Source organism: Dromiciops gliroides, chromosome 3 (genome assembly GCF_019393635.1).
Source record: "Dromiciops gliroides isolate mDroGli1 chromosome 3, mDroGli1.pri, whole genome shotgun sequence".
Classification (NCBI taxonomy): Eukaryota; Metazoa; Chordata; class Mammalia; order Microbiotheria; family Microbiotheriidae; genus Dromiciops; species Dromiciops gliroides.
This window is the reverse complement of record NC_057863.1, coordinates 321,699,673-321,771,761: the sequence shown is the minus strand read 5'-3', so window position 1 is coordinate 321,771,761 and position 72,089 is coordinate 321,699,673. Positions and strand designations below refer to the sequence as shown.

The 72,089-nt window shown below is 37.3% G+C and overlaps 1 protein-coding gene across 1 annotated transcript; it reads left to right on the top strand.

Annotated features, from left to right (window-relative positions):
• The first annotated feature begins 35,685 nt into the window (after nucleotides 1-35,685).
• Nucleotides 35,686-70,043, top strand: LOC122747540 (cell surface glycoprotein CD200 receptor 1-like). The gene is made up of 5 exons (XM_043993494.1): nucleotides 35,686-35,749; nucleotides 42,242-42,313; nucleotides 43,060-43,377; nucleotides 43,473-43,724; nucleotides 69,068-70,043. The coding sequence occupies exons 1-5, from the start codon at nucleotides 35,686-35,688 to the stop codon at nucleotides 69,172-69,174; spliced, it is 813 nt and encodes a 270-aa protein (XP_043849429.1). The 3' UTR covers nucleotides 69,175-70,043.
• The last annotated feature ends 2,046 nt before the right edge of the window (nucleotides 70,044-72,089 follow it).

Below are 72,089 nucleotides of genomic sequence, written 5' to 3'. Positions count from 1 at the left end.
TTGCTATATTCTTTTCTAGCTATTTTCTTTTAGCTGCTCATCCCTCATCCCTGGGAGGATGAGATTTTGCTACAGAGCTATTAAGAGAACACCCCTCCTCCTTTTTTCTTATAACATGCTGACCTCTGATGCACAACTTAATTAATTTAAACATTGCCAAAACAATTGCAATTGTGACAAAAAATTCTGCAATGGGATGTACAAATATATTGAAGATTCAATTTCAAAACAGTATAGATCAATTAAGTTATTCATGATAAAGAGTGTTTGCCTTTCAAGACAAGATCAATATCTAGTTAGTAATAATAAATCTAAATAAAACTGACTTTTTCCATTTTGGTCACACTACATCACTACACATCATTCTTTTTTTCTATTCTTTTTTCCTTTTCTTTCTTTTCCCCCAAACTGAAGTTCTTTCTGTTTTAGGCTTAGTAATCAGTAGAACAACATTTTGGTCCCTTAAACTGTTGCATCAACACCCAATTATCCTCACATTAATTTTTTGGAAGAACTAAAATTTTAGGCTAAATAGCTCAAATCCTATACCTGTATCTTATTGTAAAAGGTCAAATGTGCTTCAATATTAACCCATGAAATAAAGATTTAATGCTCTATTTATACTGAGAACCTGCCATGATTATAAAAATTTACCATAGAAAGAAAATACAGACATTATACAGTGAGGGAAAAATGCTTCCCTAACTTCATGTAAGTTCTAGACTAGAGTCATATAGAGAGCAAATTTGATTGAGCCAGGCTTAAAAGGAATGATATTTTCATTCAAGAAGAAATGGGGAAATCAAGTCAGGAGAATCCTACTTCAGCCCATACCAAGAGTCATTCTCCCAACCTTCCCCATGAGAAATCCATTTGTAATTCATGGATGTCAACTCTATAGGATTACTGGCGGCATGGAACATTGACCTAATAGAATTCCTTATTGATCATGCCTGGAATCAAACTCAGAATAATATCAATTACAGTCCCATGAGGTCTAAGAAAAATTCCAATAATCATAGCTTTATAGCTTTAGGTGGATTCAGTTGTTAAGAATCACATACCTCTTGGGGCAGCTAGATGGCACAGTGGATAGAGCACCGGCCCTGGAGTCAGGAGTACCTGAGTTCAAATCCGGCCTTAGACACTTAACACTTACTAGCTGTGTGACCCTGGGCAAGTCACTTCACCCCAATTGCCTCACTAAAAAACCAAACCAAACCAAACCAAACCAAACCAAACAAAAAAAAGAATCACATACCTCATGAGTCATCAGAACTATTTGGTACTGGCTAAGAAATAAAGTGATAGATCAATGGAATAGGTTAGGCACAGGAGACACAGTAGTCAATGACTTTAGTAATCTACTATTTGATAAATCCAAAGATTCCAACTTCTGGGATAAAAAACTCACTATTTGGCAAAAAGTGTTGGGAAAACTGGTAGGTAGTATGGTAGAAACTAGGCAGAGACCAGCATCTTACACTGTATACCAAAATAAGGTCAAAATGGGTACATGATTTAGACATAAAGGGATATACCATAGGTAAATTAGGAAAGGAAGGAATAGTTTACCTCTCAGATCCATGGAGAGGAGAAGAATTAATGACCAAACAAGAGACAGAGAATATTATGAAATGTAAAATGAATGATTTTGATTACATTAAAAGAGTTCTGTACCAACAGAAGCAATGCATCCAAAATTAGAAGGGAAGCAGAAATCTGGGAAACAATTTTCACAACCAGTATTTCTGATAAAGGCCTCATTTCTAAAATATATAGGGAACTAAATCAAATTTATAAAAATGCTAGTCATTCTCCAATTGAGAAATGGTCAAAGGATGTGAACAGGCAGTTTTCAGATGAAGATAAAAGCTATCTTTTGCCATATGAAAAAAATGCTCTAAATCACTACTGATCAGAGAAATGCAAATTAAAACAGCTCTGAGGTGCTACCTCACACCTATCCAATTGACTAATATGACAAAAAACAGAAAATAATAAATGTTGAAGAAATTGTGGAAAAATTGGAACACTAATGCATTGTTGGTGGAGCTGTGAACTGATCCAATCATTCTGGAGAGCAATTTGGAACTGTGCCCCAAATGGCTATCAAACTGTGCATATACCTTTGACCTAGTAATACCACTATTAGGTCTTTATCCCAAAAGGATCATAAAAAAGGGAAAAGGACCAACATAAACAAAAATATTTATAGCTGCTCTTTTTGTGGTGGCAAAGAATTGGAAATTTGGGGAATGTCCATCAATTGGGGAATGGCTAATGAAGTTGTGGTATATGAATGTAATTGAATACTATTGTGCTGTAAGAAACAATGACCAGGAAGATTTGAGAAAAACCTGGAAAGATTTACATGACCTGATGCTGAGTGAAATGAGAAGAAACAGGAGAACATTGTACAAAGTGTCAAAAACATTGTGTGATGATCAACTGTGATAGACTTCATTCTTCTTAGCAATATAATAAATCAAGATAATTCCAAAGGACTCATGATGGAACATGCTTTCCATGTCCAGAAAAAAGAATTGTAGAATCTGGATGCAGATTGAACCATACTGTTTCTACTTTTTTGTTTTTCATTTTTTTTGAGGTTTTTCCCTTTTGTTCTGATTCTTCTTTCAGAACATGACTAATACAGAAACATGTTTAATATGATTGTACATATATATGTATGTGTGTAAATAAATATGTATATGTATGTGTATACACACACACACACACACACACACACATATATATATATATATATATATATATATATATATATATATATATATATATATATGAATCACATACCCTTAATTTAGGTGAAAATGTCCAAGGTCTACAATTTTTTATTTCTAGAACAAGCCACATTCTTAAGTCAGTTCAGAAGGGGCTTCTTCCTTCTATATCTGTGTCTCTTAATACAACAATATAAAATAGAGGTATAAGAAGAATAATTATATTGAGAATACACAATTCACCTGAAACTTGAGAGAATTTCAATTGTTGCATTGTGAGGCCCTGAATTGGAAGATGAACTTTGTCAAAAAATTTTGACATGTAAAATTCTTGACACAATTTTGAAAATTGTATTACATTTCCATCAAATCAAATTATCATGGGAAAAGAATGTTATAGGGTGGTTTCTTATAACTAACTAACTAACTGTAACTAACTAAATAATCCACCAGTTGTAAGGCTTCATAGTCTCTATTATTTGTGATTCAAATGACAATTCACAATGATCTCTCAATATATTAGCATGTATAACTTAATCCAAAGTCACCAATAATGTTCATCTTCTTTTACACCTGCCCTTATCAATGGCATTTTCTATGTGAGGAGAAAGGCATGGACACAGCAGCATTAGTTCTGTCTGATTTCAGGTATGAGTCATAGGCAGACAATTTTTTGACAGGATGTCTTAACCAGCCTCAAAATTAACCAGGCAGGGGGCAGCTAGGTGGGGACAGTGGATAGAGCACCATCCCTGGAGTCAGGAGGACCTGAGTTCAAATCCAGCCTCAGACACTTAACACTTACTAGCTGTGTGACCCTGGGCAAGTCACTTAACCCGAATTGCCTCAACAAAAAAAAAAAGAAGAAGAAGAAGTAAAAGAAAAAGAAAAGAAAAAAGAATTAACCAGGTGGGAAATTTCCTTATTTGTCAAGATGGGAATAGCTCAAGAGAATCCCACCTTCAACTTTGCAAGGTCATTCTCTTGACTTTCTCAGAGACAGACATCCACCCATGACAGTCCTCAGACTGCAGGGGCACCTGGGATTTCCCTTGAATGATGAACCAGCAGCCTTTTGTGGGATCAGACACTTATAATAGCAGCATGTTAAGATCCCAAGAGACTCTTCCTCAAACAGCAAAATTTCACTAATTACAGCTCAAAGCTAGATAATTATTATTTTTCTCATATATTGGTCTCAAAATCTCATCTTGATTTTTTAAACTATTCACAAAATTCATCTATTCTCAACTTGGTCTGCAGATAGAGCCAAAGGGAGAACATCAGAACATTTCTAGAATACAATGAGACTTCTATCAGAGTTCATGTAGACAAGTGGGTCACATATGGGCACAATCTCCTTGGTGAAGACTATGGTATCAGAGGGAGCTGTGGTTTTAGAACTAGGGAATTGTTCGACTTTGGTCAAGGATTGATTTGAGCACAATAACGATCTTTTGCTATAAGTGCTCAAAGAGGGGTGCAAGTTAGCAGACAGCCAGCAGTGGATAGGACTTGAAATGCAAGCTGATTAAAAGCTACACAAGTTGTACAAGTAACTAGCATGTAAGTTGCCACTGGGGTGGTATCTGTAGTTACCCACTCTTGCCTAATTGAATATGTTATCTCCCCCCCTTTTGAACTAAAAAAAAGTATACTTGGTAAAAAAACGTTCTGGGGAGGAGTGGCTTACCTTCCTCAGTTACCCAGAGCTAAGAGACCTGTTTAGCCTTGAATTGCTGTTTTCACTTCTTCACCACAAGGTCATACATAGTTTATAGTTGGTTCAAAATTTCAGCATTAAAAGATAAAATGACATGAATTCCCAAATGACAGCAATTTACTATTCAAAAGTTTTATTTCTCCATTTTGGATGGGAAAGGCCCTAGTTTCCTCAGTGCTGCAGATTTTCAAAAATACCTTGTCAGCAGGGTTCATCCCCAGGAACCTCATAGACAAAGATCTCCTAAAAGGATTTTACCATGCTTTTCTCCCAACAGTAAGTCATTTACTCTTATTATTATTTTCTAGTTTTTTAAAAAAGAAAATATACTCTAATTATCATACAATATTTATAATGTAAGCATATTCAGATTGAAAAGAGGAATGAACTTTCTTTAACAGCTTTTCTTAGCCTTCTTGTATTTACAACATCACCAATCAGGTGACAATGATTTATTTAAATGTATCACTTCATAGAAAGTATTTTACCTTATTGCCTCTGGCATTTTCATGATAATCATAGTAGTGCTTACCAAGTCATACTTTTTTCTATGTCTTGAAAGTTGTAGTAGCCTGTTTTTAATAATGCTTTAAAATGTTTAGTCTATAATTTCTCAATTTGTTAACATTCCATGCCTATTAGAAAAAAAATACCTATAAGTGGGATAGAGTTGGTTTTTTTTCTGATTATACTCCTATGGGGTCTGAGCACTACAATGCTCACCCTTACACTAGTCAGGTATTATGTTAAGTACTTCACAACTATGTGTTTCTCCCAACAACCCTGGGAGATAAGTATAAATATTTATTATCTGTTTTGTATATACAAGGACTGAATAGATTCTCTAACTCACACAATTATATTTTCAACCCAATTGATTTTTATTTATAATGCCTAGTCGCAATAACTAAACTTCATTTTGCAGAAAGTTCCATTATTTTTAGTTGGCTTATATTAAAAACAAATTCATGGTGACACTCCCAATTTTCCATTACTGCTTCTTTCTTTCTTCGAGTTACCTAAAGAACCAAAGCAATTCCTTTACATTTTCTAAATTACTAATACTTTAGCAACTCTATTTAAACCAGAGTAAAAAGATAATCCTTTCTCTAAAAATGAATTAATTAATATGCATTTTATGAAACTTATTTTGTACTCTTATATTGATTAGAGAAGAAAGATAGATTTCAACTGTCAGAGGCATTGCTTTAAAAAAAATCCTAAATCTTTTCACTTTCAGTGGGACCCTCTTTGAAATCTCCTTTTCAAAACTCCCAAACCCTTTACTTTCTTTTTCTTTTCTTTTTTTTTTTTTTTTAGTGAGGCAATTGGGGTAAAGTGACTTGCCCAGGGTCACACAGCTAGTAAGTGTTAAGTGTCTGAGGCCGGATTTGAACTCAGGTACTCCTGAATCCAGGGCTGGTGCTTTATCCACCATGCCACATAGCCGCCCCAAACCCTTTACTTTCAAACCCTGAATTTACAGTCAGTGCAAACAGACTCCAACTTTCTTTATCCTTCTACTCATTCTTAACTTTCCTTATGCAACATTACTCTTTCTTCTACTTGCTTAATCCCTCTATCAAACCTGTTTTTGGTTCTTAGGATTACAAATTAATAGTTCATATCAGTTTATTTAAGAGCTTTAGGGCAATAAGAATTGCTTACTATCACATAGTTGTTTGGGTTTTTTTTGTAAGTGATATGCAAATAGATTCCAAAACAAGCCACTTAGCACACAACATGTTCCTCATTTTAGGGTGTTGCAGATGTCAGTGAGCAGAATGACTTATGGGATGAAACCATCTATCTCCTTCTCAAAGTTAACTTCTTTTATGTAGAAAAGCATTTATCCAGCTATTTTGACAATGGATCCATATCAAACTGACTAATATTGATTGGAATAGAGTAAGTGTCCAAATGAATTATTTCTCACAGAGCTCCAGAAGTCTGGTGGTTGTACATTCTGGTTACTTCTTGATACCCGCTAAAGGCTCCACTCAACCTAGACTATATGGACAGAGACCCCAGGATCATAAGGTTCCAAGGGGAGAGATTGTTGGACAGTCTGCTTTATATCTTCCAAGGTTGTGATTTGTTCTGGGCCTCACTTTAAAAGGGGCAGACAAGAGTGTGACTCAGTAAATGGGATTCATCAGAATACCCAGGTGTGAAATGTGGGCTCTCTAAAACTTGCAGTTCTACTCAGTCTCAACTCCAAGATGTCCCTCCCAGGATAAGCTTATCTCCAAAACTCAGAACTTTCCTATTTCCCTTTCCCACAGGCTCCTCTCTCTCTGATTGGAGCACCAGAGGGAAGAATACTTAACTCCACCCAAAGCTTTCCTTTATATAGGGCAAAATCTGGACTTTGCAGCCCACTCCACTTTCCATCTGTAGCTCAACTCAACTTGTCTCAAATCTTTGGAATGAGATGCCCTTGTGTTGGGTATTCCCTTGTATCCTCCCCTTCTCTCCCTTTTCAGATTCCTTTTGTGTGTTGTCTTCTCCTAATATAATGTAAGCTCCTTGAGGGTAGGAATTGTCTTTCTTTTTCTTATTTGCATCCCTAACATTTCACACAATGAATGACACATAGTAGGAATTTAATAAATGTTAATTTTGTTGTATTGAAGAGTCTGATAAAGTCTCTTGGGTTCTTTATTAGACTGTGAAGAAATAAATATCAGTATCTTATTCTGAATTATGCCTGGAATCTTCTGGCTTCAAACTTGACTGAGTAAGTTGTACACTAGATTTTCTTAGGATTAATTTCCAACCCCTCATCTTTCATATAGGCCTTCTTATATGCTCTGAGAGAAATGATTATTTCTTTCTCATATTAATGATCAATTATTGAATTAGGAACAGTATTTTTTCAGATACTTGTAGGTTATTCAGTATCTGAAAGACATTGCTGACAATAAAATTGGTTTCACTTTCTTAACAATTTTGTTCAAACCCCTCTTAAGTGGGGAAACATGTGCTCTACTGAAGTTATGTCCCCTAGCCCCTCATTAGAATATAGGTATACCTCTTATTATAATATCCATTTCTCTCATTACTTGTTAACCAATTAGAGTAAGTTACTACCTTCAGAAATACCCACTCTTCAAAGGGCAAATAAGTGTAGAGTGGGTTACATGAGGGTTCTTTGGCATTTGAGATTGTCACTGACCCTTTTATCAATACTATGCTAGCATTATTAATATAATGATTAATTATCCAGAAACTATATCTCTCAAACTTTTAAAACATTGCATCTTCTACTACTTTGGTCTCATCTGGCCCAGTCAACATTAATTCATCAAAGTAGTATGTAGTCATGCACATCAGTGTTCTCAGGAAGGAAGGCCTCTTTCAGGACTTTGACAACTCTGATGTGGTAGTATGAGGAAGAGTTAAGGTAGCCCTGGGGAAGAATAGTAAAAATATACTGAACTTCTTCCCAGGTGAAAGCAAGCTGCTTCTTTATAGTCTCATTCAATACTCTTATAATTACATTAAATTGGGTGATTTTCTTGGGCTTAGTTAATGTCAGAAACAAGATCCAGTCCCAGGTATCTCCTCACTCAGGGATGTCAAACTCAAAAGGAAATGGATTGGGGGCAGCTAGGTGGCACAGTGGATAGAGCACCGACCCTGGAGTCAGGAGTACCTGAGTTCAAATCCGGCCTCAGACACTTAACACTTACTAGCTGTGTGACCCTGGGCAAGTCACTTAACCCCAATTGCCTCACTAAGAAAAAAAAAAAAGGAAATGGATCTCTGTAGATAGCATGTTAACTTTGAAAGCCAAAAATTTACATTATCTATGGTTTATATTCACTTATTTTGTTAAATATTTCTCAATTATATTTTCATGTGGTTACAATTGTATGTGTTGCAGGCAATGTGTTTGATACCTCTGCTCAATTTATTGGGAGCCAAGATGGTATAATAACGGCAGGGACTCAGATGAGCTCTCCCAAGTTTCCCTTAAAACAACTTTAACATAATTGAACAAATTCTGGAATGGCAGAATTGACAAAAAGATTGGGTAAAACAATGTTTTAGCCCATAACAATTTAGAAGATCAGAAGGAAATGTCTGGCTCACTGAGGTGAGAGTGGAGCACAGTCCAGCATAGGCTGTTGCAGTATGGACTTTGCTGTAGTAAGCCAGCAGTAGGCCTTGGGGAAAACTGAATTGGCTGCAGTGGCTTCTAGAGTTTTCAGCCCATAAATGGCAAGGGGATCAGACACCTGGTCATAAGGAGATTACAGGGAACCCTTTATTGGCACTGTGTGCAGGATTCTGTTGCATTGCCCTTACATGGTTCTGGATTGCAGTCCCAGCGTGACGAGGAGATCTAGCAGGAGCAGGGACCCTGGTCACAGTTCCAGAGAAGGAAAGAGTGCTTGTGCTTGCTCACAGACTGTTGCAAAGGCCATTATAACAGTGACCAAACCTCTCATTAGATCATACTACCTTGGAAGAACTGAAAACTTAAAGACCTTCAGAATTAGCTCTGAGAACAGTACCCTGAAGCTTGGTATAGTGCCCTTTGCACACAGAAAACAGAACCAATCATTAACATAATATTAAAAGTAAATATAAAAAGCTGAAAAAATGAGCAAAAAAACAAAAAAATAATCCAACCATAGAAAGTTACTTTGGAGGGGCGGCTAGGTGGCACAGTGGATAGAGCACCGGCCCTGGAGTCAGGAGTACCTGAGTTCAAATCCGGCCTCAGACACTTAACACTTACTACCTGTGTGACCCCGGGCAAGTCACTTAACCCCAATTGCCTCACTAAAAAAAAAAAAAGAAAAAAAAGAAAGTTACTTTGGTGACAGGGAAGACCAAAACATAAATTTCTAAGAAAACAACTAAAATCAAAACAGCTATATGCAAAGCCTCAAAGAAACATGTGAATTGGTCTCTGGCTGCAAAAGAATTCCTGGAAGAACTCAAAAAAGATTTAAAAAATAAAATAAGAGAGGTAGAGAAGTAATTGGGAAAAGAAATGAAAGTGATACAAGAAAATAATGAAAAAAGGACACCTCTGCTCTGCACAATGCTGCCTCTCAGTAAAGAGCATTTATTTTTGATGATCTTATTTGTTTAGTTTGTGAGGCAATATAGGAAAGATATTGTGTTCCATCTAGTTCCCCTTCCCATCTGAATGAATGCATCATTTCTGTGCATTGCAAGATAAAAGTTATTAGGTGCCAGCTTGGTCTAACTAGTAGGAAACAACTTCATTAAACTGTGTTTTATTATGTCAAGGAACAACATGTGAAATGCAAATGCCAAGTTACGTATGACCAATTAGATTTTCTAAATGAAGGATTTAACATAGTCAAATTAATTCATTAAATACTTATTAACATCTACTAATGTCAAGGTACCATACTAGGCAAGGAAGATATAAAGTAAAAAATGAAGCACTCCTTGCTAACAAGGAGTTTATATTCTTTTGGCTGGATGTGACATATAAACAGAAAACTAAATGCAATGAAATTTAAGGAGGAGGAGGAGGAAGAAGAGGAGGGAGAAAATGAAAAATAATGTTTCCAAGTTGCATTTGTAAACTTCTGTTACTTTAAAAAATAGTTAATCCAGATATTTGTTGCACAATTTTACTGATTACAGCACAATAGATGAAACAGAAAATCAATGGTCAGGCTAAACCAATCTCCTTCTTCTGTCTTCACCATAGGATTCAATCCAGGAAAACTATTGTCTTTATGAGTCATTGAAAGAACTCTCTATCCAAAGTTGCTAATCAGCCAGAAAACAAAGAGAGGAGAAGGAAGAAGGATGCATTGATCCAGAGGAAGACAGGCTATAGATATATAGAACTCTGGCATGAGACTCTGAGAAGATGAGGTGATTGAGAAACTCACCCCTGGTCTGTAACTAACTGAATTTAGAGTGACGGAAAGGTGTGGAGAGCTTGGATGGGAAATCCAAATGGCCTCTTTTGGAAAGCTTTTTACATTTGGGCTACTGACCATCATTGTGATCATAGCAGTTGGTAAGTCCAATGTAATGATACTCATTATAATAATTAGTCTTTGTATATGAAATTGACATTTCTTAACCCTCTCAAAATATATACTTGGAATTTTAATTCTAATTGTAGTGATGGACCTGAGCCAGTATTTTCACATGTCTCCTGGTCTATCTTTTGACAAATGGCACCCTTTTATCACATAGCTTGCCAGGATTAAGGGTACAGTCTGTGGAACAGAGCAAAGCTATGTAGCCCACTATTATTCACATTATTAAGACAAGTGAACTAAGATACAATAATGCTATAGTGGCAAAAGAGATAAAAATTCTTCTCCCTAATTTTTGGTTTATATTTATATTTTGGTTTATATTTTTGGCATTGTTTTATGCTTGGCTACATTTGAGCTTGTTTTTGAAACATAAGTAAGATTTTTCAATTCAGAGGTAGGGGTAGGGAGAATATTCTAAATATTAGGAATGTGGTGAGCAAAAGAAAGAAATGGAAAAGCACAAAAAGGAAGGGAGGGGGGGGCAGCTAGGTGGTGCAGTGGATAGAGCACTGGCCCTGGATTCAGGAGTACCTGAGTTCAAATCCAGCCTGAGACACTTTACACTTACTAGCTGTGTGACCCTGGGCAAGTCACTTAACCACCATTCCCCCCCCCCAAAAAAAAAGGAAGGGAAGGACTAGCTCATTTTAAGCATAGGTCATAAACAGAGTAGATTTATTTATTTAATAGCATTAAACATATTTCTGCATTAGTCATGTTATACAAGAAGAATCAGAACAAGAAGGAAAAACCTCAAAAAAGAAAAACAACAGCACCAAAATCAAAAGAAATATTATGGTCCAATCAGTGTCCATATTCCACAGTTCCTTTTTTTTCTGGATTTGGAGAGCCTTTTCCGTCATGAGTCCTTTGGAACTTTCTTGTACCACTGGATTGGTAAGAAGAATCTAATCTATCACAGTTGATCAACCCACAATGTTGATGATACTGTGCACAATGTTCTCCTGGTTCTGCTCATCTCACTCATCATCAGCCCATGCAAGACCCTCCAGGTTTCTCTGAACTCCTCCTGCTCATCATTTCGTACAGCACAATAGTATTCCATTGTATTCATATACCACAACTTGTACAGCCATTCCCCAGTTTGATGGGCATCCCCTCAGCTTACAATTCGTTGCCACCACAAAAAGAGAAGCTATAAATATTTTTGTACGTGTGGGTCCCTTTCCCTTTTTTATGATCTCTTTGGGGAAAAGACCCCAAAGTGCTATTTCTGGGTCAAAGAGTATGCACAGCTTTATAGACCCTTGGGCATAATTCCAAATTGCTCTCCAGAATGGTTGGATCAGTTCACAGCTCCACCAACAATGCATTAGTGTTCTAATTTTTCCACAGCTTCTCCAACATTTATTATTTTCCTTTTTTGTCATATTAGCCAATCTGATAGGTGTCAGGTGGTACCTCAGAGTTGTTTTAATTTGCATCTCTCTACTCAATAGTTATTTAGAGCATCTTTTCATATGGGAATAAATAGTTTTGATTTCTTCATCAGAAAACTGCCTGTTCATATCCTTTGACCATTTCTCAATTGGGAAATGACTTGGATTCTTATAAATTTGATTTAGTCCCCTATATATTTTAGAAATGAGGCCTTTAGCAGAAGTACTGGCCATAAAAATTGTTTCCCAGCTTTCTGCATCCCTTCTAATTTTGGATGCATTGCTTCTGTTTGTACAAAACCTTTTTAATTTAATGTAATCAAAATCATCCATTTTTCATTTAATTATATTCTCTATCTCTTATTTGGTCATAAACTGATCTCCTTTCCAAAGATCTTAAAGGTAGACTATTCCTTCCTTTCCTAATTTACCTATGGTATCACCTCATGTCAAAATCATGTACCCATTTTGACCTTATTTTAGTATAAGGTATAAGATGTTGGTCTATGCCTAATTTCTGTCATACTATCTTCCAGTTTTCCCAGCAGTTTTTGTCAAATACTGAGTTCCTATCCCAGATGCTGGAGTCTTTGGGTTTATCAAACACTACATTACTAATGTCATTTACTACTGTGTTTCCTGTGCCTAGCCTATTCCATTAATCCTTCACTCTATTTCTTAGCCAGTACCAGATAGTTTTGATGACTGCCTCTTCATAGTAAAGCTCCAGATTTGGTACAGCTAACCTACCTTCCTGTGATTTTTTTTCCCATTATTTCCCTTGATATTCTTGACATTTTGCTTTTCCAGATGAATTTTGTTATTATTTTTTCTAGCTCTATAAAAGAATTTTCAGGTAGTCTGATTGGTATGGCACTGAATAAGTAAATTAATTTAGGTAGTATTGTCATTTTTACTATATTAGCTCTGCCTATCCATGGACAATTGATATCTTTCCAATTATTTAGATCTGATTTGATTTTTGTGAAAAGTGTTTGGTAATTGCGTTCATAGAGTTCCTGGGTTTGTCTTGGCAAGTAGCCTCCCAAGTATTTTATATTATCTATTGTTACTTTAAATGGAATTTCTCTTTCTATCTCTTGCTGCTGGACTTTGTTGGTCATGTATAGAAGCACTCATGATTTATGTGGATTTATTTTATATCCTGCTACTTTGCTAAAGTTGTTAATTGTTTCAAGTAATTTTTGAGTTGATTCTCTAGGATTATCTAAGTATACCATCATATCATCTGCAAAGAGTGATAGTTTTGTTTCCTCCTTGCCTATTCTAATTCCTTTAATTCCTTTTTCTTCTCTGATTGCTAAAGCTAACATTTCTAGTACAATATTAAATAATAGGGGTGATAATGGACATCCCTGTTTCACCCCTGATCTTATTGGGAAGGCCTCTAACTTATCTCCATTACCTATAATGCTTGCTGATGGTTTTAGGTAGATACTGCTTATTATTTTAAGGAAAGCTCCCTATTCCTAAGCTCTCTAGTGTTTTTATTAGGAATGGGTGTTGTACTTTGTCAAAAGCTTTCTCTGCATCTATTGAGATAATCATATGATTTTGGTTAGTTTTCTTATTGATGTGGTTGATTATGTTAATAGTTTTCCTAATGTTGAACCAGCCCTGCATTCCTGCTATAAATCCCACCTGGTCATAGTGTATTATCCTGGTGATCACTTACTGTAATCTCCTTGCTATTATCTTATTTAAGATTTTAGCATCAATATTCATTAGGGAAATTAGTCCATAATTTTATTTCTCTGTTTTTGCTCTTCCTGGTTTTGGTATCACCACCATATTTGTATCATAACATGAATTTGGTAGAACTCCTTCTTCACCTATTTTTCCAAATAATTTGTATAATATTGGAAGTAATTTTCCTTTAAATGTTTGATAAAATTCATGTGTAAACCCATCTGGCCCTGGGGATATTTTCTTAGGGAGTTCATTAATGGCTTCTTCAATTTCTTTTTCTAATATGGGCTTATTTAAGGATTTTATTTCCTCTTCAGTTAACCTGGGCAGTTTGTATTTTTGTAAATATTTATCCATTTCATTTTGATTGTCATATTTATTGGCATGCAGTTGGGCAAAATAGTTCCTAATTATTGATTTAATTTCCACTTCATTGGTGGTAGCATCACCCCTTTCATTTTTGATACTGGTAATTTGGTTTTCTTCTTTCTTTTTTTTAAATTCAAGTTAACCAATATTTTATCTATTTTATTGGTTTTTTCATAAAACCAGCTCTTAGTTTTATTGATTAGTTCTATAATTTTCTTGCTTTCAACGTTATTAATTTCTCCTTTAATTTTCAGGATCTCTAGTTTAGTATTTAACTGGGGATTTCTAATTTGTTCTTTTTCTAGCTTTTTAAAGTTGCACCCCCAATTCACTGATCTCCCTTTTCTCTTTTTTATTCATCTAAGCAGTTAGAGCTATAAAATGTCCCCTAAGCACTGCTTTGGCTGCATCCCATAGATTTTGGTATATTGTCTCATTATTGTCATTCTCTTGGATAAAGTTATTGATTGTTTCTATGATTTCTTGTTTGGCCCATTCATTCTTTAGTTTCTAATTGATTTTCATTCTACTTTTCCCTGGTTCTTTCTTACATGTAATTTTTATTGCATCATAATCTGAGAAGGATGCATTTACTATTTCTGCCTTTCTACATTTGACTATGATGTTTTTGTGCCCTAATACATGGTCAATTTTTGAAAATGTGCCATGTATTGCTGAGAAAAAGGTATATTCCTTTCTATCCCCATTCAGTTTTCTTCAGACATTTATCATGTTTAACTTTTCTAGTATTCTATTCACCTCTTTCACTTCTTTCTTATTTATTTTTCAGCTAGATTTATCTAATTCTGAGAGGGGGAGATTCAGATCCCCCACTAGTATTGTTTTACTGTCTAATTCATCTTGTAACTCATTTCACTTCTTCTCTAAGAATTTGGATGTTATACCACTTGGCGCAAACATGTTTAATATTGATATTACTTCATTATCTATAGTACCTTTTAGCAAGATGTAGTTTCATTCTATATCTCTCTCTCTTTTTTTTTAGTGAGGCAATTGGGGTTATGCTACTTGCCCAGGGTCACACAGCTAGTAAGTGTTAAGTTCTGAGGCTGGATTTGAACCCAGGTACTCCTGACTCCAGGGCCGGTGCTCTATCCACTGCACCACCTAGCTGCCCCTCCTTATCTTTTTTAATGAGATCTATTTTTGCCTGTGCTTTGTCTGAGATAAGGATTGCTACCCCTGCTTTTTTTACTTTAGCTGAAGCATAATATATTCTGCTCCAGCCTTTTACCTTTCCTCTGTGTGTATCTCTCTGCTTCAGATGTGCTTCTTGTAAACTGCATATTGTAGGATTCTGGTTTTTAATCCACTCTGCAATTGGCTTCTGTTTTATAGCAGAGTTCATCCTATTCACATTCACAGTTATTATTACTGTCTATGCCCCTCCATTCTATTTACCCCCTTTGTGCTTTTCCCCGCTTCTTTCACCTTATTCCTGCTTCCCCAATGTTTTGCCTGCCTCCCCAAATCTGCCCTCCGTTTTTATCACCCTCCTTCCTTTTCTTTCCACTTTTCTCCCTTGCTTTTGCCCTCCCTTCTATCAGTCCCCCCCTTTCCCTTTCCCTTTCCCTTCCCTAAAGAATGAGCTGTTTCTTTATCCAAATGAATGTATATGTTATTCCCTCTTTGAATCAATTCTGATGAGAGTAGGGTTGAAACAATGTTCACCTCTCCCTTCTTTCCCTCTATTGTAATAGGTTTTGTTTTTCACCTCTTCATATGATGTAATTCACCCCATTCCACCTCTCCTTTCCTCTTCTCCCCATAGACTCCCCTTTTAACCCCTTAATTTTCTTTGTATCATCACATCAAAGACAATTTATATTTATACCCTCTGTGTATAGTCCTTCTGTCTGCCCAAATACATTTACAGTTCTCAAGAGTTATAAGTATTATCTTCCCATGTAGGGATGTAAACAGTTTAACCTAATTGAGTAACTTTTTTCCCCTCTGTTTACCTTTTTAAACTTCTCTTGAGTCTTGTATGTTGAGATCAAATTTTCTATTCAGTTCTGGTCTTTTCATCAGAAAACCTTTAAACTCCCCAATGTCATTGAATGTCCATCTTTTCCCCTGAAAGAGAATGCACATTGTTGCTGGGTAATAGATTCTTGGCTGCAATCCAAACTCCTTTGCCTTCCAGAGTATCATATTCCAAACCTTGCGGTCCTTTAATTTTGAAACTGCCAGGTCCTGAGCAATCCTGACTGTGGCTCCATGATATTTAAATTGCTTCTTTCTGGCTGCTTGGAGTATTTTCTCCTTCACCTGATAATTCTGGAATTTGGCTGCAATATTCTTTGGAGTTTTCCTTTTGGGGTCTCTTTCAGGAGGTGATCGGTGGATTCTTTCAATGACAATTTTATCCTCTGATTCTATAATATTAGGGCAGTTCTCCTTAATAATTTCCTGGAATATGGTGTCTAGACTTTTTTTCTGGTCATGGCTTTCAGGCAGTCCAATGATTCTCAAATTGTCTCTCCTGGATCTGTTTTCCAGATCAGTTGTCTTTCCAATGAGGTATTTCACATTTTCTTCTATTTTTTAATTCTTCTGATTCTGCTTGACTGATTCCTGGTGTCTCATGGATTCCTTATCTTCCAACTGTACAATTTTAATTTTTAAGGCATTGTTTTCTTCTGTGAGATTATGCACCTTTTTTCCATTTGGCCAAATGAATTTTTTAAGGCATTATTTTCTTCAGTGAGATTATGCACCTTTTTTTTTTTTTATTTGGCCAGATGAATTTTTTAAGGAATAGTTTTCTTCAGTCAATCTTTGTCCTTCCTTTTCCAAGATGCTGATTCTTTTTTCAAAATTTTCTTGTTTTGCTTTCATTTCTCTCCCCATTTTTTCTCCTGCCTCTCTCAATTGACTTTGGAAATCCTTTTTGAGCTCTTTTCTGATTTTTTCTTCTACCTCTCTCAATTGATTTTTAAAATCCTTTTTGAGCTCTTCCAGGAAGGCTTTTTGTTCTTGAGACCAATTCAGCTTCCCTCTTGAGGCTTCACATATAGGCAATTTGAGAGTATTGTCCTTATCTGAGTTTGGTTTTGCCTCAACCCTTTCTATACAGAAGTGCTCAATAGTGAGAGCTCTTTTTTGCTTGTTACTCATTGCAGCTTATTTATTTTTTAAGTTGAGGTCTGCTCTGGGGGCACCAGGGTCCCTGTTTTGAGATTCTTGTGCTGGGGTATAGGGGCTGTGTCTCCGGATTTTTACACTGAGACCTCTATGGTGTGTGGATTTCCCCTGCCCTAGACTTCCTGTATGAGCACGCTGGGATCAGTGGGCCTAGTCACGCCTATCCTGTGTGTGGCCCTCCAGCTGGAAACCTGCCCTCTCAGTTGGTGCAGGTGGGTTTTGCCACTGTCCTGCTGCCCCACCAGATTTTTGAGTCAGGATCCAGGGGACCTCAGTTGTTTGTCTGTGGCCTGCAGCTTCCTGCTGATTTGCCCCAACCCCCTTGCCTTTGTGCTGCCACCCTGCACTGTGCCTCCCTTTTGCCCGAGTCAGACCGACATTTCCTGAAGCCTTCTAAATTATCTCTAGTTGGAAGACTGTGTCTCTCTGTCTCTTTGCAGTTTCTGTAGTTTCAGAATCTGTCCAGAGGCTTGATTTAATGTTCTTTTTGAGGGAACAGAAGGAGAGCTCAGGCAGCTTGCTGATTCCTCTCTGCCATCTTGGCTCTGCCCCTGTTTAATGAGTAGGGTAGATTTATGATAAAAGGATGGAAAGGAAAAGTGATAACAGGTTGTGGAGGTTCAAGAGTTTGGAGTTTATTGAGCAGTGAAGTGACTTGACCAGCTGTGTAATTTTAGTTTTTGTAACATGAGCAGTGGTTATAACACTGCCTTATATATAGTAGTTCTTGAATAACTTTGTTCACATGAACTCATTTGACAGAGTCCTAAGATCTGCCAGGAACATCTTCAGTCCTTTCCCTTCCCTTCCCTTCCCTTCCCTTCAAGGAAGGCTTAAACAAATGCCAACAGTCATTACATTTCTATTGTGTGCAATGATGACCCCTGTTTCCTTCACGCCCATGCAATTCAGGTGTGTTGCTTTTCCAACTGATTTTCTCACTTGTTTCAGACCTTTATCTTCTGACGTTCTACAGACCACTAAGAAGTAGCCTGGTCTCGTTTTTTTTTCCAATTTACACTTGGTCTCTCAACTTGGACCCCACCTTCTCTGAACCTGGGTGAAGAGCTGATCACATGCTGGTTGTGCCTCAGTTGGGATGCAACAGTGTAAAAGAGTAGAGTGGAGTTTGGGGATAATAGGTGTAATAAGTAGGAGATGCTGGCTTTTCCATTTCCCTCAATCTTTTTTGCTCTTTCCTTTCATTTTCTTCTCCCCTCTTTTACTCTAATTATTTGAATATAAAGGATATCCATAAAGAAGTTGTTTATCACTCAAGAAGAATTTGTACATATAATATCCCTAATGTCCCTACTTAGTTTTAATTCCACTGACCTGGGTAGCCAGGTGCATAACAATACATTTTTTGACTAGTAGGGGACAAATCTCTTGCCTTAAGTGGGGAGAGTACCATTTTGCCAGTTGGGGACAGGTTGGAGACCACTTGGGTTAAGAGGATACTTTGTATGACACAAGTAGTTTAGGGGGACAGGAATAGCTACCTTATCCTTTTTTAGAGGAATTATATGATCTGATACCCAGTATAACATGCAAACACTGCCTCAATCTACATATTGGCACTGGGCCCACTCACCAACTTCTACTCTCTTTTAATGGCACAAACAATGTTGTTTAGAGTATGATGTCTCTAATAGGTGCCATCATTTCCCGTAAACAACTATATGCAGTAGGAGGCATTATCAAAATTTCTCCATTGGTTTTGAAACTAAAGGGGAGAACCTTTCATTATTCAGTCCTATGATTTTCAAGGATCAGTTGGCCATGCCCATATATACTGTCTAAGAATTAGTACAGACGCACCTTCCTTCCCTTCCCTTCCCTCCCCTTCCCTTCACTTCCCTTCCCTCCCCTCCCCTCCCCCCCCTCCCCTCCCCTCCCCTCCCCTTCCCTCCCCTCCCCTCCCCTTCCCTTCCCTTCCCTTCCCTTCCCTTCCCGTCCCTTTCCCCCAAACTGAAGTTCTTTCTGTTTTTGTCTTAGTAATTAGTAGAACAACATTTTGGTCCCTTAAACTGTTCCATCAATACCCAATTATCCTCAAATTAATTTTTGGAAGAACTAAAATTTTAGGCTAAATAACTCAAATCTTTTACCTGTATCTTATTGTAAAAGGTCAGATGTGCTTCAATATTAACCCATGAAATAAAGATGTAATGCTCTATTTATACTGAGAACCTGCCATGATTATAGAAATTTGCCATAGAAAGAAAATAGAGACATTATACAGTGAGGGAAAAATGGTTCCCTAACTTCATGTAAGTTCCAGACTACAGTCATATAGATAGCAAATTTGATTGAGCCAGGCATAAAAGGAAGGATATTTTTCATTCAAGAAGAAATGGGGAAATCAAGTCAGGAGAATCCTACTTCAGCCCATACCAAGAGTCATTCTCCCAACCTTCCCCATGAGAACTCCACCTGTAATACATGGATGTCAACCCTATAGGATTACTGGCAGCATGGAACATTGACCTAATAGAATTCCTTGATGATCATGCCTGGAATCAGACTCAGAATAATATCAATTTCAGTTCCATGAGGTATAACAACAAATTCCAATAATCATAGCTTCATAGCTTTAGGTGGATTCAGTTGTTAAGAATCACATAGCCCAGCAGTCTTCAAAACTATTTGGTATTGGCTAAGAAATAGAGTGGTAGATCAATGTAATAGGTTAGGCCCAGGAGACACAGTAGTCAATGACTTAAGTAATCTACTGTTTGATAAACCCAAAGATTCCAGCTTCTTGGATAAAAACTCACTATTTGGCAAAAAGTGCTGGGAAAACTGGTAGGTAGTATGGCAGAAACTAGGCAGAGACCAGCATCTTAAACTGTATACCAAAATAAGGTCCAAATAGGTACATGATTTAGACATAAAGGGGTATAGCATAGGTAAATTAGGAAAGGAAGGAATAGTTTACCTCTCAGATCCATGGAGAGGAGAAGAATTAATGACCAAACAAGAGACAGATAATATTATGAAATGTAAAATGAATGATTTTGATTACATTAAATTAAAAAGTTTCTGTACAAACAGAAGCAATGCATCCAAAATTAGAAGGGAAGCAGAAATCTGGGAAACAATTTTCACAACCAGTATTTCTGATAAAGGCCTCATTTCTAAAATATATAGGGAACAAAATCAAATTTATAAGAATGCTAGTCATTCCCCAGTTGAGAAATGGTCAAAGGATGTGAGCAGGCAGTTTTCAGATGAAGATAAAAGCTATATTTGCTATATGAAAAAAATGCTCTAAATCACTACTGATCAGAGAAATGCAAATTAAAACAACTCTGAGGTATCACCTTACACCTATCAGATTGGCTAATATGACAAAAAGGGAAAATAATAAATTTTGGAGAAGCTGTGGAAAAATTGGAACACTAATGCATTGTTGGTGGAGCTGTGAACTGATCCAACCATTCTGGAGAGCAATTTGGAACTATGCCCCAAATGGCTATAAAACTGTGCATATACCTTTGACCCAGTAATACCACTATTAGGTCTTTATCCCAAAAGGATCATAAAAAAGGGGAAAGGACCCACATATACAAAAATATTTATAGCTGCTCTTTTTGTGGTGGCAAAAAATTGGAAATTGGGGGAATGTCCATTAATTGGGGAATGGCTAATCAAGTTGTGGTATATGAATGTAATTGAATACTATTGTGCTGTAAGAAACAATGAGCAGGCAGACTTCAGAAAAACCTGAAAGACTTACATGACCTGATGCTGAGTGAAATGAGAAGAAACAGGAGAATATTGTACAAAGTGTCAAAAACATTGTGTGATGATCAATTGTGATAGACTTCATTCCTCTTAGCAATACAATAAATCAAGATAATTTCAAAGGACTCATGATGGAACATGCTCTCCACATCCAGAAAAAAATATTGTAGAATCTGGATGCAGATTGAACCATACTGTTTCTACTTTTTTGTTTTTCATTTTTTTTGAGGTTTTTCCCTTTTGTTCTGATTCTTCTTTCAGAACATGACAAATGCAGAAACATGTTTAATGTGATTGTACATTTATATGTATGTGTGTATACACAAACACACACACACACACACACACACATATATGAATCACATACCCTTAATTTAGATGAAAAAGTCCAAGGGCTACTTTTTTATTTCTAGAACAAGCCACATTCTTAAGTCAGCTCAGAAAGGGGCTTCTTCCTTCTATATCTGTGTCTCTTAATACAACAATATAAAATAGAGGTCTAAGAAGAATAATTATATTAAGAATACACAATTCACCTGAAACTTGAGAGAATTTCAACTGTTACATTGTGAGGGCCTGAATTGGAAGATGAACCTTTGTCAAAAAATTTTACATGTAAAATTCTTGACACAATTTTGAAAATTGTATTACATTTCCATCAAATCAAATTATCATGGGAAAAGAATGTTATAGGGTGGTTTCTTACAACTAACTATAAATAACTAAATGACCCACCAGTTGTAAGGCTTCATAGTGTCTATTATTTGTGATTCAAATGACAATTCAAAATGATCTCTCACTATATTAGCATGTATAACTTAATCCAAAGTCACCAATCAGGTTGATCTTCTTTTACACCTGCCTTTATCAATGCCATTTGCTATGTGAGGAGAAAGGCATGGACACAGCAGCATTAGTTCTGTCTGATTTCAGGTATGAGTCATATGCAGACAATTTTTTGACAGGATGTCTTAACCAGCCTCAGAATTAACCAGGCAGGGGGCAGTTAGGTGGGGGCAGTGGATAGAGCACCGTCCCTGGAGGCAGGAGGACCTGAGTTCAAATCCGGCCTCAGACACTTAACATTTACTAGCTGTGTGACCCTGGGCAAGTCACTTAACCCCAATTGCCTCACACACAAAAAAAAGAAAACTAAAAGAAAAAATAATTAACCAGGAGGGAAATTTTCTTATTTGTCAAGATGGGGATAGGCCAAGAGAATCCCACCTTCAACTTTGCAAGGTCATTCTCTTGACTTTCTCAGAGACAGATATCCACTCATGACAGTCCTCAGACTGCAGGGGCACCTGGAATTTCCCTTGAATGATGAACCAGCAGCCTTTTGTGGGATCAAACACTTATAATAGCAGCATGTTAAAATCCCAAGAGACTCTTCCTCAAACAGCAAAATTTCACTAATTACAGCTCAGAGCTAGATAATCATTATTTTTCTCATATATTGGTCTCAAAATCTCATCTTGATTTTTTTTTACATATAAGGTATTTTTATTTTTTCCGTTACATGTAAAGATAGTTCTCAACTTTCGTTTATACAAGCTTTACAATTTCAGATGTTTCTCCCTCCCCTCCCTCCCCTCTCCCCTAGACAGCAGGTAATCTGATATAGGTTATATCTATATATCTATATACATATAGATATATATATCTATACACACACATATATATACACATAATAACATTAATCCTATGTCTGCATTAATCCTGTTATAAGAGAAAAAATCAGAGCAGTAATGCAAAACCTCAAAATAGAAAATAAAAACCAATAGCACCCAAAACAAAAGAAATAGTATGGTTCAATCAGCATCTATACTCCACAGTTCTTTTTTTTTTTTTCTTTGGATTTGGAGATCCTCTTCTATCATGAGTTCCCTGGAACTCTTCTGTGCCATTGCATTGGTGAGAAGAATATAGTCCATCACAGTAGGTCAACACTCAATGTTGATGATACTGTGTACAATGTTCTTCTGGTTCTGCTCATCTCACTCATCATCAGCTCATGTAAGACCCTCCAGGTTTCTCTGAACTCCTCCTGCTCATCATTTCTTACAGCACAATAGTATTCCATTGTATTCATATACCACAACTTGTCCAGCCATTCCCCAATTGATGGGCACCCCCTCAACTTCCAATTCCTTGCTACCACGTAAAGAGCAGCTATAAATATTTTTGTACATGTGGGTCCCTTTCCCCCTTCCATGATTTCTTTGGGAAAAAGACCCAAAAGTGGTATTGCTGGGTCAAAGGGTATGCACAGCTTTATAGTCCTTTGGGCATAATTCCAAATTGCTCTCCAGAATGGTTGGATCAGTTCACAGCTCCACCAACAATGAATTAGTGTTCCAATTTTCCCACAGCTTCTCCAACATTTATTATCTTCTTTTTTTGTCATTTTAGTCAATCTGATAGGTGGCAGGTAGTACTTCAGAGTTGTTTTAATTTGCATCTCTTTAATCATTAGAGATTTAGAGCATTTTTTTCATATGGGAATAGATAGCTTTGGATTCTTCATCAGAAAACTGCCTGTTCATATCCTTTGACCATTTCTCAATTGGGGAATGACTTGGATTCTTATAAATTTGATTTAGTTCCCTATATATTTTAGAGATGAGGCCTTTATCAGAAGCACTGGCCTCAAAAATTGTTTCCCAGCTTTCTACCTCCCTTCTAATTTTGGATGCATTGCTTCTGTTTGTACAGAAATTTTTTAATTTAATATAATCAAAATCATCCATTTTGCATTTTATAATATACTCTATCTCTTGTTTGGTCAAAAACTGTTTTCCTTTCCAAAGATCTGATAGGTAGACTATTCCTTTCTCTCCTAATTTACCTATGGTATCACCTCTTATGTCTAAATCATGTATCCATTTTGACCTTATTTTAGTATAAGGTATAAGATGTTGGTCTATGCCTAATTTCTGTCATACTATCTTCCAGTTTTCCCAGCAGTTTTTGTCAAATACTGAGTTCCTATCCCAGATGCTGGAGTCTTTGGGTTTATCAAACACCACATTACTAGTGTCATTTACTACTGCATTTCCTGAGCCTAGCCTATTCCATTGATCTACCACTCTATTTTTTAGCCAGTACCAGATAGTTTTGATGACTGCCGCTTTATAGTAAAGCTCCAGGTTTGGTACAGCTAACCCACCTTCCTGTGAATTTTTTTCATTATTTCCCTGGATATTCTTGACCTTTTGCTTTTCCAGATGAATTTTGTTATTATTTTTTCTAGCTCTATAAAATAATTTTTAGGTAGTCTGATTGGTATGGCACTGAATCAGTAAATTAATTTAGGTAGTATTGTCATTTTTACTATATTAGCTCTGCCTATCCATGGACAATTGATATCTTTCCAATTATTTAGATCTGATTTGATTTGTGTGAAGAGTGTTTGGTAGTTGTGTTCATAGAGTTCCTGGGTTTGTCTTGGCAAGTAGACTCCCAAGTATTTTATATTACCTACCGTTACTTTAAATGGAATTTCTCTTTCTATCTCTTGCTGCTGGACTTTGTTGGTCATGTATAGAAATGTTAATGATTTATGTGGATTTATTTTATATCCTGCTACTTTGCTAAAGTTCATAATTGTTTCAAGTAATTTTTGAGTTGATTCTCTAGGATTCTTTAAGTATACCATCATATCATCTGCAAAGAGTGATAGTTTTGTTTCCTCCTTGCCTATTCTAATTCCTTTAATTCCTTTCTCTTCTCTGATTGCTAAAGCTAACATTTCTAGGACAATATTAAATAATAGGGGTGATGATGGACATCCCTGTTTCACCCCTGATCTTATTGGGAAGGCCTCTAATTTATCTCCATTGCATATAATACTTGCTGATGGCTTTAGGTAGATACTGTTTATTATTCTAAGGAAAGCTCCACCTATTCCTAAACTCTCTAGTGTTTTTATTAGGAATGAGTGTTGTACTTTGTCAAAAGCTTTCTCTGCATCTATTGAGATAATCATATGATTTTGGTTGGTTTTCTTATTGATATGGTTGATTATGTTAATAATTTTTCTAATATTGAACCAGCCCTGCATTCCTGGTATAAATCCCACCTGGTCATAGTGTATTATCCTGGTGATCACTTGCTGTAATCTCCTTGCTAATATCTTATTTAAGATTTTAGCATCAATATTCATTAGCGAAATTGGTCTATAATTTTCTTTCTCTGTTTTTGCTTTGCCTGGTTTTGGTATCACCACCATATTTGTGTCATAAAACGAATTTGGTAGAACTCCTTCTTCACCTATTTTTCCAAATAATTTGTATAATATTGGAATTAATTGTTCTTTAAATATTTGGTAAAATTCACCCGTAAACCCATCTAGCCCTGGGGATTTTTTCTTAGGGAGTTCATTAATGGCTTGTTCAATTTCTTTTTCTGATATGGGTTTATTTAGGGATTTTATTTCTTCTTCTGTTAACCTGGGCAGTTTGTATTTTTGTAAATATTCATCCATTTCATTTAGATTGTCAAATTTATTGGCATACAGTTGGGCAAAATATTTCCTAATTATTGATTTAATTTCCACTTCATTGGTGGTAACAACACCCTTTTCATTTTTGATATCGGTAATTTGGTTTTCTTCTTTCTTTTTTTTAATCAAATTAACCAATATTTTATCTATTTTATTGTTTTTTATAAAACCAGCTCTTAGTTTTATTGATTAATTCTATAGTTTTTTTGCTTTCAATCTTATTAATTTCTCCTTTAATTTTCAGGATCTCTAATTTAGTGTCTAATTGGGGATTTCTAATTTGTTCTTTTTCTAGCTTTTTAAGTTGCATGCCCAATTCATTAATCTCCTCTTTCTCTTTTTTATTCATGTAAGCATTTAAAGCTATAAATTTTCCCCTAAGCACTGCTTTGGCTGCATCCCATAGATTTTGGTTTGTTGTCTCATTATTGTCATTCTCTTGGATAAAGTTATTGATTGTTTCTATGATTTCTTGTTTGGCCCATTCATTCTTTAGAATGAAATTATTTAGTTTCCAATTGATTTTCATTCTACTTTTCCCTGGCTCTTTCTTACATGTAATTTTTATTGCATCATCATCTGAGAAGGATGCGTTTACTATTTCTACCTTTCTACATTTGGCTATGATGTTTTTGTGCCCTAATACATGGTCAATTTTTGAAAATTGCCATGTACTGCCCAGAAAAAGGTATATTCCTTTCTATCCCCATTCAATTGTCTCCAGACATCTATCATGTCTAACTTTTCTAGTAATCTATTCACCTCTTTCACTTCTTTCTTATTTATTTTTTGGCTAGATTTATCTGATTCTGAGAAGGGGAGATTCAGATCCCCCACTAGTATAGTATTACTGTCTAATTCCTCTTGTAACTCATTTAACTTCTCCTCTAAGAACTTGGATGCTATACCAATTGGCGCATACATATTTAATATTGATATTACTTCATTATCTATAATACCTTTAAGTAAGATGTAATTTCCTTCCTTATCTCTTTTAATGAGATCTATTTTTGCCTGTGCTTTGTCTTAGATAAGGATTGCTACCCCTGCCTCTTTTACTTTAGCTGAGGCATAATATATTCTGCTCCAGCCTTTTACCTTGACTCTGTGTGTATCTCTCTGCTTCAAATGTTTTTCTTGTAAACAGCATATTGTAGGATTCTGGTTTTTAATCCACTCTGCAATTCACTTCCGTTTTATAGCAGAGTTCATCCCATTCACATTCACAGTTATTATTACTGACTGTCTATTCTCCTCCATTTTATTTACCCCCTTTGTACTTTTCCCCCCTTCTTTCACCCTATTCCTCCTCACCGATATTTTACTTCTTACCCCTGCCTCCCCCGATCTGCCCTCCCTTTTTATCACCCCCCCTCTCTTTTCTTTACCCTTTTCTCCCTTGCTTTTGTCCTCCCTTCTATCAGTCCCCCCCCTTTCCCTTCCCCTTTTGTTTCCCTAAAGAATGAGTTAAGTTTCTTTATCCCAATGAACGTATATGTTATTCCCTCTTTGAGTCAAATCTAATGAGAATAGGGTTGAAACAATGTTCCCCCCTCCTTTCTTTCTCTCTAGTGTAATAGGTTTTTTTTTCCACATATGATATAATTCATCCCATTCCTCCTCCCCTTTCCTCTCCTCCCCATAGACTCCCTTTTTAACCCCTTAATTCTTTTGTATCATCACATCAAAGACAATTTATATTTATACCCTCTATGTAAAGTCCTTCTCTCTGCCCAAATACATTTACAGTTCTTAAGAGTTATGAGTATTATCTTCCTGTGTAGGGATATAAACAATTTAACCTAATAGGGTAACCTTTTTTCCCCCCTCTGTTTACTTTTTAAACTTCTCTTGAGTCTTGTATGTTGAGATCAAATTTTCTATTCAGTTCTGGTCTTTTCACCAGGAAAGATTGAAAGTCCCCAATGTCATTAAATGTCCATCTCTTCCCCTGAAAGAAAATGCACATTTTTGCTGGGTAATAGATTCTTGGCTGCAATCCAAGCTCCTTTGCCTTCCGGAATATCATATTCTAAGCCTTGCGGTCCTTTAATGTTGAAGTTGCCAGGTCCTGAGCAATCCTGACTGTTGCTCCATGATATTTAAATTGCTTCTTTCTGGCTGCTTGGAGTATTTTCTCTTTCACCTGATAATTCTGGAATTTGGCTACAATATTCCTTGGAGTTTTCCTTTTGGGGTCTCTTTCAGGAGGTGATCGGTGGATTCTTTCAATGATGATTTTATCCTCTGATTCTATGATATCAGGGCAGTTCTCCTTAATAATTTCCTGGAATATGGTGTTTAGATTCTTTTTCTGGTCATGGCTTTCAGGCAGTCCAATGATTCTCAAATTGTCTCTCCTCGATCTGTTTTCCAGATCAGTTGTCTTTCCAATGAGGTATTTCACATTTTCTTCTATTTTTTCATTCTTTTGATTCTGCTTGACTGATTCCTGGTGTCTCATGGATTCCTTATCTTCCAACTGTCCCACTTTAATTTTTAAGGCATTGTTTTCTTCAGTGAGATTATGCACCTTTTTTTCCATTTGGCCAAGTGAATTTCTTAAGGCAGTGTTTTCTTCAATGAGATTATGCTCCTTTTTTTCCATTTGGCCAGATGAATTTTTTAAGGTATTGTTTTCTTCAGTGACATTATGCACCTTTTTTTCCATTTGGCCAAATGAATTTTTTAAGGCTTTCTTTTCTTCAGTAAAATTATGTACTTCCTTTTCCAAGCTGCTGATTCTTTTTTCATAGTTTTCTTGTTTTGCCTTCATTTCTCTCCCCATTTTTTCTTTTACCTCTCGCAATTGATTTTTTTTTTTTTTAGTGAGGCAATTGGGGTTAAGTGACTTGCCCAGAGTCACACAGCTAGTAAGTGTTAAGTGTCTGATGCCGGATTTGAACTCAGGTATTCCTGAATCCAGGGCCGGTGCTCTCTCCACTGCGCCACCTAGCTGCCCCTCGCAAGTGATTTTTAAAATCCTTTTTGAGCTCTTCCAGGAAGGCTTTTTGTTCTTGAGACCAATTCACCTTCCCTTGTGAGGCTTCAGATGTAGGCAATTTGAGGCTATTGTCCTCATCTGAGTTTGTGTTGGCTTCTTCCCCATTGATACAGAAGCTCTCAATGGAGAGGGCTCTTTTTTGCTTCTTACTCATGATTGCAGCTTATTTATTTATTTTTTAAGTTGAGGTCTGCTCTGGGGGCACCAGGGTCCGTGTTTTGGTCTTCTTGTGCAGGGGTATAGGTGCTGTGTTAGCGGGTTTTTACTCTGATGCCTTTATGGTGTGTGGAGATCCCTCGCCCTGCACTTCCTGTCTGATTGTGCTCGGCCAGCCAGGCGCCAGACCCCGGCGTCTGATCCCGCCTGATCTGTTCGTGGCCCTCTCGGCTGGTGCAGGTAGGTTTTTCCACTGTCCTTCTTGGCCACCAGATTTTTGAACCAGGTTCCAGGGGCCTCAGTTGTTCGGCTGTGGCCCGCAGCTCCTGCTGACTTGCCCCGACCCCCTCGGCGCTGGGCTGCTGCCCTGCGCTGGGCCTCCCTTTTGCCCGAGTCAGACCGACCTTTTCCTGAAGTCTTCTAAATTATCTCTGGTTGGAGGACTGTGTCTCTCTGTCTCTTTGCAGGTTCTGTAGTTTCAGAATCCGTCCAGAGACTTGATTTAATGTTTGTTTTGAGGGAACAGAAGGAGAGCTCAGGCAGCTTGCTGCTTCCTCTCCGCCATCTTCTCATCTTGATTTTTTAAACTGTTCACAAAATTCATCTATTCACAACTTGGTCTGCAGATAGAGCCAAAGGGAGAACATCAGAACATTTCTAGAATACAATGAGACTTCTATTAGAGTTCATGTAGACAAGTGGGTCACATATGGGCACAATCTCCTTGGTGAAGACTATGGTATCAGAGGGAGCTGTGGTTTTCGAACTAGGGAATAGTTCGACTTTGGTCAAGGATTGATTTGAGAACAATAATGATCTTTTGCTATAAGTGCTCAAAGAGGGGTGCAAGTTAGCAGACAGCCAGCAGTGGATAGGACTTGAAAGGCAAGCTGATTAAAAGCTACACAAGTTGTACAAGTGACTAGCATGTAAGTTGCCACTGGGGTGGTATCTGTAGTTACCCACTCTTGCTTAATTGAATATGTTATCACCCCCCTACTTTTTTTTGTTTTGTTTTGTTTTTGTTTTTGCGGAGCAATGGGGGTTGAGTGACTTGCCCAGGGTCACACAGCTAGTATGTATCAAATGTCTGAGGCCGGATTTGAACTCAGGTACTCCTGAATCTAGGGCTGGTGCTTTATCCACTGCGCCACCCAGCTGCCCCCAACCCCCCCCCCACTTTTGAACTAAAAAAAAGTATACTTGGTGAAAAACATTCTGGGGAGGAGTGGCTTACCTTCCTCAGTTACCCAGAGCTAAGAGACCTGTTTAGCCTTGAATTGCTGTTTTCACTTCTTTACCACAAGGTCATACATAGTGAATAGTTGATTCAAAATTACGGCATTAAAAGATACAATTACATGAATTCCCAAATGACAACAATTTACTATTCAAAAGTTTTATTTCTCCATTTTGGATGGGAAAGGCCCTACTTTCCGCAGTGCTGCAGAATTTCAAAAATACCTTGTCAGCATGGTTCATCCCCAGGAACCTCATAGACAAAGATCTCCTAAAAGGATTTTACCATGCTTTTCTCCCAACAGTAAGTCATTTATTCTTTTTTTTTTTTTTTTTGCGGGGCAATGGGGGTTAAGTGACTTGCCCAGGGTCACACAGCTAGTAAGTGTCAAGTGTCTGAGGCCGGATTTGAACTCAGGTACTCCTGAATCCAGGGCCGGTGCTTTATCCACTGCGCCACCTAGCCGCCCCGTCATTTACTCTTATTATTATTATATTCTAGTTTTTTTAAAAAAGAAAATATACTCTAATTATAATATAATATTTATAATGTAAGCATATTCAGATTAAAAAGAGGAATGATCTTGCTTTAACAGCTTTTCATAGCCTTCTTGTATTTACATCACCAATCAGGTGACAATGATTTAGTTAAATACTTTTTAAATGTATCACTTCGTAGAAAGTCTTATTGCCTCTGGCATTTTCATGATAATCATAGTAGTGCTTACCAGGTCATACTTTTTTCTATGTCTTGAAAGTTGCATTAGCCTATTTTTAGTAATGCTTTAAAATGTTTAGTCTATAATTTCTCAATTTGTTAATTTTCTATGCCAATTGGAAAAAAATACCTATAAGTAGGATAGAGTTTTTTTCTGATTGTACTCCTATGGGGTCTGAGCACTACAATGCTCATCCTTTACACTAGTCAGGTATTATATTAAGTACTTCACAACTATGTGTTTCTTCCAACAACCCTGGGAGATAAGTATAAATATTTATTATATGTTTTGTATATACAAGGACTGATTCAATTCTCTAATTCACACAATTATGATATTTTCAACCCAATTGATTTTTATTTATAATGCCTAGTAGCAATAACTAAACTTCATTTTGCAGAAAGTTCCATTATTTTTAGTTGGCTTATATTAAAAACAAATTCATGGTGACACTCCCATTTTTCCATTACTGCTTCTTTCTTTCTTTGAGTTACCCAAAGAACCAACCCAATTCCTTTACATTTTCTAAATTACTAATACTTTAGCAACTCTATTTAAACCAGAGTAAAAAGATAATCCTTTCTCTAACAATCAATTAATTAATATGCATTTTATGAAACTTATTTTGTACTCATATTGATTGGAGAAGGAAGATAGGTTTCAACTGTCAAAGGGGCATTTCTTTAAAAAAAAAACCTAAATCTTTTCTCTTTCAGTGGGATTAAGACCCTCTCTGAAATCTCCTTTTCAAAACTCCAAAACCCTTTACTTTCAAACCCTGAATTTAGAGTCAGTGCAAACAGACTCCAACTTTCTTTGCCACTCTGCTCATTCTTAACTTTCCTTATGCAACATTACTTTCTTTCTTCTACTTGCTTAATCCCTCTATCAAACCTGTTTTTGGTTCTTAGGGTTACAAATGAATAGTTATTACCAGTTTATTTAAGAGCTTTAGGGCAATAAAATTGGTTACTATCACATATCACAGAGTTTTTTTAAGTGATAGGCAAATAGATTCCAAAACAAGCCACTTAGTATACAACATGTTCCTCATTTTAGGGTGTTGCAGATTTCAGTGAGCAGAATGACTTTAGGGATGAAACCATCTATCTCCTTCTCAGAGTTAACCTCTTTTATGGTGGAAAAGCATTTTCCCAGCTATTTTGACAATGGAACCATATCAAACTGACTGATACTGATTGGAATAGAGTAAGTGTCCAAATGAATTATTTCTCACAGAGCTCCAGAAGTCTGGTGGTTGTCTATTCTGGTTACTTCTTGGTACCTGCTAAAGGTTCCACTCAACCTAGACTTTATGGACAGAGATCCCCAGAAACATGGGCCTTCCAGGATCATAAGGCTCCAACGGGAGAGACTGTTGGATAGTCTGCTTTATATCTTCCAAGGTTGTAGTTTGTTCTGGGCCTCACTTTAAAAGGGGCAGACAAGAGTGTGACTCATTACATGGGATTCGTCAGAATACTCAGGTGAGAAATCTGGGCTCTCTAAAACTTGCAGCTCTACTTAGTCTCAACTCCAAGATGTCCCTCCCAGGATAAGATTATCTCTAAAACTCAGCACTTTCCTATCTCCCACAGGCTTCCTCTCTCTCTGTCCCTCTCCTTCTCTCTCTCTCTCTCTCTCTCTCTCTCTCTCTCTCTCTCTCTCTCTCTCTCTCTCTCTCTGATTGATTCTTTCCACTGGAGAGAAGAATACTTAACTCCACCCAAAGCCTTCCTTTATATAGGGCAAAATCTGGACTTTGCAGCCCACTCCACTTTCCATCTGCAGCTCAACTCAGCTTGTCTCAAATCTATGAAATGAGATGCCCTTATGTTGGGTATTCCCTTGTATCCTCCCCCTTCTCTCCCTTTCCAGATTCCTTTTTGTGTTGTCTTCCCCTAATAAAATGTAAGCTCCTTTAGGGTAGGAATTGCCTTTCTTTTTCTTATTTGTATCCCTAGCATTTCATACAATGCATGCCACATAGTAGGAATTTAATAAATGTTAATTTTGTTGTATTGTGTTCAAGAGTCTGATAAAGTCTCTTGGGTTCCTTCTTAGATTGTGAGGAAATAAATATCAGTATCTTATTCTGAATCATGTCTGGAATCATATGGCTCCAAATTTGACTGAGTAAGTTGGACACTAAATTTTCTTAGGGTTAATTTCCAACCTCTTATCTTTCATATAGGCCTTCTTATATGCTCTGAGAGAAATGATTATTTCTTTCTTATATTAATAATCAATTACTGAATTAGGACCAGTATTTTTTCAGATGCTTATAGGTTCTTCAGTCTCTGAAGGATGTTGCTGACAATGAGATTGGATTAACTTTCTTAACAATTTTGTTCAAACCCCTCCCAGGTGGAGAAACACATTGTGCTCTACTTAAGTTGTATCCCCTAGCCCCTCATTAGAATAGGTCCACCTCTCAATATAATATCCACTCCCTTTAATTGTTAACCAATTAGAGTAAGTTACTACCTTCATAAATACCCACTCTTTCAAAGACAAATAAGTGTTGAGTGGGTTCCATGAGGGTTCTTTGGCATTTGAGAGTGTCACTGACCCTTTTATCAATAATGTGCTAGCATTATTAATATAATGATTAATTACCCAGAAACCATATCTCTCAAACTTTTTAAACACTGCATCTTCTACTACTTTGGTCTCATCTGGCCCAGTTAACATGATTTCATCAAAGTAGTATATAGTCGTGTAAATATGTGTTCTCAGGAAGGAAGGCCTCTTTCAGGTCACTATGATGTGGTAGTATGAGGAAGAGTTAAGGTAGCCCTGGGAGAAGGGCAGTAAAGATATACTGAACTCCTTTGCAGGTGAAAGCATGCTGCTTCTTTATAGTCTCATTCAACACTCTTATCATTACATTAAATTGGGTGACTTGCTTGGGCTTAGTTAATGTCAGAAACAAGATCCAGACCCAGTTATCTCCTCACTCAGGGCTGGGAATTCTTTCATCTGTACCAGTGGTGTCAAACTCAAATGGAAATGGATCCCTGTGGACTGCATATTAACTTAGAAAACCACAAATTACCATTATCTATGTTATATATTTATTTATTTTGTTAAATATTTCTCAATTACATTTTTTTTTTGGTGAGGCAATTGGGGTTAAGTGACTTGCCCAGGGTCACACAGCTAGTGAGTGTCTGAGGGTGGATTTGAACTCAGGTACTCCTGAATCCAGGGCCGGTGCTTATCCACTGCACCACCTAGCTGCCCCCTCTCAATTACATTTTAATGTGGTTACAGTTGGATGTGTTGCAGGCAATGTGTTAGATACCTCTGTTCAATTTATTGGGAGCCAAGATGGTATAATAAATACAGGGATTTAGATGAGCTCTCCCAAGTTCCCCTTCAAACAACTTTAAATTAATTTAACAAATTCTGGAATTGCAGAATTGGCGAAAGGATGGGGTAAAACAATTTTCTAGCCCATTTAGAAGATCAGAAGGAAAGGTCTGTCTCATTGAAGTGAGAGTGGTACACAGTCCAGCATAGGCTGTTGCAGTATGGACTTTGCTCTAGCAAGCCAGCAGCAGGCCTTGGGGGAAACTGAATTGGCTGCAGTGGCTTCTAGAGTTTTCAGCCCATAAATGGCAAGGGGATCAGGCAACTGGTCATAAGGAGATTACAGGGTACCCTTTCCTGGCACTGGGTGCAGGATTCTGTTGCATTGCCCTTACATGTTTCTGGATTGCAGTCCCAGGGTGAGGAGGAGAACTAGCAGGAGCAGAGTCCATGGTCACAGTTCAAGAGAAGAAAAGAGTGCTTGTGCTTGATGACAGACTAGTGCATAGGCCAGGAGAACAGTGACCAAACTTCTCATTAGACCATACTACCTTGGAAGAACTGAAAACTTACAGACCTTCAGAACTAGCTCTGAAAGTAGTACCCTGAAACTTTGTACAGAGCCCTTTGCACCCAGGAAATAGAGCTGGAAAAAATGAGCAAAAAAAATAATAATAATCCAACCATAGAAAGTTACTTTGGTAACAGGGAAGACCATGACATAAACTTCTAAGAAGACAACTAAAATCAAAGCAGCTATATGCAAACCCTCAAAGAAACATGTGAATTGGTCTCTGGCTGCAAAATAATTCCTGGAAGAGCTCAAAAAAGATTAAAAAAATAAAATAAAATAAGAGAGGTAGAGGAATAATTGGGAAAAGAAATGAGGGTGATACAAGAAAATAATGAAAATAGGACACCTCTGCTCTACACAATGCTGCCTCTAAATAAAGAACATTTATTTTTGATGATCTTATTTGTTTAGTTTGTGAGGAAATATAGGAAACATATTGTGTTCCTTCTAGTTTCCCTTCCCATCTGAATGAATGCATCATTTCAGTACATTGCAAGATAAAAGTTATTAGGAGCCAGCTTGGTCTAACTGGTAGGAAACAACTTCATAAACTGTATTTTATTATGTCAAGGAATAACATGTGAAATAAAAATGTCAAGTTATGTATGACCAATTAAAATTTCTAAATGAATTATTTAATATAGTTAAATCAATTCATTAAATACTTATTAACATCTACTAATGTCAAGGTACCATACTAGGCAAGGAAGATATAAAGTAAAAAATGAAGCACTCCTTGCTAACAAGGGGTTTATAGTCTTTTGGTTGGATGCAACATATAAATAGAAGAATAAATGCAATGTAATTTAAGGAGGAGGAGGAAGATGAGGGAGAAAATGAAAAATAATGTTTCAAAGTTGCATTTGTAAACTTCTGTTACTTTAAAAATAGTCTCTCCAGATATTTGTTGCACAATTTAACTGATTACAGCACAATAGATGAAACAGGAAATCAACAGACAGCCTAAACCAATCTCTTTCTTCTGTCTTCACCATAGGACTTAATCCAGGAAAACTATTGTCCTGATGAGTCAATGAAAGAACTCTCTACCAGAAGTTGCTAATCAGCCAGAAAACAAAGAGAGGAGAAGGAAGATGGATGCATTGATCCAGAGGAAGACAGGCTATAGAAATATGGAACTCTAGGATGGGACTCTGAGAAGATGAGGTGATTGAGAAACTCACCCCTGGGTCTGTAACTAACTAAATTTAGAGTTACAGATAGGTGTGGAGAGCTTGGACGGGAAAGATAATCCAAATGGCCTCTTTAGGAAAGCCTTTTACATTTAGGCTACTGACCATCGTTGTGATCATAGCAGCTGGTAAGTCCAATGTAATGGAGTTAGCCCTGATATACATTATAATAATTATTCTTTGTATATGAAATTGACACTACTTAACCCTCTCAAAATACATACTTGGAATTGTAATTCTAATAGTAGTGATGGACTTGAGCCACTATTTTCACATGTCTCCTGGTCTACCTTTTGACAAATGGCACCCTTTTATAACAAAGCTTGCCAGGATTAAGGGTACATTCTATAGAACAGAGCAAAGCTACGTAGTCCACTATTATTCTTATTATTAAGACAAGTAAACTAAGATACAATAATGCTATAGTGGCAAAAGAGCTAAAAATGCTTCCCCCTAATTTTTGTTTTATATTTTTGGCATTTTATGCTTGGGTATATTTGAGCTGGTTTTTGAAACATGAGTAAGATTTTCAATTCAGAGGTAGGGGTAGGGAGAATATATTATACATTAGGAATGTGGTGAGCAAAAGTAAGTAATGGAAAAGCACAAAAAAGAAAGGGAAGGACTAGCTTGTCTTAAGTGTAGTAAATAGGCAGGGTAGATTTATGATAAAAAGATGGAAAGGAAAAGTGATAACAAGTTTTTGAGGTTCAGTTTATTGAGCAGTGAAGTGACCCTTCCCTTCCCTAGGATTATCATGGAAGTCTTAGACAAATGCCAATAGTCATTGCATTTCTATTGTGTGCAATGATAACCCCTGTTTCCTTCATGCCCATGCAATTCAGGTGTGTTGCTTTTTCGAATTGATTTTCTCACTTGTTTCAGACCTTTATCTTTTGATATTCTATAGACCTCTAAGAAGTACCCTGGCCTCATTTTTTTTTTTGAATTTACACTTGATCTCTGATCCTGGGTGATCATATGCTGGTTGTGTCTCAGTTGGGATGCAACAGTGTAAAAAAGTAGAGTGGAATTTGTGGATATAAGGTGCAATAGGTAGGAGATGTTGACTTTTCTGTATCCCTCAATATTTTTCTCTCTTTCCTTTCATTTTCTTCCCCACTCTTTTACTCTAATCATTTGAATGTAAAGGATATCCATAAATAAAGCATTTATCACTCAAGAAGAACTTGTACATATAATATCCCTAATCTCTCTGGTTAGTTTTAGTTCCACATTTCCAACTACTTCTTGGATATTTTCACTTAGCTGTGCTGACATTAACTTCAAACTCAACATGTCTAGAAACAAACTTGTCATTTTCCATCCCAAACTCACTTCCTTCCTTACTTCTCTGTTTTTAGACATAATTCTATCAGTCACTCAAGCTCAAAATTTTTTTAGTAATCTCCGTGGCTCTCTATATCCAGTTTAAGTTAGTTTATTTTTAAAATTAAGGTTTTTAAAATAATTTTTATTAATGTCATATATTTTACATCATACAAGTTATTTCTAGTATCCTTCCCCCTCCCTCACACAGAGTAACTTAATGTAACAAATATCATTTTTAAGAGAGAAAAAATCAGGGGCAGCTAGGTGGTGCAGTGGATAGAGCACCAGCCCTGGAGTCAGGAGTACCCGAGTTCAAATCCGGCCTCAGATGCTTGACACTTACTAGCTGTGTGACCCTGGGCAAGTCACTTAACCCCAATTGCCTCACCAAAAAAACCCAAAAACACAAAAAAAGAGAGAAAAAATCAGAACTAGTTACTGATACATTGAAAACATTCAAAAACATGTTCAATGTTCAAGACTTTTGAATCTTCTATCTTCATGAAGGAGTGGATTGGTGGTGTCTTTTCATATCCCTTCATTCATGCTTTGCTTAATCTTTATAATTTTGCTACATTTACTTTTGATTTTTTGATATGGAAGTGTTTTCATCAATTTTAGTAATTATCGTGTATATTGTTTTCTTGGCTTTGCTTACTTCATTGTACATGAATTCTTGTAGATCTTTCCATATTTCTTTGAATTTATTACACAAATAATTTTTTTAAATCACAGTTTTATTTCATTACATTCATATACCACAATTTGTTTAGCTGTTCCCTAACTGATGGCTGTCTATTAAGTGGTGCTAGAAATATTTTGGAGTATATAGAGACTTTTTTCTTATAAATAATTTCCTTGGGTTATATGCTCACCAAACAAGTCTCTGGTTCAAAGAGTATAGATATTTTAGTCACTTTATTTATATAATTCCAAATTGCTCTCCAAAATGGTTTTACCATTTCACAGCTCCATTAACAATGTACTAGTGTGCCAATTATTCCACAACTCCTCCAACATTTTTGACTCTTTGTGCCTTGTTCTTAACCAATTTGCAGGATGTCAAGCAAAACCTCAGGGTTGTTTCGATTTGCATTTCTCTTATTATTTGTATTTTGGAGCATTATTTTTTCTGTTGGGGTTAACTGTATTTTCTTTGTTTCCCATTTATTTAGAATTTTATTTTTCCCCCAATTACATTAAAAAAGTTTTTTAACATCCATTTTTAAAACTTTGTGTTCCAAATTCTCTTCCTCCTTCCCTCTGCTTAAGAACTCAAGCAATTCAGTGTGAGTTATACATGTGTAGTCATACAAAACATTTCCATATTAGTCAGGCTGTGAAATAAAACAGACAAAAAACTTAAGAAAAAGAAACTAAAAAAAAATCATACTTCAATCTGTATTCAGACACCATCAGTTCTTTATCTGGAGATGGATCACATTTTACCTAAGTCCTTGAGAGTTGTCTCGAATCATTGTGTTGCTGAGAATAGCTAAGTCACTCACAGCTGATCATCTTACAATATTGATGTTACTGTATATATAGTACATTTCACTTTGCATCAGCTCATGTAAGGCTTTCCAGGTTTTTCTGAGAGCATCCTGCTCATCATTTCTTATAGCACAATAGTCTTCCATCATAATGTCATCCCACAATTTGTTTAGCCATTCCCCAATAGATGGGCATCTCCTCAATTTTGAATTCTTTGCACCAAAAAAGGGCTACCATATATATATATATATATATATATATATATATATATATATATATATTTACATAGAAATCTTTTAATTTTTTCATTTTTTAAATCTCTTTTTGGATAGCAAACTAGTAGTGGTTTTACTAGGTCAAGGGGTATGTATGGATTTATAGTGCTTTGGCCACAGTTCCACATTGCTCGACAGAATGTTTGAATCAGTTTATAATTCCACCAACAGTGCATTAATGTCTCATTTTCCCCATATCCCCTACAACATTTGTCATTTTCCTCTGCTGTCCTATTAGCAAATGCAATAGATATTAGGTAGTACCCCAGAATTGTTTTGACTTGCACCTTTCTAATCAATAGTGAGTTAGAACATTTATTTCATATGAGTATAGATAGCTTTGATTATTTCATCTGGGAAGTCTTCATTTCTTTTGATATTTTTGATAATTTATCAGTTGGGGAATGGCTCTTATTTTTAAAAATTTGACTCAGTTCTCTACGTGTTTGAGAAATAAGGCCTTTGTCAGACAAACTTCCTTCAAAATTTTTTCAGTTACTATTGTTAACTGTATTTCCCTCTATCCTATTCCCTCCCCATGACATTTACTATATTCTCTATCTCCTTTCACCTTGTTCCTCCTCAAAAGTGTTTTGCTTCTGAATGCCTGCTCTCCCAATCTCTCTTCCCTTCTATCACCCCCCCCTCCCCGCCCCGCTCCCATCCACTTCCCCTCCTACTTTCCTGCATGGTAAGATAGATTACTATACTCAATTGATTGTATATGTTATTCCCTCTTTGAGCCAATTCTGATGAGAGTAAGGGTCACTTACTTCCCCTCACATCCCCCATCTTCCCGTACCCTGTATATGCTATTTCTTGTTTCTTTTATGTGAGATACTTTGTCCCATTCCACCTCTCCCTTTATCTTTCTCCCAGTACATTCCTCTCTTACCCCTTAAGTTTAATTTTTAAAAGGTATTATTCCTCTATATTCAACTCACACCTGTGCCCTGTGTCTAAATATACTCCATCTAGCTGCCCTAATAATGGGAAAGTTCTTATGAGTTACAAGTATCATCTTCATGTGTAGGAATGTAAAAAGTTTAACCTTATAATATCCCTTATAATTTCTTTTTTTTGCAGGGCAATGGGGGTTAAGTGACTTGCTCAGGGTCACACAGCTAGTAAGTGTCAAGTCTCTGAGGCTGGATTTGAACTCAGGGCCTCCTGAATCCAGGGTCAGTGCTGTATCCACTGAGCCATCTAGCTGCCCCCTATGATTTATTTTTCATGTTTACCTTTTTATGTCTCTTGAGTCTTGTATTTGAATGTCAAATTTTCTATTCAACTCAGTTCTGTTAATCAAGAATGCCTGAAAGTCCTCTCTTTCATTGAATGACCATTTTCACCCTGAAGAATTATATTCAGTTTTGCTGGGTAGGTGATTCTTGGTTGTAATCTCAGTTCCTTTGCCCTCTGGAATATCATATTCCAACCTCTCTGATCCTTTAATGTAGAATCTGTTAAATCTTCAGTTATCCTGATTGTGGCTCCACAATACTTGGATTGTTTTTTTCTGTCTGCTTGCAATATTTTCTCCTTGACCTGTGAGCTCTGGAATTTGGCTATAATATTTCTGGGAGTTTTAATTTTGGGATCTCTTTCAGGAAGTGATTGGTGGATTCTTTCAATTTCTATTTTACTATCTGCTTCTAGAATATCAGGGAAATTTTCCCTGACAATTTCTTGGAAGATGATGTCTAGACTCTTTTTTTTTATCATAGCTTTCAGGTAGTCCAATAATTTTCATATTATCTGTCCTGAATCTTTTCCCAGGTCAGTTGTTTTTCCAATGAGATATTTCACATTGCCTTCTATTTTTTCATTCTTTTAGTTTTATTTTATTGTTTCTTGATTTCTCATGCAGTCATTAGTTTCCATTTGCTCAATCCTAATTTTTAAGGAGCTTTTTTTCTTCATAGAATTTTTCCAGGTCTAACATTATAATCTGGCATTCTATGATTTTTATGAAATTGATGTTGGCTGTGCTTTGGGAGAGGTCTTCTATACTCAGAGAAATTACTATGAGGCATTGATACTTGTCAGTCAGAGTCACTTATCTCAGTTCTCCTAGACTTGTTTCAAGATTTTTGTAATTATTTGATTATCTACAATTGTCCCTAAAAGAGAGAAATATCAGGTTATACCATTATCAATTGGGGCCAGCTAAGTGACTCAACGGACAGAGTGACAGAGCTGAAGTCAGAAATACTCATCTTCCCAAGTTTGACACTTACTAGCTGTGTGACCCAGGGAAAGTCCCTGAATCCTATTTGCCTGAGTTTCCTCATCAGCAAAATGTACTGGAGAAGGAAATGGCAAATCTGTTGTATGTGCTATAGAAATGCTAGCTATTATTATTATGAAGATTTTCAGTTAGTGTGGGGAGTGATACCCAAATACCCTCCTTCTGTGGTATAGAAAAAAAAGATGGACAACAACACAAAGGATCAGAAATATTATTAACATTGTTCTATTTGTTGTGATTTTATAGATACCAAAAAAAAAAGACTTCTAAGCCACCCCTATTTCAAATAGTTCCCCCACCTGTCAAGTGATTACTAAAAATGTCTTCAATAGAGAACAAAGCCTCTGTTCCATAATATGAAATGTCTTGAAATACATTGACTGCTAGGTGAAATAAGCATGTTGATTTTAATTTACTTGGAGGCATATACTACTGAAAGTGAGCCCCATCCTATTGTCAGGTGTATATTAGTAGAAGGGGTAGGGGAAGCCCTGGGTAATTGAAAGGGAATTAATACTATACTGTGGTTGGGAAAAAGATATTCCACAGTATGACTTCAGTCTACCTTTCATTTTATTTCATATTTTTCTTCTTTACACATTCTTCATTTCAGCCAAATTGATTATTAGCTGTTCTCTGAACTTTGTGTGTGTGTGTGTGTGTGTGTGTGTGTGTGTGTGTGTGTGTGTGGCTGTGGCATTTGGGGTTAAGTGACTTTCCCAGGGTCACACAGCTAGTAAGTGTCAAGTGTCTGAGGCCAGATTTGAACTGAGGTCGTTCTGAACCCTGGGCTGGTGCTTTATCCACTGTACCACCTAGCTGCCCCATGTTCTCTGAACTTTTAATTTCATCTCCCACCCTGGTGCATTTGTCCAAGCCCAATGTCAGAAATGGACTTCTTCCTCATCTGTGCCTCTCAGAATTCTTGTCTTGACAAGAGTCAGCTGATTCTAAAAAACAATTTCTCTGGTATCTCTAAATATGTGTAATCTACTTGTATTTGTTTTTTTGGTGGATGCTTTATAGCCCTTGTGGATTTTTTTTTGGTCACTGTAGTTTTTTTAATACATTTGTTGAAATGAATTGAATTAAAAAGCAAAAGGGGCAATTGAGGGCCCTTTTCGTGGACTTTGAGATGTTTCTGAAGGCTGTATCTCTTGTTTTCATTACCTCATTGGCAACTATGTCCCAAAAATAGTCTGAAGATTTTGAAAATAAAAGTGTTATTTTTAAATGAAGATCTATCAATGTGTGTTTTCCCTCTTCAGAATATAAAAGCACCCGAGCAGCGAATCGAATTCCACCAGGCAACACGTGGGCTGGACAACAATGCGCCAATGGTAATTTTCTTTGCCCAGTAGTTATGGCAGTGAGGGGCACACATAGGGGATGCAGGCCTCCAGCACTGCAGGGCCCCATGTCCCTTCTCTTCTCTAGGAGTCCATATGCTGCTGTTCTACTGGGCATATTGTCTCTGCTGGAGGATGGGGCACTTAGTTTGTCTTCCTGAATCTATTCCTCTTCACAGCTCAACTCTCAACTACCCAGCCTACTTTTCTTTGAAGGTGCTTCCTGTCCCTCTCTTTTCCATGCTGTGTCTGCTGGATATGGTGCATGGTCACCTATTGGGTAATCAGTTCTGATGCAAGACTCCATGGCTTTTAAGGTTGGTTTGGGAGGGGCATTTTCTCTATTTTTCAACAATTCCTTCCTCTTCCTTCCTCCTCTTCCTCCTCTCTCTCTCCCCTGGCATGGCTAATCTTCATCTAGCTAATGGCCAGCTGCCCTTCTCACTCTATCTTTAGAGGAATGTTAATAGTACCTAGGAATATTTTTGCATTTCCTTTAATGCCTTAACACCTCATTACCTGATTTATTAATTGTTCTTGGGAGAAAAATCACTCGGTAGGGTCCCAACTCCTCTTCCCCCCATCACTCACTTTGGGATTTTCTTAAGTGTTCATTCCAGGAATGTGTAAGTTCATAGAGCTGGGAGTTAGGTCAGGAGCAGGTACAGCCTTAAAGGGATGCTCTGGGAGGAGCTGCTCCAGAAAAGTCTTTATGATTCTCTTGTTTTTATGTCCAGTTACCAGATCCATGTCTGTACTGGTGAATACCAAGGCTGTCTTCTCCTGTTGTTCTCACCCAATAAAGAATTATTTAATGTTTACATGGAAAATATGCCTCAGAGACAACACTCCCTGTATCATAGCCTACAGAAGCGACAGGAATGAAACCAAGGAAACAAACTGCTCTGGTGAAGGAATAACCTGGGAAATCAGACCTGAATGGAACAACACACTTTGGATAGACTCAGTGACCACTGATAATGATGGATATTACAAATGTGTTGCTGTAGCAAATGATGGGAATTTCCAATCTATCTATCACCTCAGTGTGCTAGGTAAGTAACAGCTTCTGTCAGGCTGTTATGGGTAACCAGATCCAGAACTGGAAAACAGGTAACATTATCTAAATTTCTATCTTCATCTTCTGTAGTGCCCCCTACAGTAACCCTGTCTGAGATGGGGAATGGGACTGTTGTGTGCAAGGCTGCTGTTGGGAAGCCAGCTGCCCAGATCTCTTGGGTCCCAGAGGGAGACTGCTTCACTGTGAATGAAACTTACAACAACGGGACAGTGACTGTGAAAAGCATGTGTATAAGGAATCACTTCAATGAATCTAATGTTACCTGTTTCATTTCCCATTTGACTGGGAACAAGAATCTGTCCACAGAATATGGAACCCAGGGTAAGTAGAATTTCTTCTTGAGAGAGTCATTTTCTAAGAGGCACCCAAATTTAAAATCTAAAGCTGTCTGAAAAACAAATGAGAAAGAAGTAAACACAGAACAAAGATATTCTTACATATATTTTGGAATGAATTTTTCTTCTTTCATTCCTCTGCCAGTGATGGCTGTTTTTATCCCCTATTCTTTCTCCTTTGACAGGTAAAAAGGAACTCATTTAATCCGGGTGAGGCAAAAAATATATTTACTGGAATTTTCTCTCTCCTCAACTTTTCCTCCTGGATTCCTTGGTTTCCTTAAATTAGAAAATTTTTTTCCATAGTCCAAGTGAAATGTTATGAGGGTCTGAACTAATGTGGTGGCTGTGTGAGTGGAGAGAGGATGCTAGAGTAGTTGTCTAGATAGGAACAAGATTTGACAGTAGACTGGCTTTGTGCAATGAATGGGAGAGAGCATTTGAAGATGACAGATTAGATAGAAGACACAGAAGTATTGTATTCTGTATTATGAATCTATATATCCCTGTGGAAAACAGTATTTTGATGAGGATCAACAGGAAGAAATAAAGAAAATTAGTATCATGGAAAGAGTATACTACAGACTATCTAGTAAGTTACAGGAAAAAGCTGATCAGTTCCTCTTATGGATCACTGTCACAGAGACAGTATAGAGCCAGAGTCTTTAATATATGTAGAATTCTTATGGAGGTCCTTTTCTGATAAAAAACCAAAGCAATCAGTAGATGCTTAAATTGATCTCTGATAGTTTTATCTTTCAAAAGGTAGAGAGAACAACAAGGGGAACAATTATCTAGCTTATACCAATGTGGAAGTAATGTTTAATATAGAATAATATAGAATAATGTTTAATAGTAGAAATGCCAGAAACCAAGGGTCATTCAGAAGAATCAGCTCTTCTCAACTGTTCAGTTCTCAATTACTTTGGTCACTTTTCTTTGAAAGTGCTTCCTGTATCCCCTTTTCAAGTCTGTGTCTTCTGAATATAGGGTCGTCTAATGGTAATTGGCTCTGTTGTAATACTCTATACCTTGGAGCTTAGGGAAGAGAGGTAGAATTTATCTTTCCTCCAATTCGTTAAATTTTCTTCCACCTCTTCCTCTTCTCTTCCTCTCCTGTCATGGCTAATTTTCACCTAGCGAATGACCACCTCCCCTTCTAATTCCATCAGGAAGAACTCCTTCATAGGAAGGTAAATAGTACATGGACATATCTTTCCACTTACTTTAATGCCTTAACACCTCATTATTTGATTTATCAACTAGGAGCTCTCAGACCACAGATAGAAAGGGATTGGAAAACTGGTCAGAAAGAGATTATAGGGGACCCTAAGCTGACACTGAGAACAGGTGCTGTTTGGCTGTTTCATTGTCCATACATGGTTCTGGGTTGCATTTCCAAGGCAGAGAGAAGTGGTTGTGGCTTCAGAGGAGCAGGGCTCCTTCCTGGGTAAAAACCAGAGTGCAGACCAGAAAAGCAGTGACATATCTCACCCTGAACCATAACAGTTTGGAAGCACTGAATATTTACAGATTCCTAGAACTAGCTTTAAAAACAACAGGGAGAAAAAGCTTGAAGCTTGGGAAAGTGTCTCCCCACCCCCCACCCCCAGTGAGCAGAGATCAGTACACTAAAAAAAAAAAAAATGAACCAGCAACAAAAAAAGAACCTAACCATTAAAAGCTGCTACATGACAGAAAAGATGAAGACACAAATTCAGAAGACAACAATGTGAAAATAACTAAAAGTAAAACCTCAAAGAAAAATGCAGTTTGGACATAAGCCCAATAAGAATTCTTTGAAGAGCCAAAGAATTAAATAAAAGTAGTAGAGGAAAAACTGGGGAATAAGAGTAATGCAAGAAAATTACAAAAAGAGAATTAACAGTAAAGAGGCAAAAAATATGTATATAACACCTTAAAAGAGAATTGGTTTAATGGTAAGAAACACAAACATTCATTAAAGAAAAGAAATCTTTAAAAAACAGAATTGGTCAAATGAAAAAAGAGGTACAAAAATGCACTGATGAAACTAATTCCTAGAAAACATTAGAATTGGGTAAGTGGAAGTTAATGACTTCATAAGACATAAAAAAAACAATAAAACATTCTAAAAGATGAAAAAAATGAAGAAAATTCAAAGTATCTCATCAAAAAAACAAATGATCTGGAAAAGGGAGTGAAGAGAGATAATTTAAGAATTATTGGACTACCTGAAAGCAACAATTAAAAAAGCCTAGACATCATAGTTCAAAAAATTATCAAGGAAAACTGCCCCACTATCTTATGAACAGAGGGTAAAAAAGAAATTGAAAGACTCTACCAATCACTTCCTGAAAGAGATACCCAAATGAAAACTCCCAGGAAAATTATAGTCAAATTTCAGAGTTCTCATGTGAAAGGGAAAATATTTCAAGCAACCAGAAAGAAATAATTTAATTTAATATTTTAGAACCATAGTTAGGATTGCAAGAGATTTAATGTGTTCCACAATAAAAGAGAAGGTTTGAAATGTGATGTTTTGGAAGACAAGGGAGCTAGTATTATAACCCAAGAATAACCTACCTAGCAAAATTAAATATAATCCTTCAGAAGGAAAAAAAAATGCACATTTAATGAAACAGAAGAAATAGCTATGTGGTACAGTAAATAGAGTGCTAGACCTGGAGTCAGGAAGACCTGAGTCCAAATCCAGCTTCTGACACTTATTAGCTGTGTGACCCTGGAAAAGTCACTTAGCCCTTTTTGCTTCACTTTCCTCATTTGTAAAATGAGCTAGAGAAGGAAATGGCAAACCATTCCAGTATCTTTGCCAAAAAACAAACACACACACATGTACTCACACACAAAAAGCCCAAATGATAGCAGGAAGAGGCAGACATGAATGAAAAGTGACTGAACCAATGAAATAGAGGACTTATTTTTTTTTTTTAGCATTTTCAATGAAAAGACCACAAAAGAATAGAGAATTTGACATTCAAACACAAAACTCAAGAGAAGAATAACAAGGTAAACATGATAGAGAAGGTACTTAATAAAGTTAAACTTTTTACATCCCTATAGATGAAGATGATACATGTAACTCCTAAAACCTTTATCATTATTAGGGCAGTTAGAAGGAGTCTACATTGTTGGAGGACAAGGATGTGAATCAATTATGTTGGGATGATCTCAAAAAATAAATGAACAAATGAGAAAGAGGGATCCACTGAAAGAAGGGGGAAGGGAGAAGAAGAATAGGGAAAATTATCTCACATAAAAGAGGTGCACAAGGAACAGATTTTACAGTGGAGGGGAAAATTCGAGGGGTGGTAAGCAATAATTGAACCTCACACTCATTTGAACTGGTTCAAAGAGGGAAGAACACACACACACACACACACACACACACACACAATGTTGGATGTAAAAATTTGCCTTTCCCCAACAGGGGAGTAAGAAGGGAAGGGGATAAGAGTAAGAGGGGATATAATATAATAAGAGGGAAAGCAAATTAAAGGAAGCAGCGGTCAGAAGCAAAACAGACTTTTGAGGAGAGACAGGATAGTACCCATTTTGCATAGTTACAGCAATAATGTAATGATGTGATCAAGTGTGAAAGACTTAGCTCTTCTGATCAATGCAATGACCCAAGACACTTCTGAAGGACTCATGATCAAAATGCTATCCACCTCTAGAGATAGAACTAATGAACTCTGAGTGCAAATTGAAGTCTAATTTCTTCACTTTATTTTTTTGCCTTTTCTTTTTGCAACATGGCTATAATACAGAAATATGTGTCGCATGATTTCACATTTATAATTGATATTCTTATACTTGCCTTCTCAAAGTGGAGGAGAGGGCCTCAAGAGAGGGACAAAATTTGGAACTAAACAATTAAAAAATGAATGTTTAAAACAAATAACAATTTTTGATTGTTTCTATGATTTGTTGTTTGGACCATTCATTCTTTAGAATGAAATTATTTAGTTTCCAATTGATTTTCATTCTACTTTTCCCTGGCTCTTTCTTACATGTAATTCTTATTGCATCATCATCTGAGAAGGATGCATTTACTATTTCTGCCTTTCTACATTTGACTATGATGTTTTTGTGCCCTAATACATGGTCAATTTTTGAAAATGTGCCATGTACTGCTGAGAAAAAGGTATATTCCTTTCTATCCCCATTCAATTTTCTCCAGACATCTGTCATGTCTAACTTTTCTAGTAATCTGTTCACCTCTTTCACTTCTTTCTTATTTATTTTTTGGCTAGATTTATCTAATTCTGAGAGGGGGAGATTCAGATCCCCCACTAGTATAGTATTAATATCTAATTTCTCTTGTAACTCATTTAACTTCTCCTCAAAGAACTTGGATGCTATACCACTTGGCGCATATATATTTAATATTGATATTACTTCATTATCTATAGTACCTTTTAGCAAGATGTAATTTCCTTCCTTATCTCTTTTAATGAGATCTATTTTTGGCTGTGCTTTGTCTGAGATAAGGATTGCTACCCCTGCTTTTTTTACTTTAGCTGAAGCATAATATATTCTTCTCCAGCCTTTTACCTTGACTCTGTGTGTATCTCTCTGCTTCAAATGTGTTTCTTATAAACAGCATATTGTAGGATTCTGGTTTTTAATCCACTCTGCAATTCACTTCCGTTTTATAGCAGAGTTCATCCCATTCATATTCACAGTTATTATTACTGACTGTCTATTCTCCTCCATTATATTTACCCCCTTTGTACTTTCCCCCCTTCTTTCACCCTATTCCTCCTCACCGATGTTTTACTTCTTACCCCTGCCTCCCCAATCTGCCCTCCCTTTTTATCACCCCCCTCTCCTTTCTTTACCCTTTTCTCCCTTGCTTTTGTCCTCCCTTCTATCAGTCTCCCCTTTCCCTTCCCCTTTTGTTTCCCTAAAGAATGAGCTAAGTTTCTTTATCCCAATGAACGTATATATTATTACCTCTTTGAATCAAATCTAATGAGAGTAGGGTTGAAACAATGTTCACCCCTCCTTTCTTTCCCTCTATTGTAATAGGTTTTTTTTTCACTGCTTCATATGATATAATTCACCCCATTCCACCTCCCCTTTCCTCTCCTCCCCATAGACTCCCTTTTTAACTCCTTAGTTTTCTTTGTATCATCACATCAAAGACAATTTATATTTATACCCTCTGTGTAAAGTCCTTCTCTCTGCCCAAATACATTTACAGTTCTTAAAAGTTATGAGTATTATCTTCCCATGTAGGGATATAAACAGTTTAACCTAATTGAGTAACCTTTTCTTTTCCCCCCTCTGTTTACCTTTTTAAACTTCTCTTGAGTCTTGTATGTTAAGATCAACTTTTCTATTCAGTTCTGGTCTTTTCACCAGGAAAGATTGAAAGTCCCCAATGTCATTAAATGTCCATCTCTTCCCCTGAAAGAGAATGCACATTTTTGCTGGGTAATAGATTCTTGGCTGCAATCCAAACTCCTTTGCCTTCCAGAATATCATATTCCAAGCCTTGCGGTCCTTTAATGTTGAAGCTGCCAGGTCCTGAGCAATCCTGACTGTGGCTCCATGATATTTAAATTGCTTCTTTCTGGCTGCTTGGAGTTTTTTCTCCTTCACCTGATAATTCTGGAATTTGGCTACAATATTCCTTGGAGTTTTCCTTTTGGGGTCTCTTTCAGGAGGTGATTGGTGGATTCTTTCAATGATGATTTTATCCTCTGATTCTATGATAACAGGGCAGTTCTCCTTAACAATTTCCTGGAATATGGTGTCTAGATTCTTTTTCTGGTCATGGCTTTCAGGCAGTCCAATGATTCTCAGATTGTTTCTCCTCGATCTGTTTTCCAGATCCGTTGTCTTTCCAATGAGGTATTTCACATTTTCTTCTACTTTTTCATTCTTTTGATTCTGCTTGACTGATTCCCAGTGTCTCATGGATTCCTTATCTTCCAACTGACCAATTTTAATTTTTAAGGCATTTTTTTCTTTAGTGAGATTATGCACCCTTTTTTCCATTTGGCCAGATGAATTTTTTTTAAGGCATTGTTTTCTTCAATGAGATTATGCACTTTTTTTCCCATTTGGCCAAATGAATTTTTTAAGGCATTGTTTTCTTCAGCGAGATTATGCACCTTTTTTTCCATTTGGCCAGATGAATTTTTTAAGGCATTGTTTTCTTCAGCGAGATTATGCACTTTTTTTTCCATTTGACCAGATGAATTTTTTAAGGCATTATTTTCTTCAGTGAGATTATGCACCTTTTTTTTCCCATTTGGCCAGATGAATTTTATAAGGAATTGTTTTCTGCAGTCAATCTTTGTGCTTCCTTTTCCAAGCTGCTGATTCTTTTTTTCATAGTTTTCTTGTTTTGCTTTCATTTCTCTCCCCATTTTTTCTTCTACCTCTCTCAATTGATTTTTGAAATCCTTTTTGAGCTCTTCCAGGAAGGCTTTTTGTTCTTGAGACCAATTCACCTTCCCTCAGGAGGCTTCATATGTAGGCAATTTGAAGCTATTGTCCTCATCTGAGTTTGTGTTGGCTTCTTCCCTATTGATACAGAAGCTCTCAATGGAGAGGGCTCTTTTTTGCTTCTTACTCATGATTGCAGCTTATTTATTTATTTTTTAAGTTGAGGTCTGCTCTGGGGGCACCAGGGTCTGTGTTTTGGGCTTCTTGTGCAGGGGTATAGGTGCTGTGTGACCAGCTTTTTACTCTGAGGTCTTTATAGTGTGTACAGTTCGCCTCCCTGCACTTCCTGTATAAGCGTGCTGCATCTGTGTGCCTGGTTGTGCCTATTCTGTTCCTGGCCCTCCAGCTGGCAACTTGCCCTCTCGGCTGGTGCAGGTAGGTTTTTCCACTGTCCTTCTTGGCTGCCAGATTTTTTGAGCCAGGTTCCAGGGGCCTCAGTTGTTCGGCTGTGGCCTGCAGCTCCTGCTGACTTGCCCTGACACCCTCGGTGCTGGGCTGCTGCCCTGTGCTGGGCCTCCCTTTTGCCTGAGTCAGACTGACCTTTTCCTGAAGTCTTCTAAATTATCTCTGGTTGGAAAACTGTGTCTCTCTGTCTCTTTGCAGGTTCTGTAGTTTCAGAATCCATCCAGAGGCTTGATTTGATGTTCTTTTTGAGGGAACAGAAGGAGAGCTCAGGCAGCTTGCTGTTTCCTGTCTGCCATCTTGGCTCCACCCCTGTTTAATGAGTAGGGTAGATCTGGTACTGGCTAAAAAATAGAGTGGTAGATCAATTGAATAGGCTAGGCTCAGGAAACACAGTAGTAAATGACACTAGCAATGTAGTGTTTGATAAGCCCAAAGATTCCAGCTTCTGGGATAGGAACTCAGTATTTGACAAAAACTGCGGGGAAAACTGGAAGATAGTATGGCAGAAATTAGGCATAGACCAACATCTTACACCTTATACTAAAATAAGGTCAAAATGGATACATGATTTAGACATAAGAGGTGATACCATAGGTAAATTAGGAGAGAAAGGAATAGTCTACCTATCAGATCTTTGGAAAGGAAAACAGTCTATGACCAAACAAGAGATAGAGTATATTATAAAATGCAAAATGGATGATTTTGATTACATTAAATTAAAAAATTTTTGTACAAACAGAAACAATGCATCCAAAATTAGAAGGGAGGTAGAAAGCTGGGAAACAATTTTTGAGGCCAGTACTTCTGATAAAGGCCTCATCTCTAAAATATATAGGGAACTAAATCAAATTTATAAGAATCCAAGTCATTCCCCAATTGAGAAATGGTCAAAGGATATGAACAGGCAGTTTTCTGATGAAGAATCCAAAGCTATCTATTCCCATATGAAAAAATGTTCTAAATCTCTAATGATTAGAGAGATGCAAATTAAAACAACTCTGAAGTACTACCTGACACCTATCAGATTGACTAAAATGACAAAAAAGGAAAATAATAAATGTTGGAGAAGCTGTGGGAAAATTGGAACACTAATGCATTGTTGGTGGAGCTGTGAACTGATCCAACCATTCTGGAGAGCAATTTGGAATTATGCCCAAAGGACTATAAAGCTGTGCATACCCTTTGACCCAGCAATACCACTTTTGGGTCTTTTGCCCAAAGAAATCATGGAAAGGGGAGAGGGACCCACATGTACAAAAATATTTATAGCTGCTCTTTAGGTGGTGGCAAGGAATTGGAAGTTGAAGGGGTGCCCATCAATTGGGGAATGGCTGGACAAGTTGTGGTATATGAATACAATGGAATACTATTGTGCTGTAAGAAATGATGAGCAGGAGGAGTTCAGAGAAACCTGGAGGGTCTTGCGTGGGTTGATGATGAATGAGATGAGTAGAACCAGAAGAATATTGTACACAGTATCATCAACATTGAGTGTAGATCTACTGCGATGGACTATATTCTTCTCACCAATGCAATGGTATAGAAGAGTTCCAGGGAACTCATGATAGAAGAGGATCTCCAAATCCAAGAAAAGAAAAGAAAGAACTGTGGAGTATAGATGTTGAATGAACCATACTATTTCTTTTGGTTTTGGTGCTGTTGTTTTTTTCTATTTTGGGGTTTTTCATCATTGCTCTGATTTTTTCTCTTATAACATGACTAATGCAGAAATAGGATTAATGTTATTATGTGCATATGTATATATATATACATATATATATATACACACACACACACACACACACATATATATATATATATATATATATATATATATATATATATATATATATATAAAACCCATATCAGATTACCTGCTGTCTAGGGGAGGGGGAAGGGAGGGGAGGGAGGGAGAAAAATCTGGAATTGTAAAGCTTGTATAAACAAAAGTTGAGAACTATCTTTACATGTAACGGGAAAAAATTAAATACTTTATTAATTAAAAAAAAACAAATAACAATTTTTAAAAAGAAAAAATCACATTGTACCAGAATGACAATCTGTCTTTTTAAAGTCTTATTTTGAATTTGACAAATACTAAATAAAATGGAAATTTCTTTATGCATAGCAGATCAGAGAAAGATTATATATGAAACTGCAGATTTCTTTTATATACAATTTGCTTTTCATTCAAAGCATATAATAATCTCAAATCTGTAGCTTTCAAAGCTTTCTTGTTTGTCTGCAATTCTTTTGGACCTTCCTTTTGTTTTCTTCTTTGCATTAAAAAAAAAGTCTCTGATCTTTAATTTTTTTTACAAATTTTCCCCTTTGTCTTATCCTTATACTCCTTTCTTCTCCCTCCCTCCCCCAATTAAAAAAAAGAAAAAAGAAAAGGAAAAACCTTGTAACACATATATACATAGTCAAACAAAATCGTTTAACACAATCTGAAAATGTATATTTTATTCTGTGTCTTTAGTCCATCATCTTTCATAAAGAGTTAAGCAACATGCTTTATCTTCAGTCCTCTAGAATAATAGTTGGACATTGCATTAATCAGAGTTCTCAGGTCTTTCAGAATTATTTTTCTTTTAATGTTACTGTATAAATTGTTCTATTGGTTTTGTTCACTTTACTCTGTATCAATTCAAACATGTGTTCCCAGAGTTCTCTGAAATCATCTATTTTCTCATTTCTTATGCTGCAATGGTATTCAATTCTATTAATATGCAATAATTTGTTTAGCCATTCCCCAGGAAATGGGTGGCCCCTTAGTTTCCAGCTCTTTGCTACTACAAAAATAACATATTTTTGTGCATGTGGGTCCTTTTTCTCTATCTTTGCTCTTTTTGTTGTAAACTCCTAGAAGTAGTCACAAATATAAAATCATCTGGTATTCAAATCCTTTCATAGCCTCTACCCATACCTCATTAGTTTATTTATAATTTATATTGCCACCCTTTCCCCATCATGTACTCTGTAATCTGGTATCACTGTCTTCCTTGCACAAGAAACCCCCTCTCTGGACTCTGGGAATTTTTTTTTTTCATTTCTTTTAGACTTTTATTTTCCAAATTACATGTAAAAGCAAATTTCGAAATCAATTTTTTTAAACTTTGTGTTCCAACTTCTCTTCCTCCCTCCCCTCCCACCCCCACCCTAAGAACTCAAAGAATTCAATATAAATTATACATGAGTGGTCATGGAGAACAATGCTACCTTATCTAGGTTGTGAGAGAAAACAGATAAAAGCAAAACTTCTGATTAAGGAATTGTCAAAAAAATGTGTTTCAGTCTGTTTTCAGATACCATCAGTTCTTTCTTTGTAGATGTATTACAATTTTCCTAAGTTCTTCAGAGTTATATTGGATCATTGCCTTGCTGAAAATAACCATGTGCTTTCCAGGAGATTATCTTACACTAATGCTGTTATTTTGCAGACAGTACATTTCTCTCTGCTTCAGTTCATGTGGGTCTTTCCAGGTTTTTCTAATAGCATCCTGTTCATCACAATTTTTATATATTACCTTGAACTTGAAAAAGAATTTTCTTCACAATAGCCCAGCAGAGTAGGTACCATACGTTTTGACATTGTAGTCAATCATCATAATTATTTCCCTCCAGACTATTCCCTTCCAATAATATGTATTCTATTGTCTATCTTATTTTGCCCTTAATCCTCCTCATAAGTGTTTTACTACTGACTGTCCCCTCCCTTGCTCTACCCTCCCTTCATTCACCCTTCCCTCTTTATCCTCTTCCCTTCCTACTTTCCTGTAAGGTTAAATAGATTACTCTTCCCTATTGGATGTGTGTGTTATTCCCTCCTTGAGCCTACTCTGATGAGGTTATGGCCTTTGAGCTAATTCTGTTTTCTAAATTTTTCTTCTTCCGTCCCTCCTCAACTCTCTCTATGAAATCAAGCAATTCAATATATGTCATGCATGTGGTGTTATGCTGAACATCTTCACCTTCATCTAAAGTGTTTTGCTTTTTACAGCTCCCTCCCCCAAACTTCCCTTCCCTCCTTCCCCTTTTCTCTCCACCCCCCTATCCCCTTCTCCTCCCACTTTTCCTCAGGGCAAAAATATATTACTATACCCGCTTGAGCATGTATGTTATTCCCTCTTTGCACTAATTCTGATGACAGTGAAGTTCACTCACTCCCCCTCTTCCCCTCCCCTCCATAGGCTTTTTTCTTGTTTTCTTCATGTGAGTTACCTCTCCCCATTCCACCTCTCACCTTCCACCTCCCCCAGTCTATTCCTCTTCCCCCTCACCCCTATTTTAATGATGTCACCATGGGTTAGCTAGGTGGCACAGTGGACAAAGCACCAGCCCTGGGCCCAGGAGGCCCAGAACCCAAATCCGGTGCCAGACACCAGACAACCTACCTTGTTTGCTCCACAAAGAACAAGGATACATAAAAAATAAATGCTTTACAAATGCCATCCCTTCATATTCATTTCAGATCTGTGTCTTCTGTGTATTCCTCACTGAAAAAGTTCTTATGAGTTGGAAGTATTATTTTCTCATATATGACTGTAAACAGTTTAACCTTTTAATGCCCATCATGATTTCTTTTTCCTATTTACCTTTTAATGCTTCTCCAGGGTCTTGTATTTGAAAGTCAAATTTTCTATTCAGTTCAGGTCTTTTCATCACAAATGCCTGAAAGTCCTCTTTTTCATTGAATTCCCATTTTTTCCTCTGAAAGATTATGATTAGTTTTGCTGGGCCATGATTTTTGGCTATAGTCCCAGTTCCTTTTCCCTCTGGAATATCATATTCCATGCCCTCTGGTCCTTTAATGTAGAAGCTGCTAGATCTTGCTTTATCCTTATTGGAGCTCCACAGTATTTAAATTCCTTTTTTCTAGCTGCTTGCAATATTTTCTCCTTGACCTGGGAGTTCTAGAATTGGGCTATAATATTCCTGGAGGTTTTGCTTTTGGGATCTCTTTCAGGAGGTAAGCGGCGGATTCTTTTAGCTTCTGCTGCTAGAATATCAGGGCAATTTTCCCTCATAATCTCTTGGAGGATGGTGTCTAAGCTCTTGTTTTGGTCATGGTTTTCAGGTACTCCAATGATTTTCAAATTATTTCTCCTAGATTTATTTTCCAGGTCAGCTGTTTTTTTCAAGGAGATATTTCACATTTCCCTCTATTTTTTCATTCAATTGGATTTGCTTTGCTGTGTCTTGGTTTCTCATAAGGTCACTAGCTTCCATTTGTTCAATCCTAATTCTTAGGCAATTATTTTCATCAGACAGTTTTTTAATCTCCTTTTCCATTTGGCTTTTCAAACTGTTGACTTTTTTCTCATCATTCTCCTGCATCAATCTCATTTCTCTTTCCATTCTTTCTTCCCTCTCTCTACATCTTCCTTCTATCTCTCCTACTTTCTTTTCAAAGTCCCTTTTGAGAGCTTCCATGGCCTGAGACCAGTTCATATTTTTCTTGGAAACTTTGGATGTAAGGGCCCTGTGGTTGATTTCCTCTCCTGAGGCCGCACCTTAATCTTCCTTGTTGCTGAAAAAGTTTTCTATAATTCTGAACTTTCTTTGCTTGTTCATCTTTTACTTGATTTTAATCTCTCCACTGGGGAGGGAGCCTGCTTCTTGGCTCCACTCCTGTTCCCAGCTTCAGAGGGTCCCTGGTGTTTTGGTTTGAGGGAGAGCAGGTTTTGCTCTCACCTGGCCTGTTTTCTGGTCCAGAGATAACCTCAAGCCTTCTCATTAAACAACCAACCAGCAAAGTTGGATGAGCCTGTGCCCCTCCCCCACCTGAGCCTCCTGCTGCTCAGGATTTCTTCCTGGTTCCCCGCGGACAGCTGAATTCTTCCCCTATTCCTGCTGGTACCCCTGCAGTCCCCCCCACCCCACCCCCGTCCAGCCGATCAGCCCTCTCACCCAACCACATGCTCAGTTCTAGAAGACACTGGTATTGTAGCTGATTCAGAGGCTCTGGGGCAAATTCCTCAGGCAGTGAGTCTGTCAGCGTGATTGTGGGGTTAGACATTACTCGTGGTCCAGCACAGCCCCCTGAAATCTATCTATAGCTAGAGAATAATCTCAGCCCATATTTTTGTGTCTTTTTCTGCTCCAGGGGTTATTTTATTGCTGTTTTGGGGGGTGATTATATCAGGAGCTCTGTGCATTTAATGTCTTCCTCTGCCATCTTGGCTCTGACTCCTAGACTCTGGGTATTTTTCACTTTGTCCCCATTCCTGGAATTTTCTCCCTCCTCAACTTTTCATCCCGGCTTCCTTGGTTTTCTTCAAGTCCCAGATATAGCCTCACCTTCCACAAGAAACTTTTTCCAATCCCTTTTAATTATAGTGCCTTCCCTGCAGGAATATCTCCAATTTATTCTGTCCATGAATTGTTTGTACATAGTTCTTTGAATGCTATCTCTCCCATTAGATTGTATGCTCTTTGAGTGCAGGGACTGTCTTTTACTTTTCTTTGTATCTCCAGTGCTTAGCACAGTTGCTAACACATAGTAGGCATTAATTCATTGACTAACTGACTTAACCAACCTCCAACTGTACTTGTTGAAATACATTTATTATTGCATAAATATGCAAAGACTTATCTTTGTATAAGCATAGCTTAAACACTAGCTTTCCCACAAAAATTCCCATCCTTTCTGACTAGAAGTAATTCCTCCTCTCCTTGCTAATCCTTTTTGATTTGATCTCTCCTATACATTTAATATGGATGGCTACATGGCACAATGGATAGAGCACTAGGTTTGGAATCAGGAAGACTTATTTTTATGAATTAAAATCTGCCCTCAGACACTTACTAGCTATGTGACCCTGGGCAAGTCACTAACCCTATTTGCTTCAGTTTCCTCATCTATAAAATGAGCTGGAAAAAGAAATGTCTAAACCACTCCAGTATCTTTGCCAAGAAAACCCCAGATGAGGTCATGAAGAGTTGTATATTATTTAAACAAAGGAACAACAACAGTGCATTTAATTATATCCAAATTTGTGTTCTGCTTCTTAAAAATTTCCTATGCCTATCTCATTTTACCTATTAGAGTGTAAACTCCTTCAGCTCAAGAAATTTGCTGTTTTGATGAGCAGGCAAATTTCAGAAAAACCTGGGAAGACTTACATGAACTCATGCTTAGTGAAATGAGCAGAACCAGGAGAATATTGTGCACAGTGATGGCAATATTGTTTGAAGAACTATGAATGATAACTATTCTCAACAATGCAATGATCCAGGGGCAACTAGGTGGTGCAGTGGATAAAGCACCAGCTCTGGATTCAGGAGGACCTGAGTTCAAATCTGGTGTCAGACACTTGACACTTACTAGGTGTGTGACCCTGGGCAAGTCACTTAACCCTCATTGCCCTGCCACCCCCCCCCAATGCAATGATCCAAGACCATCCCAAAAGTCTCATGATGAAGCATACTCTCCACCTCCAGAGAAAGAACTTATATTGATTGAACACAGACTAAAGCATACTATTTTCACTTTCTTTCATTTTTTCCTTTTATTCAAGTTTTCTTGTACAAAATGACCAATACATAATTGTACATGTATAACCTATATCTCATTGCTTACTGCCTCAGAGAGGGGAGAAGGGAGGGAGGTAAGGAGGAATAGAATTTTGGAATCAAAACTTTAAATACAAAATGTTTATTATTTTAAAAAAAGAATACAGGTCTTCATGACTCCAAGTCTACTGCACTATCCATTGTACTATACTACCTCTCTAATCTTTAATAGCTTCATTTTGCCTTTATGCCACAAGAATCTCCCTAACCTCTCCTACATTTGCACCAATATTGGACATAAGTTATTACTTCATTTGTACTGATATAGACCTACAGATATTAAATAATATGCTCAAGGTTAGTGACAGAACTGAATTCTTTGCTCTTCAGGAAACATTAGGAGATGGTGTTATTTTTATTAAGGGTAATAAATATCCCTCAACAACCTGATATGTGATAGATGAAATTGTTCACCTTTTCTGTATGCAAATGGGAGGCAGTGGAGACTTCTCTGCCATATTACAGGAAAATGGCAGCAACATGAGTGAGACAGAAAAGTCATTTAAATTTTAACAATCCCTTTATAAATGGATGAAAATTAGGCACTTAAATTTGTTAACTTGGCGATGATATACTTAACATATCTTTTCTGTGTTCAAAGGTTCCATAATATTAAGACCTTCTACATTAATCCTTCGGTTTGTGATATTTTTCATTTTGGGGATCACTCTGAGCCTTGGAGTCTGCATTTACCTATGGAAGGTCAAGGATAGCAGGTATTAATTCATTGACCAAAATTTATGAATTGCTTATAAGGTTCAAGGCACTTTTTACAACACACACACACACACACACACACACACACACAAACACAAAATATCCTCTTAAGGTCCTGAAACTTATCACATACTAGAAGAATTTGTCAAAATGTTTTTGTTCATCTTTTGAAAGCTTTACTGAAAACTAAAGGAGAGACACTAAAAGTTGGCAGGGTCTAGGTGGAATATCTCACTCAGAGTCTGTTTCCTGAAGTAGATGACTTACAAATAGAATTATGAATAAAGGAATAGAGATGGGGAAGCAAGTGTTAAGTGGAATATTTTATTATTATCATCACTAATAATAATAATAATATTAAACATTTAAATAGTGTTTACACTGTTCCAGGCACTATGCTAAGCACTTTACAATTATTATCTCATTTTATCCTCACAACAACCCTGGGAGGTAGGTGTTATAATTGTCCCCATTGGGGCAGCTAGGTGGCACGGTGGGTAAAGCACCAGCCCTGGAGTCCGGAGGACCTGAGTTCAAATCCGGCCTCAGATACTTGATACTTACTAGCTGTGTGACCCTGGGCAGGTCACTTAACCCCAATTGCCTCACCAAAAGAAAAATTGTCCCCATTTTACAGATTAGGAAAATGAGGCAAACAGAGTGACTTGCTTAGGGTCACATAGCTAGTAAGGGTCTGAAGCTGTATTTGAACTTAGATCTTCCTGACCCTGGGGCAACTGGGTGGCACAGTGGATAGAGTGCCAGACCTGGAGTTAGAAGTCTCATCTTGCTGAATTCAAATTCAGCTTCAGATACTTCATAGCTATGTGACCTTGGGTAAGTCACTTAACCCTGTTTGTCTCAGTTCCTCAGTCTATAAAATGAGCTGGAGGAGGAAATAGTAAACCATTCCAGTGTCTTTGCCAAGAAAACCTCAAATGAGGTCATAAAGAGTTGTACATGACTGAAACAACAACTCCCTGACTCCAGGCCCAGAGCTCTATCTACTGTATCATCAAACTATCTACATAATAATGAAGAATGATCTGATAAAATATAAAATTACAACCAAGAGAATAGAATAAAGGGATGTGAGAAGTGCTCTTGTCTGAAGATAAAGAAAATCAAAGTGAGAACTGAGTGAGAAAGGGAATTATGATAGATACTCCCCTCTTTTATTCCATAAAACCTATTTATCTTACCTCAACACAAGCGTTTGAAGAAGTATTATATCAAGATATATGGTAATCCCAGTCAAACCCAAATGTATCTTTTATTTTTTATTTAAATTTTTTTAATCATAAAAGTATTTTATTATTTTCCAGTTACATGTAAAGATAGTTTTCAACATTTGTTTTCATAAGATTTTTAGTTCCAAATTTTTCTCCCTCCTTCCTTTCCCTCCCCCCTCCCCAAGACAGAAAGCACTTTGATATAGGTTATATATGTACAATCACATTAAACATAATTTCTGAATTAGTCAAAAACAAAAGTAGAAACAGTATGGTTCAATCTGCATTCATAATCCACAGTTCTTTTTTCTGGATGTGGAGAACATTTTCCATTACAAGTTCTTTGGAATTGTCTTGGATCATTGTATTGCTGGGAAGAGCTAAGTCTATCTCAAATGATCATCACACAATGTTGCTGTTACTGTGAACAATGTTCTCCTGCTTCTGCTCACTTTACTCAGCATCAGTCTACTTAAGGCTTTCCAGGTTTCTCTGAACTCCTCCTGCTCATCATTTCTTACAGCACAATAGTATTCCATGACATTCATATACCACAACTTGTTCAGCCATTCCACAATTGATGGGTATCCCCTCGATTTCATGTTCTTTGCCACCACAAAGAGAGCTGCTATAAATATTTTTGTACATGTGGGTCCTTTCCCCTTTTTTTATGATCTCTTTGGGATACAGATCTAGTAGTGGTATTACTAGGTCAAAGGATATGCACAGTCCCATAAGTCCTTTGGGCATAGTTCCAAATTGCTCTCCAGAATGGTTGGATCAGTTAACAACTCCACCAACAGTGCATTAGTGTTCCAATTTTTCTACAATTTTTCCAACATTTATTATTTTCCTTTTTTTGTCATATTAGCCAATCCGACAAGTGTGAGGTGGTACCTCAGAGTTGTTTTTTTTTCAATGTATGAGGTATTTTATTTTTTCCGTTACATGTAAAGATAGTTCTCAACCTTTGTTTATACATGCTTTACAATTTCAGATTTTTCTCCCTCCCTCCCCTCCCTCCCCCCTCCCCTAGACAGCAGGTAACCTGATATAGGTTATATCTATATATCTATATGTCATATCAATATCCATATAGATAGATAGATATATACACACATATATATATATACACACATAATAACATTAATCCTATTTCTGCATTAATCCTGTAACAAGAGAAAGAATCAGAGCAGTGATGCAAAACCTCAAAATAGAAAAAAAAAACAACAGCACCCAAAACAAAAGAAATATGGTTCAATCAGCATCTATACTCCACGGTTCTTATTTTTTTTTTCTTGGATTTGGAGATCCTCTTCCATCATGAGTTCCCTGGAACTCTTCTGTACCATTGCATTGGTGAGAAGAATATAGTCCATCACAGTAGATCAACACTCAGTGTTGATGATACTGTGTACAATATTCTTCTGGTTCTGCTCATCTCACTCATCATCAGCTCACGTAAGACCCTCCAGGTTTCTCTGAATTCCTCCTGCTCATCATTTCTTACAGCACAATAGTATTCCATTGTATTCATATACCACAACTTGTCCAGCCATTCCCCAATGGATGGGCACCCCCTCAACTTCCAATTCCTTGCTACCACGTAAAGAGCAGCTATAAATATTTTTGTACATGTGGGTCCCTTTCCCCCTTCCATGATTTCTTTGGGCAAAAGACCTAAAAGTGGGATTGCTGGGTCAAAGGGTATGCACAGCTTTATCGCCCTTTGGGCATAATTCCAAATTGCTCTCCAGAATGGTTGGATCAGCTCACAGCTCCACCAACAATGCATTAGTGTTCCAATTTTCCCACAGCCTCTCCAACATTTATTATCTTCCTTTTTTGTCATTTTAGCCAATCTGATAGGTGTCAGGTGGTACCTCAGAGTTGTTTTAATTTGCATCTCTCTAATCATTAGAGATTTAGAGCATTTTTTCATATGGGAATAGATAGCTTTGGATTCTTCATCAGAAAACTGCCTGTTCATATCCTTTGACCATTTCTCAATTGGGGAATGACTTGGATTCTTATAAATTTGATTTAATTCCCTATATATTTTAGAGATGAGGCCTTTATCAGAAGCACTGGCCTCAAAAATTGTTTCCCAGCTTTCTGCCTCCCTTCCAATTTTGGATGCATTGCTTCTGTTTGTACAAAAATTTTTTAATTTAATATAATCAAAATCATCCATTTTGCATTTTATAATATACTCTATCTCTTGTTTGGTCAAAAACTGTTTTCCTTTCCAAAGATCTGATAGGTACACTATTCCTTTCTCTCCTAATTTACCTATGGTATCACCTCTTATGTCTAAATCATGTATCCATTTTGACCTTATTTTAGTATAAGGTGTAAGATGTTGGTCTATGCCTAATTTCTGCCATACTATCTTCCAGTTTTCCCAGCAGTTTTTGTCAAATACTGAGTTCCTATCCCAGAAGCTGGAGTCTTTGGGTTTATCAAACACTACATTACTAGTGTCATTTACTACTGCATTTCCTGAGCCTAGCCTATTCCATTGATCTACCACTCTATTTTTTAGCCAGTACCAGATAGTTTTGATGACTGCCGCTTTATAGTAAAGCTCCAGGTTTGGTACCGCTAACCCACCTTCCTGTGAATTTTTTTTTCATTATTTCCGAGGATATTCTTGATTTTTTGTTTTTCCAGATGAATTTTGTTATTATTTTTTCTAGCTCTATAAAATAATTTTTAGGTAGTCTGATTGGTATGGCACTGAATAAGTAAATTAATTTAGGCAGTATTGTCATTTTTACTATATTAGCTCTGCCTATCCATGAGCAATTGATATCTTTCCAATTATTTAGATCTGATTTGATTTGTGTGAAGAGTGTTTGGTAGTTGTGTTCATAGAGTTCCTGGGTTTGTCTTGGCAAGTAGACTCCCAAGTATTTTATATTACCTACCGTTACTTTAAATGGAATTTCTCTTTCTATCTCTTGCTGCTGGACTTTGTTGGTCATGTATAGAAATGCTGATGATTTATGTGGATTTATTTTATATCCTGCTACTTTGCTAAAGTTGTTAATTGTTTCAAGTAATTTTTGACTTGATTCTCGAGGATTCCTTAAGTATACATCATATCATCTGCAAAGAGTGATAGTTTTGTTTCCTCCTTGCCTATTCTAATTCCTTTAATTCCTTTCTCTTCTCTGATTGCTAAAGCTAACATTTCTAGAACAATATTAAATAATAGAGGTGATAATGGACATCCCTGTTTCACCCCTGACCTTATTGGGAAGGCCTCTAAATTATCTCCATTGCATATAATACTTGCTGATGGCTTTAGGTAGATACTGTTTATTATTCTAAGGAAAGCTCCCCCTATTCCTAAACTCTCTAGTGTTTTTATTAGGAATGGGTGCTGTACTTTGTCAAAAGCTTTCTCTGCATCTATTGAGATAATCATATGATTTTGGTTGGTTTTCTTATTGATGTGGTTGATTATGTTAATAGTTTTCCTAATGTTGAACCAGTCCTGCATTCCTGACCTAAATCCCACCTGGTCATAGTGTATTATCCTGGTGATCACTTGCTGTAATCTCCTTGCTAATATCTTATTTAAGATTTTAGCATCAATATTCATTAGCGAAATTGGTCTATAATTTTCTTTCTCCGTTTTTGCTTTGCCTGGTTTTGGTATCACCACCATATGTGTGTCATAAAATGAATTTGGTAGAACTCCTTCTGCACCTATTTTTCCAAATAATTTGTATAATATTGGAATTAATTGTTCTTTAAATGTTTGGTAAAATTCACCCGTAAACCCATCTGGCCCTGGGGATTTTTTCTTAGGGAGTTCATTAATAGCTTGTTCAATTTCTTTTTCTAATATAGGTTTATTTAAGGATTTTATTTCCTCTTCAGTTAACCTGGGCAGTTTGTATCTTTGTAAATATTCATCCATTTCATTTAGATTGTCAAATTTATTGGCATACAGTTGGGCAAAATATTTCCTAATTATTGCTTTAATTTCCATTTCATTGGTGGTAACATCACCCTTTTCATTTTTGATACTGGTAATTTGGTTTTCTTCTTTCTTTTTTTTAATCAAATTAACCAATATTTTATCTATTTTATTGGTTTTTTCATAAAACCAGCTCTTAGTTTTATTGATTAATTCTATAGTTTTTTTGCTTTCAATCTTATTAATTTCTCCTTTAATTTTCAGGATCTCTAATTTAGTGTCTAATTGGGGATTTCTAATTTGTTCTTTTTCTAGCTTTTTAAGTTGCATGCCCAATTCATTAATCTCCTCTTTCTCTTTTTTATTCATGTAAGCATTTAGAGCTATAAATTTTCCCCTAAGCACTGCTTTGGCTGCATCCCATAGATTTTGGTATGTTGTCTCATTATTGTCATTCTCTTGGATAAAGTTATTGATTATTTCTATGATTTCTTGTTTGGCCCATTCATTCTTTAGAATGAAATTATTTAGTTTCCAATTGATTTTCATTCTACTTTTCCCTGGCTCTTTCTTACATGTAATTTTTATTGCATCATGATCTGAGAAGGATGCATTTACTATTTCTGCCTTTCTACATTTGACTATGATGTTTTTGTGCCCTAATACATGGTCAATTTTTGAAAATGTGCCATGTACTGCTGAGAAAAAGGTATATTCCTTTCTATCCCCATTCAATTGTCTCCAGACATCTATCATGTCTAACTTTTCTAGTAATCTGTTCACCTCTTTCACTTCTTTCTTATTTATTTTTTGGCTAGATTTATCTAATTCTGAGAGGGGGAGATTCAGATCCCCCACTAGTATAGTATTAATATCTAATTCCTCTTGTAACTCATTTAACTTCTCCTCTAAGAACTTGGATGCTATACCACTTGGCACATATATATTTAATATTGATATTACTTCATTATCTATAGTACCTTTAAATAAGATGTAATTTCCTTCCTTATCTCTTTTAATGAGATCTATTTTTGCCTGCACTTTGTCTGAGATAAGGATTGCTACCCCTGCCTTTTTTACTTTAGCTGAGGCATAATATATTCTGCTCCAGCCTTTTACCTTGACTCTGTGTGTATCTCTCTGCTTCAAATGTGTTTCTTGTAAACAGCATATTGTAGGGTTCTGGTTTTTAATGCACTCTGCAATTCGCTTCCGTTTTATAGCAGAGTTCATCCCATTCACATTCACAGTTATTATTACTGACCGTCTATTCCCCTCCATTCTATTTACCCCCTTTGTACTTTCCCCCCTTCTTTCACCCTATTCCTCCTCACCGACGTTTTACTTCTTACCCCTGCCTCCCCCGATCTGCCCTCCCTTTTTATCACCCCCCTCTCTTTTCTTTACCCTTTTCTTCCTTGCTTTTGTCCTCCCTTCTATCAGTCCCCCCCTTTCCCTTCCCCTTTTGTTTCCCTAAAGAATGAGTTAAGTTTCTTTATCCCAATGAACGTATATGTTATTCCCTCTTTGAGTCAAATCTAATGAGAATAGGGTTGAAACCATGTTCCCCCCTCCTTTCTTTCCCTCTATTATAATAGGTTTTTTCCACCTCTTCATATGATATAATTCATCCCATTCCACCTCCCCTTTCTTCTCCTCCCCATAGACTCCTTTTTTATCCCCTTAATTCTTTTGTATCATCACATCAAAGACAATTTATATTTATACCCTCTATATAAAGTCCTTCTCTCTGCCCAAATACATTTACAGTTCTTAAGAGTTATGAGTATTATCTTCCTGTGTAGGGATATAAACAGTTTAACATAATAGGGTAACTTTTTTTCCCCTCTGTTTACCTTTTTAAACTTCTCTTGAGTCTTGTATGTTGAGATCAAATTTTCTATTCAGTTCTGGTCTTTTCACCAGGAAAGATTGAAAGTCCCCAATGTCATTAAATGTCCATCTTTTCCCCTGAAAGAAAATGCACATTTTTGCTGGGTAATAGATTCTTGGCTGCAATCCAAGCTCCTTTGCCTTCCGGAATATCATATTCCATGCCTTGAGGTCCTTTAATGTTGAAGCTGCCAGGTCCTGAGCAATCCTGACTGTCGCTCCATGATATTTAAATTGCTTCTTTCTGGCTGCTTGGAGTATTTTCTCCTTCACCTGATAATTCTGGAATTTGGCTACAGTATTCCTTGGAGTTTTCCTTTTGGGGTCTCTTTCAGGAGGTGATCGGTGGATTCTTTCAATGATGATTTTATCCTCTGATTCTATGATATCAGGGCAGTTCTCCTTAATAATTTCCTGGAATATGGTGTTTAGATTCTTTTTCTGGTCATGGCTTTCAGGCAGTCCAATGATTCTCAAATTGTCTCTCCTCGATCTGTTTTCCAGATCAGTTGTCTTTCCAATGAGGTATTTCACATTTTCTTCTATTTTTTCATTTTTTTTATTCTGCTTGACTGATTCTTGGTGTCTCATGGATTCCTTATCTTCCAACTGTCCCACTTTAATTTTTAAGGCATTGTTTTCTTCAGTGAGATTATGCAGCTTTTTTTCCATTTGGCCAAATGAATTTTTTAAGGCTTTGTTTTCTTCAGCTTCCTTTTCCAAGCTGCTGATTCTTTTTTCATAGTTTTTTTGTTTTGCTTTCATTTCTCTCCCCATTTTTTCTTCTACCTCTTGCAATTGATTTTTAAAATCCTTTTTGAGCTCTTCCAGGAAGGCTTTTTGTTCTTGAGACCAAGTCACCTTCCCTTGTGAGGCTTCAGATGTAGGCAATTTGAGGCTACTGTCCTCATCTGAGTTTGTGTTGGCTTCTTCCCTATTGATACAGAAGCTCTCAATGGAGAGGGCTCTTTTTTTGCTTCTTACTCATTATTGCAGCTTATTTATTTATTCTTTAAGTTGAGGTCTGCTCTGGGGGCACCAGGGTCTGTGTTTTGGGCTTCTTGTGCAGGTGTATAGGTGCTGTGTGACCGGGCTTTTACTCTGAGGCCTTTATGGTGTGTGGAGATCCCTCGCCCTGCACTTCCTGTCTGATTGTGCTCGGCCAGCCAGGCGCCAGACCCCGGCGTCTGATCCCGCCGTTCGTGGCCCTCTCGGCCGGTGCAGGTAAGTTTTTCCACTGTCCTTCTTGGCCACCAGATTTTTGAACCAGGTTCCGGGAGCCTCAGTTGTTCGGCTGTGACCCGCAGCTCCTGCTGATTTGCCCCGACCCCCTCGGCGCTGGGTTGCTGCCCTGCGCTGGGCCTCCCTTTTGCCCGAGTCAGACCGACCTTTTCCTGAAGTGTTCTAAATTATCTCTGGTTGGAGGACTATGTCTCTCTGTCTCTTTGCAGGTTCTGTAGTTTCAGAATCCGGCCAGAGGCTTGATTTAATGTTCGTTTTGAGGGAACAGAAGGAGAGCTCAGGCAGCTTGCTGCTTCCTCTCCGCCATCTTGGCTCCGCCCCCTCTCAGAGTTGTTTTAATTTTCAATTCTCTAATCAGTAGTGCTTTGGAACATTTTTTCATATGGCAATAGAGAGCTTTGATTTCTTCATGTGAAAACTACCTTTTCATATTTTTTGATCATTTCTCAATTGAAACCCAAATGACAGAAGACTCTTGCTATGCCAAACTTAATCCAGAGGCAGAACCACAGTGGTACATTTTGGGGTGCTGACCCATTTGTGAATGGCCAGGACCTATCCTTTCAATTACTTATGAAGCTCCATCCTAAGGACAGTAGACTATCTTCCATTGCTCTAACGTATGTGGAACAGCAGCACACACTTCCCACTTTCAGACTTCCACAAGATACCATGGAGTATCAAACGAACAGAGTAAACAAGAAATAGAGAAGTGTTTCCAGTATCCTCCCATCTTCCTAGCCAGGGAGGGATAACAGCCATTTTAAGCTACCATTGGTAGGCTCAATGCTGAAAGACAGTCAACCTTCCAGGGCCACTGGTGAAAAGAGAAATAAGAAACAGGCAGCGTGTTCAGCTCATAGCAAGGTGTCTTGGAGTCAGGATTCCTATCCCACCTTGCACATTTATTAGACCATGGGCATATCATTTAAATTAAGCCTTAATTTTTCCTTTCTGCAAAATGTCAAGAATAATACCTGTTGTACTTAGACTCTTAAGAGGATCAGGAATTAATTATTATAAAGTGCTTGGCGAACCTCAATGGGCCACATAAATGCCTGCAATTTTTATGTGCTCCCTAATGTTTGGAAGGAGGGGGCAGCACTGGCAGTTTAAAATTCCTCTATTCTAGAGATAAGGCTGAATTTCTCCTCTTCATCTGTAAGGAATAATTACTCTCACCTTACCTGAGTGAATGTTTTTCTTACTCTGCAGGTGCTCAGATCCTACTGACATCTGAGCAAAGGTCAAGTCCCCCCTCCCCCTTTGTTTTTTGCTTCTGGTTCCACTTTCACCTGAGGAGTGGGAACTCAGTCCAAATAACCACAGATTTGCCTGGATCAGTGGTTCTCTAACATTGATACATTCATAGAACCCTTCAGTTTAAACAAACTAGCAGAATCTTTGCAGTAAAATCTTCAAAAATCATTATTTGTTATGTTTATTAACAAATAACATACGATTCGTTTAAAAAAACCACAAAAGACAAAATTTAAGGTACATCAGGTTGCTTATAGCACATATTGTGAAACACCAGCCTAGATGATGTCTAGAATAAGCTGGTTTACAGATACAGAGAAAGTGAAATGGAATTGGGATTCTTTTTCTTTTTTGGTGTGGTTGTTGTTGTTCCCTTGACTTCTTTTTTTGGGGGGGGGGGAGTAAGGCAATCAGGGTTAAGTGACTTGCCCAGGGTCATACAGCTAGTAAGTTTCAAGTATATGAAGCTGGATTTGAACTCAGGTCCTCCTGATTCCAGAGCCAGTACTCTATCCACTGTGCCACCTAGCTACCCCTGGAATTGGGATTCTTGTCAGGAGGGTGTAGAGTTTTCAGTTCTTTTGATTTACATTTTATTTTTTTTCACAGACTTTGTGATACCACAAAACTGGAAGTCAAATGAGATGCTGATAGAGTATCGTGAAGGAGTTGGTTTACATTCAGACGCTTGTTTCAAGATGGCAAGAGTCCTGTGACGCATTGCTCGTGGACAAATGTGGTTTTTATGTAAAGGCATAGAAGTGGCCTTTTTTGTTCATATCTAGTTTTGGGGGGCAATAGATTTTAGCCAGACTAGTCTGAGCCTGGCTGAGTCCCACACTGACATTTACCCACACTCAGGCCCTAAGCCTTGTGTTCTACAGTATGTGGTCTGCCGTTAATCACATACTACCACGGAAGTGGGGGTGTTGACAGTTCAAAGGTAGGTGCTGCAGATTGGATCCTTTTCATCCCTCCAGCTTCATGATTTTGACCTATACAATTTCCCCTACAAAGTTACAGGCACAGACCTTTAGCATATACATATATATCTTTAGCTCACCACTCTGGTATTTGTCCTTGCAAGTCTATTAGTGCATCCAGGGGTTCACCAATTTGCATCTGTTTGGAGAACCCTAGGATGGAGACTTGATGCTCAGCCCCTTTGCTTCCTAAGAGAAAGGGGAAGAGCAGGAGAAGTCTCAGTCTCTGGGAAGGGGCTGTTGACAGAGAGGGGGAAAAGAGCTTTTGAAGTCCATTCCTGCTGCATAGATATTGCAACATCCGTCTCCATCACAAACTCTGTGCCTCAACTGCAGGATGAAGATGATGGACAGAGGTCCTGGGGACCATCTGCCCCACCTTCCAGCGCTGCTGACAAACTTGTCCCAGTCACGTTGAGGGTGGGAAGTTAAAACTCTCAGTAGTGACCCTGGACTGATGGAGACTCTGGCTATGTGTGTTTGCTGACAATAAGCCTGGTGGTAGTGCTGCTTGCCTTCCCTCTCGTGCCTCTTCTCTGTTCCCTCAGGGAGAGTGTGAATTCACTCCAAAGCTTATTTTTATTTCTATTTTTCATTATTGTTCTTCTAGTCTCTAAAAACCAGTATTAAGATAAAATTGTGGTTAGCCCCAAAACATTTTGGTCTGTATGTGTTTCATTTACTCAAAGGCAACTGAGAGGAAAGTTCTGCTTGGGTGCGGGAAGGAGAGAGAGAGAAACAGTGAGAGAGACACATGGTGAGACAGAGAGACAGAGATATAGAGATAGAGCCAGAGAGATATGGATAAAGTAAAAGAGACAGAGACATATACAAACATACAGACATAGACTCACACACACACATGCACACAGACATAGACACCCCCCCCATACACCACCCCCCCCCCCCAGACGGAAATTCTCTTTCCAGTTCACTAGGATGTCTGGGTGGAGGTTTGAACAAATAATTTCGATCTGTATTGAAAGCACATTATAAAACTCTTTAAAGGTAGACATTAAAAATGAATCATAAACAAAACAAAACAAAACAAAACACAAAAAAACCAAGCAATTGCTCTTAGGGGCAGCTAGGTGGCGCAGTGGATAGAGCACTGGCCTTGGAGTCGGGAGTACCTGAGTTCAAATCCAGCCTCAGACACTTAACACTTACTAGCTGTGTGACTCTGGGCAAGTCACTTAACCCCAATTGCCTCTCTAAAAAAAAAAAAAAAAAAAATTAAAAAAAAAATGAATCATGACTGTTTCCATATTCTCTTGGGAAAAGTATGAGCTAATGGTGGTCTTGGGTGAAAGAGACTTGGTAAGAAGGCGGCTGGAGATTTTCTCTTAGAGGAAGTTGCCAAATGAACTCAGGTATAGCACATTTCTCTCGTTCCATTTCCAGAGGCAGGTTCAAAGCAACCCCTTCTGCTTTGGATGGAGACCAGGGTATCAATGGGGTGAGGGAGGGAAAGAGTCAGTCAGAAAGACAGAGACACATGCAGAGAGGGGGTGGGGAAAAGAAGGAGAGAGACAAAGAGACAGAGAGAGACATGGATGGGGAGGGGGAGAATCCTGATTTCTGCTGAGAAAATATATGGGCATATTTTCTTCTTTCTTATTTGGGTCCCTGAGTTGATCATTATATCTGGGGAGGGAGGAAAGGAATAAACATTTATATAGCATCTACTTTTGGGGAGGGGCAGGGCAATGAGGGTTAAGTGACTTACCCAGGGTCACACAGCTAGTAAGTATCAAGTGACTGAGGTCAAATTCGAACTCAGGTCCTCCTGAATCTAGTATCAGTACTTTATCCATTGCGCCACCTAGCTGCCCCCTATAGCACCTACTTTGTATCAGGCATTTTATAAATAGCAACTCATCTGATTCTCACAATAACCCATAAGGTAGGTACATTTAAAAGTTTAGAAAACTGATGCAACAGAGGTTGAGACTTGCCCAGGGTCACACAGCTAGTAAGCATCTGAAGTCACATTTGAACTCAGGTCTTCTAAACCCAATGCTCTATCCACTGAGCCACCTAGCTGCCTCTATTGTGTGATTATTCTCAGATGTATGTATAGGTTTTTCTTATCTCCAATTAGACTAAGTTTCTCAAGGTCAGAGACAGTGTATTCTATTTATGTATCCCCTAAAGCATCTAGTACGTGAGAATCCATCATGCAGTTTGTCCAACCCTGGAGTATAACCCACAGAAATTTTTTAGTAAAAAGGTATGTGGTACAGAAGCTAGCGTGTTATACTTCAGATCAAGATTCCCGAGTTCAAATCTTGCCTCAGATTCGTGCTTGCTGTATGAACCTGGGCAAGTAATTTGATGTCTCTCAACTTCACTTTCCTCATCTATAAAACAGGGATAAATAATAGGACTGTTGTGAGGGCCAAATGTGATAAAATATGCAAAATACTTTGTGTGTGTTAAAGTACTATGTAGATGCTAGCTTTTATTATAATTATAATTGTTAATTTACATTGTAAAGACATCATCACCCTCCTTTCAACATGGAGGAAGCTGAGGCTCAGGGTCTTGCTCTCAGTCACTTTTAGGAAATATCAGGGGGCAGCTAGGTGGCACAGTGGATAAAGCACCGGCCCTGGATTCAGGAATACCTGAGTTCAAATCCGGCC

Bases quoted from the DNA above. Each gene is read 5' to 3' on its own strand.
- LOC122747540 (XM_043993494.1), top strand. From the start codon at position 35,686: ATGGCCTCTTTAGGAAAGCCTTTTACATTTAGGCTACTGACCATCGTT. The intron at 42,314-43,059 runs GTAATTTTCTTT...TTTTATGTCCAG, and splicing joins TGGACAACAATGCGCCAATG to TTACCAGATCCATGTCTGTA. The intron at 43,378-43,472 runs GTAAGTAACAGC...CATCTTCTGTAG, and splicing joins CTATCACCTCAGTGTGCTAG to TGCCCCCTACAGTAACCCTG.